This window comes from Corythoichthys intestinalis, unplaced genomic scaffold (genome assembly GCF_030265065.1).
Source record: "Corythoichthys intestinalis isolate RoL2023-P3 unplaced genomic scaffold, ASM3026506v1 HiC_scaffold_60, whole genome shotgun sequence".
Classification (NCBI taxonomy): domain Eukaryota; kingdom Metazoa; phylum Chordata; class Actinopteri; order Syngnathiformes; family Syngnathidae; genus Corythoichthys; species Corythoichthys intestinalis.
In genome coordinates, this window is record NW_026651629.1 from 1 (window position 1) to 71620 (window position 71620).

At 43.3% G+C, this 71620-nt stretch overlaps 1 protein-coding gene and 3 long non-coding RNA genes across 9 annotated transcripts; 3 read left to right on the forward strand and 1 right to left on the reverse strand.

Moving 5' to 3' along the window:
- The first annotated feature begins 1972 nt into the window (after nucleotides 1–1972).
- On the forward strand, nucleotides 1973–4156 carry LOC130911584 (uncharacterized). Its single transcript, XR_009062302.1, has 5 exons — nucleotides 1973–2287; nucleotides 3102–3176; nucleotides 3283–3417; nucleotides 3512–3883; nucleotides 3978–4156. It is a non-coding gene; the product is annotated as an uncharacterized LOC130911584 (long non-coding RNA).
- A 15545-nt stretch (nucleotides 4157–19701) lies between these two features.
- Nucleotides 19702–31720, forward strand: LOC130911583 (uncharacterized). 6 transcript variants are annotated; one of them, XR_009062300.1, is made up of 5 exons: nucleotides 19702–21749; nucleotides 21878–22030; nucleotides 22240–25609; nucleotides 25671–25850; nucleotides 25961–31720. It is a non-coding gene; the product is annotated as an uncharacterized LOC130911583 (long non-coding RNA). The 6 variants fall into 6 exon arrangements; XR_009062298.1 differs by having other exon boundaries at nucleotides 19704–20175; nucleotides 21633–21749; nucleotides 22240–25850; XR_009062297.1 differs by having other exon boundaries at nucleotides 19704–20175; nucleotides 21658–21749; nucleotides 22240–25850.
- Nucleotides 31721–36200: 4480 nt separating this feature from the next.
- On the reverse strand, nucleotides 36201–46740 carry LOC130911582 (collectin-12-like). Its single transcript, XM_057829263.1, has 8 exons — nucleotides 46573–46740; nucleotides 43064–43872; nucleotides 42900–43003; nucleotides 38828–38952; nucleotides 37183–37247; nucleotides 36988–37073; nucleotides 36742–36919; nucleotides 36201–36642 (listed from the first exon to the last, which is right to left on the reverse strand). The coding sequence occupies exons 1-8, from the start codon at nucleotides 46634–46636 to the stop codon at nucleotides 36493–36495; spliced, it is 1581 nt and encodes a 526-aa protein (XP_057685246.1). The 5' UTR covers nucleotides 46637–46740; the 3' UTR covers nucleotides 36201–36492.
- A 13205-nt stretch (nucleotides 46741–59945) lies between these two features.
- Nucleotides 59946–62103, forward strand: LOC130911585 (uncharacterized). Its single transcript, XR_009062303.1, has 5 exons — nucleotides 59946–60234; nucleotides 61049–61123; nucleotides 61230–61364; nucleotides 61459–61830; nucleotides 61925–62103. It is a non-coding gene; the product is annotated as an uncharacterized LOC130911585 (long non-coding RNA).
- The last annotated feature ends 9517 nt before the right edge of the window (nucleotides 62104–71620 follow it).

The following is a 71620-nucleotide window of genomic DNA, read 5'->3' on the forward strand; positions in this document are numbered from 1 at the left end:
GTACATTTGCCGTTGCCGACAGGTGACAGCTTGCTCCGCTTTACTTGATTCGCTCCAGGCTTTTGCCCTGCAGCTAATGGCAATTACCAGTACGACATATTGACAAGCTCAGCTGACAACAGCGTTCAAGTCGGAGTGTCTTGCACAACAACAACAACAACAACAACAACATAAACAACATGCTCAATTACCGCGATACTGTTGTAGGGCTGCAGCTATAGAATATTTTAGTAATCGATTAATTGATGGACCAGTCAGTTGGAATATTCGAGTAATCGGATTAGAAACATGAAAAATTAAAATACCTGAGCTCAGCCTCAAAGAGTATAATTATTTTTTTTTTTTTTTAATGAGGATCTATGTACAACAAAAGAACAATTGGCTAACTTGCATAGAAAAAGTCAGCTAGCTTAAATGCTATAAAATGCTGAAGTTTTTTTCACAATGCTCTTAACAAATGATTCAGACACATATTCCCACAAAAAACGGCTAAATATACCTATAAACTAAATTATGAATACATTAAAAAAACATTAGCTCAAACAAAAACTTAGCTCACGTTGGTCTTAACAGGGAGCAGTTGGATTCAGCCATGTAAAAAGAGGCAGACCAGAGGGCAGTGCATCCACCCTAATCAATAAAAGTAAATGCAAACAATTTCAAAATAAACCATTACAATGCCACTTTCATTAAACAAATACTCAAAGCAACAACATTTAATTCGAATGTTTTTTCTAATCGAATACTCGAGTTCATCGATTAATCGTTGCAGCACTATACTGTTGTTTCTTTTCTTCTACGATTTTCTTCTTTCCTTTCTCTGCTCCAGAGGGATAAATTCTCTTCCACATATCCGTGCATCTATTTTCCAAGCAAGTTTGAGCACCAATCATCGCAAAGCAGGTTTAACGTCACTCCCCAGGTTGCCAGATTGTAATGACAAGAAAATGGATGTTTGCATAGATCAACGGCAATGCGCCCCACATTATTCACGATGCCCTATTAACAACCTATAAAATGAGGTTTCCAGATTGGGGCCCCGCCCCCGAGTGGTCAGGGGCCCTAAGCAGCTGCATAGTCTGCGTATAGGCTGGGCCGGCCTTGATCCTATCCTATTGTTTAGCCACAACTGGATTCATTACCTTGTTACTTTTAATCCTTCACACAGCCGCTGGAAACAAATGTTTTATCCATCTGCAGGCGACCATCGTGATTTTACAGCACTATTTGGGTGTGTGTCTGCCTTAAGGCAAAACACCACCGCTTTTGTCCAACGGCGTCGCTGAAATCGACTAAAACTGAAAAGTGACCAAGTGTTGCCATTGACAGCACTTAAACCTCCACTCCATTTGAACTGGAAGGGCTGGAAGCGAACGAACGTATTCGCTGTCCCCCTCCTTGTTCAAATGGAGTGTATGTTTACTAGTGACAAACAGATTGAAATTCACAGACAAAAAAAAAATAAACTAAATGATTGTACACGTACATGACAAAGCAGTACTAACAAAGCATTTGTAATTGCAATCATTTTCTGGGAGAAATTGAGCATTAACTGACAGAATTGCATGGGTGCCAATACTTTTGGCCAGCAGTGTACGTCGGCTCCTTCATTGATGATGTGAGTATGCGTTGTAAAGTGAATTAATGTCGCTGCACATAGACTGTGAACATTCCTCACAATGCTTGGTGGAGAAACAGTTGTGATGATGTCTTCTTGGGTCCATTTTTTTCCCCGATCGTACACAATCGTGATCTAGTTTTTATCGGCCATGACTGTTTGCTTGGATGACCAAACGTCCTCTTTGCCCGGACATGTCCACTTTTCACGTCCTGTCCGTTGCATCCGGCTTGATTTATAAATTCTGATGATCTGATGGGATGGTAGCATGTCTGATTAAGTGTTTACGAAAGTGAAATGCCATGGAAATATCCAATCTTGCCTAGCTTTCTAAATAAAACCTGTGATTGCAGGTGAACCAGCTTATGAAATGAGGGAGACTGACCCAGACTGGGCACCACCCCTACATCTGGGACACACATCTGTTACACCGACAAACACTGCACGCTCTGCAAGACGAACGTGAGCAGCTACGGAAAGAGACACTGCAAGCACCAGAGATGGGGGTCCAGCAGGATGCAAACATTGAAGAGCTGCAGACCAAGGAGGGACCATCTGAGCCTGGTGAAATAAACAGTCACCAACAGAATGAGGAAGGGACACCTGACGCTGGAGAAGAAAGTGGTCAGCTACAGACTGAAGAGGGGACACATGAAGCTGGAGAAAAAGGTGATCAGCTAATCACGGAGGATGAGACGCACAACACCAATCAGGATGTGACACAGACTGTGATTATTGACCGTTTTGAAATTTTCACAGAAAACTCATCAAATCTGAAAGCACGTGCCCAAATGTTTTCCAGCTACAAGCACCACCACACTATGAAGTATTTAATATGTATTACACCCAAGGGAGCCATTTGTTTCTTATCAAAAGGCTGGGGAGGGCGTACAAGTGACAAACATATAACCCTGAACAGTGATTTTTTTGTTTTTTAAATATTTGTTACCTGGGGACAATGTCTTGGCTGACAGAGGTTTTGACATGCAAGAATGTGTGGGCATGTAGTGTTCAGATGTCAAACTCCCAGCATTTACAAAAGGCCGCTGTCAGCACATTTGAGAATCCATGTTGAAAGGGTCATCGGAAATGTTTGTCAGAAGTATAAGATCTTAAAAGGGAACCATACCCATAAACATGATTCTTCCATGTGAAGGGGAAGAAGCCCCAATGTTGGATAAGGTCACTTTCTACATACTGTACTACATAGACGTCATCATTTTGTAAGTGGGCCAATTTTGCACTTTCCCCAATAAGTTCGTTTTTATTTGGAATTTGGGAATTAGATGAACTCAAGACACCCCTCTCAACATTTTAGCATCTCTGAACATCGTCATTTTTGTTTTTCTAATTGCCAGCTAGGAATGGAGGCATCGTCTTCACAACCAACAAAAATGCAATTTTATTATTACTATCATCTAGAATTTTTCCTCCGTGTCATGTCCTGCTTTTTTGTGTTGACACTTGCCTTTGTGTTTCTCAGTGTACATCAGAAGCGATGACCGGCCACCATGCTTTGCTGCCTAAACTGCGCCTGAGAAGTACATGTACAAACAAGGTATTGTTCTGGATGCCTTTTAAAAAAACAACAACATCTCCTTCATTTAAAAAATGAATTGAACTACATTATTTCTTCTTGTCTGATGTTTTTTTACGCCTGACAGCTAGGAAAAACTGCCATGCCGTCACCGCAGCTCCAACAGACCAGCAGATCCTTGGCCAGCTCACGGTGACCTTTGGGAAATACAAAGGCAAGACCTTCTGTGGCTTATGGAGGAAGATGTCTGCTATGTCAAGTAGTGAGTATAAATAAGAAATTGATGTGTGTCTTTGTTACCCAAAAGAAAATAAAAAAATCAGTTTAAAACAACTACTGCATGCTCTCTTAAAAAGTCTCCTCGATAGCCACGTGAAGGAGAGGCGACGACAGATGGGAAGGTGCGACACCAAAACTGGGGAGTGGTGGCTGAAGGAGCAGCTTCTACGCTACGTGGATATGTTCCCTCCGGTGTCATGCCACTTGGAGCAGAACATCGACCGGGCCATCTGCGGGCATGGCAGCTTCCGGTCCTTCACGTTCGAGGAGATGTGGCAGTTTTATGACCTCTCCAAGTTCTTCCGTAACGATCTCGCCAAAAGCGCAGAAGAATGGAAGATGGTCCAGGAAGCCTTCTGCTTCGTGCGTCAGTGGCTACTGATGACAGAGTAGGACATCAATGTCACGTTAAGCGATTTCGACTGTACATCCTCACAAAGGAGGAGGAGGTCAGTAGGTCGATAAAAAAATAACATAATTTCCTTTGCCAGTGTTTTAATGCATTTCAGGGCTTACCCGTGATATTTATTTTTTGTTCTGTAGCAAGCTAAAGGCAAAGTTGCACCAGCTACGCCCCTCACGTCAGCTTGTGCATCAGCATTAGCAGCATTATCAACATGACCTGCTGTAGCAAATACACCATCTTCAGCAGCAGTAGCAGCAGCACAACAACAAGCACCACCACCACAAGGTGATGATGAAGACTGGCAATGTAAAATACTACGCGCCTGTGCGCTTTTTGCCCAATCTGCACAGGGTCACAAAAAATATTGATAAAAAAAAAAAAAAAAAAGACCTACATGGTCAAGGCGTCCACGTCCAAAGGACTTTCTGGCAGGTCTTTTGAAAACTTTGTAAATTTTAAGGAGGCGGTCAATGACCTTGTAAAATAAAACATATTGAGATGTACTTCATGTCTCAGCTACTTCTTTTTACACACACAAATAACCATATTGCTCGGCATAGCATATAGTCCTGTATATTGTGCACTTTCCCAATGAGTGCTCACAGAAAATTAAAAACCTAGTCCTTATTTCTCAACACGTCAATATCTGCAAAACACTTGCTTATCATTAAACTTATTTAAGACTCAATACAGGCTGCTTAACTTTTACTGTGTACTATATCTCCTTTATTTAAATACAAGAAAAAAAAAACTGGAATTTGAGTGTAATAACAAATACATTTAAGGCATACAGAAATTGGGAAAAGTCCAAATGCCCATAATTGAAAGTGGGGAAAAAATAGGCCAAGACAACACAACAGCTAAAACAGTAATGAAGAAATCTATAATGCTGCGCTTCGGACCACGACGCCACTTGAAGGAAACAACGTCGAACTTTGGTCCCGCCCTCCCGCAGCCTCTGAACAGATGCTCAACCACCCTGCAGAATGGAAAGATGCCAAGGCCACCCAGAGTTAACTTGTTACCTGTTGGGCAGAATGACATCGTGAATGAAAATTTAAAACCTAGTAACTTACTTCTAATGGAATACTAGTTTCTTAACACTTGTATATCTGATTAACACTTGCATATTGCAGTTTGCTATTGGCCTAGTTCAGGAGTCGGCTATCATTTTATTTATTTTAACATCAACACTACCTCCTTCGTACACTTAAATTTATTTTTAGGTAGTACTAGTGTATATTATTTATTTATGTACTATTGACATTAATTTATTGTGTGATGCACTAGTAGGGTGTTGCTATTTTTAATGTCATTGTACTATTTGAATGACAGAGCCTATTCTATTCTAACATTCAAACAGCCGTATTCAACCGCCTGCAACTACCACAGAAAAGACAACACACAAATGGACCTAAAATATGAATGAATGAGCTCATCTGTGTATACGTATTTTATATATTCTGCGGGGGAAAATTCACCTAACAAAGGCATTTAGGATTCTTTTACATTGGCCAAAAACACACCTCCTTAAAATAAATTTAAAAAGCTTTGAAATGTTATAAATATTCTTAATTCCAGAATAAATATGGTTCAAAACATTATTTGAAAGCAGATTTTTCTTGATTTAGGTAAAAAATGACCAACGTTTAGATGTATGTGCTTAATAAGAACAAATGGCAATATTTACTGAAGTAAGTAAGTGGGATAATCTCACATTCATCTGTTAGTCTTTAACGCGCAAAACAAGATGGAGAAAATGATTTGACTAGACTATGTGGGCCTAAAGTGCAGTAAGTAACTGGAATTAGTGCTCATTGTTTAAATACACTTTCAACTCATTCATAAACTGTTTTACAAAAAACTCATAGCTGCCACCCTGGAGGGGATGTTCAATCCGAGTGGGTTCGGTCACAGATTGCAGACCGGAAGAACTGGCCAATCAGAGCAGGGTTGGGGTACCACCCCACACTCTGGACTGATGACCAATCAGAGAGAGCGTCTTTAACAGTAGGGCAGAATGCTACAAATCAGTCAACTTTTTGCAATTTGAAGACAGAGGCCGCATCGCTCCTGACCTTTGACCCTTGACCCTAATGTTTGACCCAGGGCGTCAACGTTGCATGCAGGTGTCGCCAGAGTTCGATTGCACTTCACGTGGGAGGAGGCCCCAAAAGACTGTAAGGTGGTTGTAAAGTGTATTGTGTTAGGGCTCCTTGATTGCAGGCTGGGAGACCAGACGGGCGAAGACGCCGACAGCTGCAAGCCATCGAAATCAGCCGCCTTTATAAGCCAGCTCGTCGTTGCCGCTCGTCGCCAGACCAAACTTTCAGTAATCCCGTCAGTGAAGTCCAGCATTCAGGTATTTACCACATTAATTCTTACCCGGCTAATCAGACCTCTTGTTCCGTCCCAGGATTCCCCGTGCCTGCTCCCTGAATTGTACCGACGCCTGATTGAGCTCCTGTCAACACCTGCCAGCTACACGCCAAGTGCACGTGCGGTGCTGCGACTTGTGCTCAAATAAACTTTTGAAAATCACCACAGCCACCCTTGTCTGCTTTGGGGTCCACTTCCCAGCGCACCCTAACAGCTTGGTCTGGCCATCACGGACCCCGCGGACATGGATCCGAGTTATGCTTCCCCGTCACCCCCCGCCGTTGATCGACACGCTCAAGCCCTCGAATATCTTTACCAAAAGGTAGGAGAAATTTCTGAGGCACTACAGTCTCTCCAGGCGCAGTTCACGCCGCTTCCCCTGCATCCGACGTCACCACCCCGCCGAGACTTCATCTCCCCAACGCCTCGCGAGCCGCACGTGCCACCCCCTGCCCCCTACGATGGCGACTTGGGCTCTTGTCGTGCCTTTTTAGTGCAGTGCGGTCTCGTGTTCGATCAACAGCCACAAACATACGGCAGCGAGCGGGCCAAGATCGCTTACCTGATCGGGTGCCTTCGCGGTCCAGCTTTAGCCTGGGCCACAGCTGAGTGGGACAAGGGCTCGGCGGCGTGCGCCTCATATGACTGCTTCACAGCCGAGATGCGCAAAGTTTTCGACCACCCGGTCCGTGGTAAGGAAGCCGCCAAACGCCTAATGTCCATCCGTCAGGGGGGGCGCAGCGTCGCAGAGTTCTCCGTGGAGTTCCGCACGCTTGCAGCTGAGAGCCAATTCAACGACGCCGCGCTTCAAGAGGTCTTCACCGGCGCACTCAGCGAATCGCTCAAGGACGAGTTGGCTTCCAGGGACGAGCCAGGGAATCTCGATCAGCTCATCGATCGTTCGATTCGAATCGACAATCGACTTCGCGAAAGACGACGTCAACGCAGCGAGCCGCCGCCTTTCAAGTTTCACTGTCCCGCTGCCCAGAGTATGGCCCTACTTCCGGGTATTCCCCACACATCGTCGCCTCTACACTGCCCTCTGCTGAGAGCCCCGAGCCCATGCAGCTAGGGAGAGCCAGGCTCACTGAGGAGGAACGCACACGTAGGCTCGCTGCCCAGCTATGCATCTACTGTGGCCAAGCAGGGCATTTCCTCCGCCATTGTCCGGTGCGTCCGGGAAACGGGCAGGCTCACCAGTAGGTGAGGAAATACTGGTGAGTCATGCGTTTAACAATTCCTCAGCTCGGCTCCAGCTCCCCGCCACACTTACTTGGAAAGACCAGTCCTGCAGAGTGAAGGCTTTTGTTGATTGTGGTGCTGATCAAAGTTTTATTGATCGCAGGTTGGTGAAACAGCTGGGCGTCGGAACGCGCTCGTTACCTGTCCCGTTAAAGACCATCGCACTCAATGGACAGGTGCTGTTTAGTGTGGGGGAGCAAACCGACCCTGTCCACCTTCTTCTATCGGGTAACCACCAAGAGGTACTCAGTCTATTAGTAATCGATTGCCCTCACACGCCGCTGGTTCTTGGCCTACCCTGGCTCAAGACTCACAGCCCAGCGGAGGATTGGACCCATCCCAAGCTCACTGCATGGAGTGCCTTTTGCCATAAAAATTGTTTAAAATCTGCCCTAGCTCCGGCCTATCCTGTCCAGAACCCAGACCAGCTAGACCTCTCATCAGTCCCTGAGTGCTACCATGACCTGAGCCTAGTCTTCAGTAAAGACCGAGCAGTGGCCCTGCCCCCCCACCGCCCTTATGACTGTGCCATAGACCTACTTCCTGGCGCCGCCCTGCCAAAGGAGCGCATTTATAAGATCTCGGAAGCTGAGAGGGAGGTGCTGCAGTCCTATATCAGAGTCCTTGGCCACAGGTATAATTCGTCCGTCCTCATCCCCGGTCGGCGCCGGCCTCTTCTTTGTGGGGAAAAAGGATGGCACATTGAGGCCCATCATTGATTTCCGTGGCCTCAACAAAATCACCATTAAGAACACGTACCCACTCCCCCTGATGGACTCGGCGTTCACACCCCTCCATGGCGCGCGTATATTCACCAAGCTCGACCTACGCAGCGCTTATCATCTGGTCCGTGTCAGAGAGGGAGATGAGTGGAAGACCGCGTTTAACACTCCCCTGGGCCATTTTGAGTATCTCGTCATGCCTTTTGGACTCACTAATGCCCCGGCGGTTTTCCAGAACCTGGTCAATGACGTGCTGAGAGACATGATCAACAGGTTTGTTTTTGTTTATCTTGATGACATCCTGATTTTCTCTCCTAACCTCACAGAGCACGAGCAGCACGTACGCCAGGTGCTCCAAAGACTCCTGGAAAACCGTCTGTTTGTGAAGGCAGAAAAGTGCGAGTTCCACGTCCCAGAGACCAAATTCCTGGGCTACGTCATTGCCAAGGGTGAACTCCGCATGGACCCTGGTAAGCTAACCGCAGTGGTAGAGTGGCCACGGCCCACCGATCGGAAACAACTCCAACGTTTCCTCGGGTTCGCAAACTTTTATCGGGGGTTCATCAGGAATTACAGCAGGGTCGCAGCACCGCTAACGGCCCTCACATCGACCGTTTCACCGTTTCGCTGGTCTGACTCTGCTGACGCTGCCTTCAGGTACCTTAAGCAACGCTTTACTTCAGCCCCCGTGCTGGCACATCCTGACCTTGCCTTACAGTTCATTGTGGAGGTGGATGCCTCTGAAATGGGCGTGGGAGCAGTCTTGTCCCAACGACAGACTGGCGATGGCAAGGTGCACCCCAGTGCATTTTTCTCCCGCAGACTAACCCCCGCCGAGCAAAACTATAGCATTGGGGACCGCGAGTTGCTGGCTGTTAAACTTGCCCTGGAGGAGTGGCGGCACCTGCTGGAGGGAGCTCGCCAGCCTTTCATCGTTTTGACTGATCACAAAAACCTGGAGTACCTCAAGGCTGCCCGGAGGATCTATGTTTTTGGAACGTTTTAATTTCTCTCTCTCCTATATCCCAGGGGCACGTAATATCAAGCCAGATGCCCTATCCCGCCAGTTCCTGCCTAGTGAGACCAGGGTGGACCCGGCCCCCATTCTCCCTTCCACCTGTTTTCTTGCTGCAGTGGAATGGGAGGTGGAGTCCAAGGTTAAGGAAGCCCTTGGGGAGCACCCGGACCCCCGGCAGGGGTCTCAGGCTAATTTGTTTGTTCCCGCATCAGTCCGGCAACAGGTGCTGGAGTGGGCCAAGTCGTCTCGCCTGTTCTGCCACCCGGGTATCCGCAGGACCCTCGCTGTGTTGCGCCAATGGTTCTGGTGGGCCACAATGCCTGAGGACACACGGGCTTTTGTCACTGCTTGCCACGTTTGCGCCCGCAACAAGACCTCGACCAAACCCAGCTCTGGCCTGCTTCGCCCTCTTCCCATCCCTAGCCGCCCGTGGTCCCATATCGCCCTGGACTTTGTCTCCGGTCTCCCCCCTTCCCGAGGTAACACCGTAATACTCACTGTGGTTGACAGATTTTCCAAGGGGGCCCATTTCATCCCGCTTCGCAAACTCCCATCGGCGAAGGAGACCGGAGAACTGCTGGTCCAGCATGTCTTCCGCCTGCATGGCATCCCGTCTGATATTGTGTCTGATAGGGGTCCCCAATTCACCTCGCAGGTGTGGAGGGCTTTCTGCGCAGCTCTGGACGTTGGTGTGAGTCTCTCCTCAGGTTACCATCCTCAAACCAACGGCCAGTGTGAACGCACAAACCAACAGCTGGAAGCAGCACTCTGCTGTGTCGCACAGTCCTGTCCCAATTCCTGGAGCGACCACCTCTCCTGGGTCGAATATGCCCATAATACCCTGCCGAACGCCTCCTCAGGCATGTCCCCCTTCCTGTGCTCACTGGGCTAACAGCCCCCCTTGTTCCCATCCCAAGAGCAGGACATAGCGGTTCCCTCGGTGCAAAGGCACATCAACCGGTGCACCAAGGTTTGGAGGAGAGCACGCGCTGCGCTAATCCGCTCGTCCGAAAGTTCCCAGGCCCAGTCCAACCGTCGCCGTACACCAGCCCCTGTCTACTCTGTGGGGCAGAAGGTATGGCTCTCCTCAAAACACTTGCCACTAAGAGTTAATTCCAGGAAACTGGCCCCACGTTTTGTCGGCCCCTTTGAAGTAGAGAAGGTAGTGAATCCCTGCTCAGTCCGCCTCAAGCTCCCCAGGTCTCTGCGTGTCCATCCCACCTTCCATGTTTCCCAGGTAAAGCCGGTCTCGTCATGCCCGTTGTCCCCTCCGGTGCAGACTCCCCCTCCTCCATTGTTAATTGACGGGCACCCAGCCTTCAAAGTGAGACGTCTCTTGGACGTCCGCCGTCGTGGCCGTGGGGTACAGTACCTCGTCGACTGGGAGGGCTATGGGCCTGAGGAGCGAAGTTGGATCCCAGCCAGGCAGGTGTTGTGCAGGTCCCTGATACGCGACTTCCATCGCGCCCATCCCGATCGCGTGCCTCGGGCGCCTTGTGTCGCCCGTGGGGGGGGGGGGGGGGGGGGGGACTGTTAGGGCTCCTTGATTGCAGGCTGGAGACCAGACGGGCGAAGACGCCGACAGCTGCAAGCCATCGAAATCAGCCGCCTTTATAAGCCAGCTCGTCGTTGCCGCTCGTCGCCAGACCAAACTTTCAGTAATCCCGTCAGTGAAGTCCAGCATTCAGGTATTTACCACATTAATTCTTACCCGGCTAATCAGACCTCTTGTTCCGTCCCAGGATTCCCCGTGCCTGCTCCCTGAATTGTACCGACGCCTGATTGAGCTCCTGTCAACACCTGCCAGCTACACGCCAAGTGCACGTGCGGTGCTGCGACTTGTGCTCAAATAAACTTTTGAAAATCACCACAGCCACCCTTGTCTGCTTTGGGGTCCACTTCCCAGCGCACCCTAACATATTGAGTGTAATAGTGAAAGACACATATCAGCTCTGCACCCTGGTCCACCGGCTGAAGCTACACACCAGACTACAACCAACAAAGACGACAGCGGGGAGCAAAGTGAAAGCTCATCATCCTCAGTCAACTCCATGTGTACGAAGATTTGTGGAAGCGAAAATGGCTCACGTTCATGTTCCAAGATCTGCTTAGTGAAGCTGGTCAACGAGAGAAAGCTGTTAAAGTGTATGCTGTGTTGGACGAACAGAGCAACAAGTCTCTTGCTAAGACTGAATTCTTTGAAATTTTCAGTGTAAACTCTCAGATGATGCCATACACACTGAAAACATGCTCAGGTATACAAGAGACAGCAGGTCGACGAGCATCGAATTTCATACTGGAGGCTATGGATGGGAAATCACAACTTCCTTTGCCCACTTTAATCGAGTGTGAGATGGTACCAGACGACAGGACTGAAATTCCATCTCCAAATATTGCACTCCACCACGCTCACTTACAGCCAATTGCCAACAAACTGTATCCTGTCGATCACGACGCTCCCATTCTTCTGCTTTTAGGAAGAGACATCTTAAGAGTGCACAAAGTAAGAGAACAGATCAACGGACCAAATAATGCTCCTTATGCACAACGGCTGGACCTGGGGTGGGTCATCGTTGGAGATGTGTGCCTAGGAACAGTCCACAAGCCTTCGGATGTAAATGTATACAAGGCAAATATACTATCAAACGGACGCACATCTCTTCTTCATCAGTGTCCAAATACTATCAACGTCAAAGAAGACTACAGCGGTATGCAGAAACATCGTGGTTTAACATCACAAGCAAGCAAGGAGAACGAGCATGCTTAACCGAGCACCGATACTCTTGGATGTTCAGTGTTTGATAGAACTCCAGATGACCATAAACCAGCTCCATCAATAGATGACAACGCATTTGACTCTCATGGAGTCAGAGGTCTACCAAAATAATGAAAATAGACAAGTGACACAACCTGGAGTCGGCGCCAAAGATCGTGTGCAACGTCTACGCGGCAAGCTCTGAGGACCGCTACGTCTGTGTGACAGCGCGAACGCCCCTGGAGATGGGCAAAGACGACAGGCTAAAGACTGTCACCACCCGCCACAACACCGACAACCACCAGTGGCAGGACGTGGACTCGCTGCCTCTGATCTACATCTACGACAAATTCCAGATGGCAGTAGCTGCCACCAACCTGGAACGCATGGCTTCCTACTGCCCCAAGAGCTACGCCGAGCAGGACGAGGCGGCCCGTCAGAAAACCGGGTCCATGGATCTGCATTATATATATATATATATTTCTTTCATCATTATTCATTCTTTTTTTTTTTCTTTTTTGCATATTTATTGTCTGCTTTTTTTTTTTTTTCTTCTTTCTTTCTTTAGGAAGAATGAAGCCTCTCGAGTAACCTCTGAGAATTTGAAATTTTCTTTGGTTGTATAACATATACTGTACAGTAGATATATATACAGTATATTATATATTTAAAATATATTTTAATAAAACTATTTTTTTTTTCTATCCAAACGGAGGAGGCACATTATAAATATGGCGCAAAACACTCAGATGACTTGAAGTTCTGCTCCGAGACCCCCAATTTGGCCAAATTTCAAAATTGACCTATATGCATGTGTGATACATCATTGGAAAGCTTAAAATCTCAATTTTCTGGGGGAAGAAAAAATTTGAACAGGTGGCCATTTTAAAAAAAAAAAAAAATTTTTTTTTTTTTTAAACAGCGGAAGCCTATCTGGAGGTGAGAGAACGCGACAGCAGAATTACAGACGCCATGACTTTAACGAGATCTTATCGTGTACTTTCATTTATCGATCCGAAAACTCCATGTAGCATGTATCACCAAGTGTCAAGACAGAGCTGTGAATGGCCACAGCTGTTTTTTTGGCGGATTTTATGGGTAAAACATGGTAATATAACAAGAATCGCCACGCAGAAATCACGGACATCAAGGAGTAGTCGAGATTTTCTTTTTCATATATTTACCCTTTTAAACGTCCCCCCCCCCCCCCTAATTTTCTTTGTTTGGATCGATTATGAATCATCTAACATAACGGGGAAAATGCGACAGTAACAAACAAATACAGTTAAGCGATAGTTATGAGGTAGATATCTGTGACTTATTTACAGACGCCAATTGTTTTCATTGTGACGTAATGTAATTAAAAGTTTAAAATATGTCATGTTTAAAAATGATTCAAAATTAAAATAAATATATTCAATAATAATATTAAGATAATAAAAAATTAAAAATATTTTTTTTAAGTCGTTTTTCTTAAACGAAATATTAGACACAGTTTAATGATTCTAAACTCAAAATGGCAGACATTTTGGATAATAAATATAATTACTTTCTTTTTATGGCTTGGCAGAAACAAAAACGGTTGCGCGACGTCTGTAAACGGGGGTTTCCAGGGTAAAACGGACCAACTAAAAATAGTTCGGGGGCTTAATGCACCATGAATCTGCTATGGCAGCATATAGACATATTGTTCTATCAAACACATCGGTTCTTTTGGCTCAAAATGCTACAGTTTATTTTAAAGAAGGGTGCAAGAGCAGAAACTGCTTTTTCAGTCTTGTCTGTGTTTTCCGCCATATATTAACGTTATATAGGCATCTTTGAGTGAACATCGAGTAAAATTCAAGTGACTCAAGGCCGGGCCAAGTGTTCTCTTTTTGGGGGAATCAATATATGGTCTCCCTACTGTTAGCATCATATCAAAACAAATGAATGTGTCAACAGTGAATGTAGTGGTTTGAAGGGAGATGGCGTGCAAATGTTCACTGAAGTTGGTTTATAGTTAAAATGATGTTGTTTAATGTTTAATAAACTAACACATTAAGAGGTCAGTGAATGTTGACTATATTTCTGTAGTCTACGTTATTTACCAGATACTAAATGTGTGTACATGTATGCACACCTGCACATGAGCCCCACAAAATAATTTGTTTTCATCTTCCTGTGCTCTCTAACCAGAGCCGCTGTAGTGATCAGCACGTCTGAGCCAAATCGTCACAAGTAGAATGTTCTACACTTTTTTTGTTATTATCATTTCGACAATATTTTATTGTTTGTGATGTTAAATTTATATTATCTTGCACATATCTAATGTGGTATAATAATCATAATAACGTTGATATTAAATAAAGAGTCATTTTCATTGGTGAATGACTTTTTGTCATGTGTGGATACATGGTTAAATAAAAAAGGGTTCGATTGATAAATAACATGTTGTTTCATCATTTAAAAAACAAATCATTAAAAAAACAGATTTGGATTTAACATTTTAATTTCGTAGGGTGCGTAATTTTTGAGCCATAGGACAACGGGAGATGAACAACGTTACGATCGCACCTGAAATAAAACGTTGGTTGCGCTTTTGATATTTGACCACGAGATGGAAACAACGTACTTTATAACAATGTCTGAATTGCGTCGTGCTCGCAGTTTTTGGTTTTGTTCATGTATTTTAACTAGATTGCTGGTTTCTTTTCTAAATACAACCCAAACACGGGACTAAGCGTATTGTTTATTCCCCCTGTGAGTGCCGTTGGGCAGAAAGTAAAGTTAAAATAATAATAATAAAATGTAATGCTTTGTCACCAAAGCTGAAGTTGATAAAAAACTAAGAACATCATGTTTTAGCCTACACTCAAAGTTGTCTATCATAGTGTATCATATGGGATTTTTCATTATGTACAATTCGGTTCAAAAGTCTGGGGTCAAAGCGACCCCAAACTTTTGAACGGTAGTGTATGTATAACAAAACTACATACTGTGGTATTGAAAGTTCCCAAATGGCTTTAAAACAGAAAAAAAAAACTTTATTTATATTACATATACATTCATATATGCTGTTTTTTTTTTTAATTTTTTTTTTAAACTGTTTTGTTGGGGGTAAGCAATTGAGCAGATAATTGGAACAACAGTTATTAGGATGGGCAGGGCTGCAGGCAAGCAGATAGATGGGCAGGCAGGCCAAAAGACAGGCAGGCAGATAGATACATTCCTATTCTGAGTGCCCTGCTGCCACTTTAAAGGGTACCACGAATAGAAAGACATGTAGTTCTTAAACGATAAATTCTAGTACGAGTTATAATCATTTGATCTTAAAACCCCTCTTAATGTTTTCATTTTAATACAAGTTGCAAAATTTTAAATCAAAAAAGTAACTAGTAGCTCGCCATTGTTGTTGATGTCGCAGGGCGGCGATGTCACATGAGTACACTGCTGTACTTCCACAGTGTCACTCTTTAACTATGTTAGGTAGTGATTTAAATACACCACAAGGTGTCAATGGCGAGTATTAAATTATCAAGCCAATGACTACATTTGTCCCTCGACGGACGCCGTAGTTTCCTTTTTCGTGCGGGTCCATTTGTGCCTTACGTTCATTTGTACGTTGTCTTCACAACATACAAGACTCCTGACATAGTTTGTATATTGTGACTAAATATTGCCATCCAGTGTATTTGTTGAGCTAAACGAGTTGCTAAAATGTTTAAATACAGTTTCACCAAAGTCTTATGCGTATTTTGCATAATTCAGTGACGTGCGGTCAGGGGAGGCTCTGCCTCACCTGTCATCATGACAAAAAAGTAATTATAGCATTGATTTTTTATTCATATTTGTCCATTGCTCTTTATGTATGAATCATTTCAAACATTTTTATAGTCAAAATCGCTGAATTTGCCTATTTCCTGTTCAAATAAAGAAATGAAACGAGAGGTGCGGCAGCAACGAGTAAAGCCTCACCTCTGATTGCGCAATCCATAACAAACCGGGTTGATACATGGAATTGGAGCGTGCTGGTTGCCGTACATCTGCATGTCGCCATTATAATGTTTCCACATACGTTTATTTGACCTGATTTTCCACAGTCTGGCTAATGTCTTTATCCCTTAAAGTTTAATGTTTGTTAGCGACATATTTAGTTTTGCTGATGGGAAATAAAACCGCAGTGAAAAGGCACAGGCTGCGGCAGATAGTACTCTGCCGCACTGCAAAGGGGCGTACGTGAAACTAGACTTTCCGTTAAAAGTGGACGCGGTTAACACAACACCGGAGCTAAAAGGTTTGCTTCAAACTACGGGACAGAAGATAACTCGCGCTTTTCAAACGGACTGGTACACCGGAAAAGACTGGCTATGTGGCTGTCCTTCGAAAAATCGCCTTTGCTGCTTTCCCTGCCTTTTCTTCTCAACTTGTGCCAATGTCTGGACTAACACGAGATATTGTGACATTAAAAAACTACCACGAAGCCTCAGCAAACATGAGAGCTCGACCACTCACATTCAAAGCCTGATTGCTTTAAAAACTTTTGGAAGCTCAAGGATCGATTTGGCTTTGAAGAACAGCGGAAGCTCAACGGTAGCATCCTCAAGGCTAAGGTAAAAGAAAACCGAAAGAGTTTGAAAGACCTCATTAATGCAACCTGCATCCTAGCTAAACAGGAGTTAACATTTCGTGGTGAAAGCGTGTAAGCTCTTCTAAACGTGGCATATATGTAGAACGATTACATGGTTTTGCTGAGAAAGATGAAAGGTTAGCTAGACATTTGGACACGTCCACTGTGTTTTCTGGCATGTCAAACAGAACACAGAACGATCTAATTGAAGCAATCCTCTCCATTGAGGCGGAGAGATTTTTTTTTAAAGTAAAGGAAAATAAGGAGGACTTTTACAAAAAGGGCGTAGGTTTGCATAGGGACGGTAGGTACATAACACTACCAACTTTTCAGGATGCTAAAATTGTCCCCACAAACTTTTAATTAGCCTTACCTTTTTTGCATGATATAATGTTCAGTTATATAGAGAATTTAGATCTTTCAATAGTTCCATATGTTGTAAGGATAGAATTGACCCTACCATTATTAAGTGAATCATTTTCATTATGTTTATGTTTGCTAATAAAAACCAGACATTTATTCAGGAAGTTTTCAAAATGTTTCTTTAGTATTTTTTGAAAACAAAGGTTTGAATCGAACAGTGTATCATCTGAACCAATGCACGTAAAAGTTATTATCAGAAGATAAGGATTTATTTTGCATTGATCATTTTGCCTATTAATTAATTAGGTTCATATACATGAGAAATGTGGCCCTTTGCCCCCTTCATCCAATCTGTTTGGTCTAATTGATGTCCCGTCCCCAGCAAAAAGTGTACCTACATGCAAGTTATGCTGTTATATCGTCCCTACGAATGTTGAGACCAAAGTAACGCCGGTTTTTGTGGTGAAGGACAGGCGCAAGACCACAAACAGTTTTCATTTCAATCTTATAAAAAAAAATAATAATAATAATAATAAAAAAAAACAGCTTAGACCAAGAAAAATACAATAGAATATTTAAAAACTCAATTTTGGCCTTAAATAAAATATTCTTTGTATATTCTTTTTGGACAAGCGTTCAGGAGGCATCCAAACCAGATGGCCGAACCCCCTCAGCTGGCTCCTCACAATGCGGAGGAGTAGCGGCTCGATCCTCCATCCCGGATGATCACTTTTTCACAATTATCCAAGAATGAACTCTTTACACTCTGCGTAGTAAAATCGGGGACGCGGCGTCCCCTTGATATGTGTTGGCCATAACGTCTGTTGTACCATAAAGAAAATAAATAATTTTTGGGCAGTACATAGACGAATAGTAGCTCTTTCATTCAATACCAGATGTCCTGACAGATCCAGATACCTGTTGCATTGTACCCAAATGAGTTTTCCGCAGAGCCAGGCGGTTTACCAAAAATTGACCGTTACCAAAATTCTTCACGATGACCGACGTAATTTTGACCATGTCGGTAAATTTGGTCATTTAATAAAACAAGTGAATATAGTCTTTTCATCCCGCTTTGACGCTGTGTTGTTCGGCTACGTTCGTTCCCCTTTAAGAAAGCAGTCAGTGTGTTTACATGTGAAGTCACGTGGTTATCAGGAAATCAAGCAAACAGCAGCCCAGTAGGCTAACGCTAGCGGCTAATGCTACAAGCAAACGTGATGGAGTCGGGCTTAAGGGAGCTTAGCCAAACTTTCACCCGACATTAAGTAGACTCTTGGCGGCCTCCAGGCAGGCTTTCACCCGCTTTCCTCACGATTTCATGAGAGGGTGCTTCTATTGCTTTCTACTGGCTGACGCTAGCGGCTAACGCTACAAATGAACGTGATGGAGTCTGATAGCGGCTCTAACCTTGTCAAAACGGCTGAACTTAATGAGTGGATTGGGCACCGACTGCATCTAGCAATTAGTATGTCGCGTTATTTTGTATCTGTGTGTGTGTGTGTGATTTCTTTGACAGCTTTTATGATGGTAAAGCATTCACCATAAATTATAATCCAACAGTGGGGCTTATAATATCACCATTTAATGGCCACCGCTATTTTTCTGTATGTGCTTGCTTTATTCTCTGTCATTACGGCCATCATAAAATCTTAAACGCTTCATTGGCATAAGAGCAATATAGCTTTAGCGTGTGTGTCTCTGTGGTGGGGGTGCATATGTGCGTGCATGTATTTAAAAAAATGCTCTGAAAAAAAGAAGAAAAAAAAAAACAAAAAACAGAAACATTGAAGTAAAAAGCAAAAAGTAATAATGTCACATCAGCCATGAACAATAAGTTGTCTGTTTGAAGTGTACTGTTCAAGTCGTATGTCATTTGTGTTACAATGACATGTTTGCACAGTCGTCGTATTGATTTGTATAATGTTGTTCAAGTCATACTAGCTGTTATAAATGTTCACACTTGAATTCTTACTGTTTACAAGACATTTTCATATACTTAATGTTTAGACTGCATGTACAATTGTTAAACATGTTAAATTGAAAGCTGGTAAATAAAAAAGAGAAACAGTACAGAAAAGCAGTTTCTTTTCAGGTCAGTCACGTCAGCCTCTCGCCATAGTACACGCACACACACACCCACGCATCCCCCACCCCACACACACACAATTTAGTTTTTGTGTCTCAGTTTTTGTGTTTGTTTTTGTGTCTGTCTGTTTGTCAGTTTTTGTGTTTGTTTGTCTATCTGTCAGTTTGTATATTTGTTCGTGCCATGTGAGAGAATATTGTCAAAAGCTGGAGAGGTCATTAGCAAAAAGAGGAACCGGCTGAAACCAAATGCTGCTGAGATGATTCTGTTTTTAAATAAAAATGTGTGAAACACCCAAATCCCCATCCCAGTGTCACTAGCATTCTATACACCTACCATCAAGAGTTCCCTATTGCACAAGCATTTGCGTATTTCATTTAAAAGTAACACAACAGCTTTTTTTTGTTTGTTTGTTTTCATTATTATTATTATTATTTATTTATTTTTTTTATTAATCTGGGGGAAGAATAAAGAATACATTTCAGGCTAGTGGTCAAACCCACTACTGCTCGCACATCAGACATAGTATATAACCACCATACCACCCACAGGTTTCATTGTTCAGATGACACTTGGTCATTTGGTTAGATGACAATTCAATATATTTTTGTCCAGAAGATGTCACCACACTGAATTGTGTCAAATGCCTCGTAGCACGGAACCATCTCAACACATTTGCTTCAGCGGTACAGAAAGCAGCGGTGAAGCAGTGTCGTCTGTCGTGACTCACCACACTGATTCGTGGCAAATGCTTCATAACACTGAATGAACCATTTCGACACGTTGCTTGATATATATTTACTGCTTCAGAAAGCTAAGGTTTCTCCATCACTAGTACGACCCTAATTTCCAAATGTTCCACGTGACGTTGAGACGTGTTTGATGCACGAATTCTTCTTTGTTTGTATGTTTGTTTTCTTTTGATGCACGAGTTCTTTAGAGCGTCATCCTCCAGCCTTTGTGTCGTTGGACGTGCGTGCGTGCGTGCGTGACGTAGTCAAGCTTGTGTGTCTGTCACAGAGCGAAAGAGGCTTGCGTCGTATTAAATTCTCCTCTGAAGTTTATCTGGCTGATCTTCTATCTGGACCTGAGAGATGAAGAAGGCACAATCGCTCCTTTTCCAAGCGTTGACCGTGCTTGGCATTTGGGCTTCGCTTGGTGAGTTCACGTTTTTATTTGACTTCAAGGTTCACTGCAAACGTTGTTGGGACTGGATTTGTTTCTTCAGATCATTAGGGGATCAATATAAAAGGGCATTTTATTGGCCCCACCTCGGGGAAATGTATACTTGTCAGATTACTAGACATATTAAGCAAACTGTCAGTCTCATTTGAAACAATGGAAACAATACATAATACATCCGCGGTTTTGAGACACTTTCTGATCCGACTGTGAACTTTTGAAAAAAGGGTGTAGTAAAGCCTATTTAAAACTAACGACTGACTTTAAGCATTGATATACCACTCATTTAACTCACTGACCGCCACTGACTGAAAACCTGAAACATTCACTTCGGTTTGCCTTGGAAGGCTGCAAATGGATTGGACGTCTAGCACCGTCATTGGCACAGAAACGTGAGAATCCATAGCCAGTCCTCCCAGTTAAGAATAAGCGCACTTCTGTTGTTGTCAGTAGTAAGCTAAACGAACCAAAATTATACATTAATACAAATGTATATATATAACTATTTTAAAACTATTAAAATTATTATGAATTAAAAAAAAATAACACTAAATATTACTATTAAATTGTATAATAATAATTTTAATTTAATAATAATAAATTTAATAAATTCATAATAATTTATTTTTTAATTTAATTTTATAGTATTATATAATACTATATTATTAGTAGTAGTAGTATTACTAAATATAATAACACTAAATATATAATACTAAGTATTGACTAATGGCAGTTAAATACTCTTGTAGTTTAGTTTTGGTTAGTTTTAGTTTTATACTAAAGGGTCATAGTATTTACCTATGATATAAATAAATATCTACTTTTTTTAATTCCATTATAATCTTAATGATTTTTTAATCAATAAATTATCAATAAACCCAATAGATTTGTATTAATGTATAATTGTATTTTTTCATATATAAATAAAATTAACATTAAAAAATAAAAAATAAATACATATATGTTACAGTTCTACATGGACTGAGGTTTTCAATGCAACGCTTCACATTCCAGGTGTTTTGTTTCACATTGCGAGATGGATAATTTTGTATGTGGTGCTTGTGTGTGTGTTTTGTCATAATGTATCAAACGTAGGAAGAGAATGTCCAAAAGACATGTGCTTCAACACAACAGAAAACTTAGCTCCAAAACCATTGTCTGTGATCTCAATTGATCTGGATCATGAATACATATAGGTTGAGGTGCTGGAGGGGGAGGGATAATTGAACTTTTAATGACCGAAGGGAAAACAAACAACAACAAAAAACCTGCAGTTGAACACAATCTTGATGACTTTTACAATTGTTGTTACAATATGATTAACACCCCCCACCAACACAAACCTATATAAAGACAAACCGAACACTTTAAAATGCAACTTTTTTTCACCTCGACCTATAACCTTACTCACCTTGTCTTCACTGATGCAAAAGCATCTATTGCACTTTCATATGACAGTTGTTTTGGAAGGGCACTTCTTTCCTGGACTTGGTGGGCTTGGACTTGGTGCTGATGTGGATAAGTTCGCTGTAAAATGACACATTTCAAAGGTAAAGCGTTGGTCAACAACATGTCACTTGTATTCTGCTTGCCTTTAGCCAAAGCATCGAAAGCGTTACTCTTTGCACATCCTAAGTGTGTGTGGGTGTGTGCGTGCGTGTGTGTGTGTGTGTTTCAGACAACCCTATGCTGAGAGCTACAAACTCTTTTGTGAACAAGTGATCCGTCAAAGGATTATCGTTGACAAAGAAGTGCTCAGAATGGACAAGCCAAGAAGGTTGTTCGTGAACATCGTGAAGAACCATGAGGATCTTGATGCTTCAGACTACAGGTAATTTATAAATATTCATACTAAAAAGTTTTTTTTTTTATTTTTTATTTAGTCTCTGAAAAAAAGCCTTGAGAGAACGTTTCATTTTGTTCTCTTTGGTGTATTTGTGTGAATGAGAAATATAAGCGCAAGAGTGAATGTATTATGTGGGTGTGTGTGATGTGAATATGTGTGTCTTGTGCTCATCTTTCCCTTTAACTTTGTTTCAGGCGGGATATGCTGAAAAGAAGATTGAAGTGTGATTTCCCCCAATTAGTTTTTTATGGGGAGAGATTTGTCTCAAAAATATTCTCACAAATGCTTTCGCGATTCACACATATCTTTTGTAGATGCACAAATATATCAGAGATTTTCACATGTATTTTCGAGATCCACAAATATATCCATGAGTTTCACATGTGTTTTTGTAATTCACAAGTATATCCTCGAAATTCACATGTGTTTTTTTTATGTAGTGCGTGCACTCATCATGAATTATTGTTTGTAAGCATTCGAATTGTATATGGGAATCAGCGGCCGAGTGCATTTATTTTTGAGACAAACATAACAAGAAACGGTCAAATTTTCTCACACAAGCGCATTCGCGATTCACACTTGTGTTTTTCGAATTCACAAATACATCCGCGATTCTCACAAATACATTAGTGATTTTCACACGTGTTTTTCAGATCCACAAATACGTCCGCGTTTTCCTCGTGTGTTTTTTAAATCCACAAATACTTCCGCAAATGTCGCATGTTTTTTTTAATGATGTGCGCGCAATTATCATGACTTGACATTTTTTAAGCATTCAGTTTTGCTTGTGAATTGCTGGAGCTGTGTTTTTTTTGTTTTTTTGTTTTTTTTTAAACAGCGAACACGCGCATTTCTTTTTGAGACAAACGTCACTCGATGTTTCACCAAGATTTTCTCACACACAGTAAACCAAGAATTTTCACGTGTCTCAAATAACCTCCGCCTCAGTCCGATAGGCGGCAGTATTGAGCGCATAGAAAGGTCAAAAGTGCCCATCAACACAGATGGCAAATGGTGTTCTACTTATGTAGCGCTTTTCCACCTTTCAAGGCGCTCAAAGCGCTTTACACTACATCGCCATCTACATACAGGTGACGCAGCACCAGGAGCAATGTGGGGTTCAGTATCTTGCTCAAGGATACTTAGGCGAGTTCATCAGGGCAGAGAATTGCACAACCTCTGGGTTGGGGGACAACTACTCTACCGCAGAGCCACGCCATCCCCATCCCCAGATCACATACGGACACCTAGCGGGTGACATTACACCGGGCAACAGATAAACAGGTGTCTTGGGTCCGTTGGAAAACCTACCCTATTCCATTTTTTGTTTTTATGTGTGTTAATAAAAAAAAAAAAAAAAAAAAAAGAGAAATGAATCATCTCCCGTTTCCCAATTAAAAACTGCTAATTCAATAACGGAAACGAGACTTAATCCATTTTACCAATTAATGGTTTTGAGCTGAAGTCGAAAAACAAAATATGTCCAATATTTGTTTTTATTAACAACAACAAAAAAAAACAACAGCACAAATATGCCAGGGGGTTATAAACATTTCAAACATTGCACATCAGGAAAATAACAAAACAAAACAAAAACAAAAAAACAATGAATAATGCTGTGAGCAATTATTCACAAAGAGATTCAAGTTTTTCCACAAATATTGTTATTTTCCGCTTTTAGATTATTTGATTTTTTAAACAGATTTATGTAGCACACAGTCTCGTTATGAAAGTGAGAAAAAGAAGGTAACAGCTTGCTAAATTTACATTTGTGTAGGTAGAATTTCGACAAAATGACAAGATTAATAATAGAAACAATCTCTTTCTTGAGATTCTTATAGAAACAAAAACAAAAAAGACATTTTCCCATTTGAGTTTGAAGTCCACATGTGTAGGCTCCTGATTCTGAACTTGCAAAGTTCTTTCCAAAATTTATTGGAAAAAGAGCAGGTCCAAAAAAGGTGCTGAACTGTCTCTGTATCAATGTCCCACTTTAATTTTTTTCATGTAGTGGTTTGCAGGATAGTACTTATCTATAGATAATTTTGAAAGCGACTTCTTTGACCTTACTTGTCAACCGAAACATATTGGGGATAGTCCATACTTAGGCGTGGACCAAATGATATCTCCAAAAAGACTTAACATATGCTTTGGATCTAATCTCGTTCTGAAATAGAGATCGAGTATATCTATTCAAATTTTTGTTATGTAGTAAACATAATTTCCCCACACTTGAATTTAGTATATTTGGAGGAGATAAAGTTTGAAATGGCATGTTTACATTTCTGCACAGCATAATGAATCCTGAAGGAATCGCATCATCAACACTAGCATATTGCTTAGGTCTAACTGGTAACTGAAAATAATCCCAAAACTCCGCGTAAAACATAGGTGCCATTAAAAAGTTGTGACACAAAAAGTGTCTTCTGCCTCTAATTGTCCAAAAATAAAGATTTGTTTTTGCAAAGAATTCAATGAGCCATGACCCGGAAGACGAGGCCTTATTGAAGAAAAACATCGTTTTCCGGTTCAAGGCTCATTGTAAAAGCGAACTCGGAGGAAAACAAATATTGGTCGTATTTTGTTTTTCGACTTCAGTTCAATAAATTGACATTGTAAAAACGGATTAAGGTTCGTTTTTCGTTTTTTATTTTCCAAAATTAGAAGGAAAAACAAACGGCCTCAAGGTACACGGACAGTCTTGATAGTTCTTGAAGTTTGGGAATCATACTTTTATAGTCTATGCGCTCAAAACTGCCACCTATCAGATGAAGGCGGAGGTTATTTGAGACACGTGAAAATTCTCGGCTTACTGTGTGTGAGAAAATCTTGGTGAAACATCGAGTGACGTTTGTCTCAAAAAGAAATGCGCGTGTTTGCTGTTAAAGAACACAGCTCCAGCAATTCACAAGCAAAATTGAATACTTAAAAAATGTCAAGTCATGATAATTGCACGCACATCATTAAAAAACATGCGAAACTTGCGGAAGTATTTGTGGATTTGAAAAACACTTGTGGAAAACGCGGACGTATTTGTGGATCTGAAAAACGCGTGTGAAAATCACTCATGTATTTGTGAGAATCGCGGATGTATTTGTGAATTTGAAAAACACGTGTGAATCGCCAATGCACTTGTTCTTGTTATGTTTGTCTCAAAAATAAATGCACGCGGCCGCTGATTCACAAATACAATTCGAATGTTTGCAAACAATAATTCATGATGAGTGCACGCACAACATTAAAAAACACATGTGAATTTCGAGGATATATTAGTGGATTACAAAAACACATGTGAAACTCATGGATATATTTGTGGATCTCGAAAATACATGTGAAAATCTTGGATATATTTGTGCATCGACAAAAGATATGTGTAAATCGCGAAAGTATTTGTGAGAATATTTTTGAGACAAATCTCTCCCCATAGTTTTTCACACCCCTTTCCAGCGCAACATGTCTGAAATGTTTTTTTTGTTTTTTTTGTTGGAGACTTTATCATCAACAGACAAACTTTTAGACAGGATACCTCAGTCATCAGGTACATCAGCTACCGACTCTACTGAGGTAAGACAAGAAAGTGACACTGAACAAATGGCTAGCACACCATCTGGTTGGAAATCCACAGAACAAAGAAGGACACTTTACAGTGCAGGGCTGCTATTGAGGACCATTCTAAGCGAATCACCCTCACTGAAATGCCCATGGCCTCCCACAGCAGAAGATTTAAATGTATGTGAAGCGAAAGCTGTTGTGCCTGTTGAACAGTACAATCGATTGGTGCAACAGAAGAACCAACACTAGCCGGGTATGTTGATATTCCTGATGATGTGAATCTAAAAGTTCTCTCTCTATGTCAAGACATTGTGTATCTGGAATGTCCATTCCTCCAACAAGTGATGCTCTCTTCCAACACAGCAAAAGGGCAAACTACGAGGCAGCAGTAATGCGACATTGTCTGACTGGTATGATGTGTGCCCCTTCACCAATTGGCAATGGATGGGACATTGAGGATGGTGAATTAACAGTAAAATGGATGACTAGAAATCCTGCCCCAGATAGTGTGCTACAGGTAATCCACTGTGGTTGCAAGATAAGCAAGTGTGAGACTGAAAGATGTTCATGCTTGTCTGCAAAAATGTCCTGTACAGATTTATGCCACTGCCAGGACTGTGAAAATATTTCAAAGGAAATGGGATGATGACACTGATGATACTGATATTGATGAGTAATCACCCACCATCTCTCCTATGTTTAGTTTCATTATCAAAATGTTACTCTCCATTTTAACACCTTTAAAACAACAACAAAAAAAGGCTCTTTTCCCTTTTCCAAAAAAATAGACCTTTGTTCAATTTGACTGCCAAAAAAGATGGATGTTCCAATGAAGTGCTATTGTTTTATTGAGAGTGCACATTTCATATATGTGTGTGTATATATATATATGTGTGTGTGTATATATATATATGTGTGTGTATATATATATATATATGTGTGTGTATATATATATATATATATGTGTGTGTATATATATATATATATGTGTGTGTATATATATATATATGTGTGTGTGTGTATATATATATATGTGTGTATATATATATATATGTGTGTATATATATATATATATATGTGTGTATATATATATATATGTGTATATATATATATGTATATATATATATACACACTGATACACGGCCCATGGGAAAACCCATGGACAGTGTATCAAATACTTGTTCTCCCCACTCTATACATATATATTCCTAGATTTTGACAAAATTGGTGCAGGGAAACGTTGGGTGAACTTTTAACCCAAAGTTCAGAAGGGTATTATCTTATCAAAAAATGCATTGAACAAGTAGTGCCCAGACAGTGGAACGAAACCCATTTTCTAGGCACTTTTTCAGGGTCCACCCCAAGGCCTAATTCTATTTAACACAAGACTTATTTTTCATCCCATACAATTTATTTAGCAATTGGGGGAAATTACTTAGATACATACTGTAAAAATATTGGAGTAGAGAGATAAAAACAATGATGACATTTTGCTGCTGTCTGTTGTATTTTCCGCGTTCTGAATCTTCCCCATTGGGCTGATTTCTAAATCAGCTGAAATCGTTACTCTGCCGACGTCATCACCTAGATGGAGGCACTAGAGCGCTACAATGATAGGCGGGGCTAAACGGCAGATTAAAAGAAACATTTCTCTTCATCTGCGCTTTGCCAAATTGTTGTATATAGTCGAATGATCTCAAAATATGATTTTAATTCACATAATAATGCTATTTAATTTCATCGTGTCACAGGCGCTTTAAAAGTCAGTGATTGCAGGACTGGTTTACTTTCAAAAAGTGCTTGAGCCGAGTTTTGAGGGTTTGTATTGCGGGACACTCCCTGATGGCCCTACTATGACCCTAGTCATGGGGGCGGGGGCAAATCAAATACTTAAATAGTATTTTTTTAAATTAAGAAACAAAGCACATGAAAAAAAAATACATAGTAATGAAGTAATAAAATAGAAATAATTCTACATGAAATGAAATTCATTCTAAAAAAAAAATCAAAACTTCAAAATATAAATGAAAAATTATTGAAATAAATCAAGATTAAAAAAAATAATAATAATAATAACATTAATTCAAATAAGTGTCCCATGTGTGAATTTTGCTGTGGGAAAGTTATTCATTTAATTTTGTTTTGTTTGATGAATCTTGTGACCTCTCATATCTTAACTCTATGGCTGCCTCTTACGGTATTCAATCCATTTCAACTGATTGTTCGATCGCTTCCAGCCCCTCCCAGTTAAAATGGATTGGACGTCTATCAATATCTTTTACTTATTACCACAACAAAAATTGTGACCTGGGCTGGCGGTGGTGAGGTAAACTAATGATAACTTTTGGATAGATGTCCACTGATGTGACCACTGTAACCGAAAGGGTTAAACATCATCCTCAAAAATAAAAAGTGCAAATTACCACACAAATGTTCCTTTTTGTGCTATACACAAGTGTGGATGCAACCCCGTTGGTTACATAACTCTGTCGGAATGGCTGACGGTTACCCATTTGATTATTTCACCTTATAACGCATACTGTAGCTTGATCTGAGGCTGAAATGCATCCCAACTCTTCTTTCTTGATTTCTGTCCCAATTTACATCCATTGTCCAGTTCACTGGCGCCTGTGGCACAGCTGTGATGGTGTGTGATGTAATCCTACTTGGTTTAGTTATTGTTGGGTAAAGAGACATACTATACATTGTATCCAAAAAATTGTCCATTGCTGCCAGTTTGCTTGGATTTAATAAATCAATATTAAAATCTCCACAGATGAAGAATGTTTTCTGCTTAATAGTGGAAAACAATTGGCTCATCCATTCAGTGAAGGAATCAATACATGAACCCGGTGATCGATAGATTCAACTGACAATTATATTTTTCTTTTTTTCATTGGAGATCTCTATTGTCAAACATTCCAAGTGTTCTTGACATATCTATTCAATTCAATTTTATTTGTATAGCCCTAAATCACAACAAGGTTGTCTCAAAGGGCTTTGCAGAGGCAATATGATACAAAATCAGAAACAGCAAATGAAGCAATGAAGATGAATACATACATTTCAAGTCCTGGGCATCCCCCATCCTTAGACCCTCCATGTCGGCAAGGAAAAACTCCAAAAACTCCAGAGTCTTTGGGAGAAAATGAGAAACCTTGGGAAGTACCACACTGAGGAGAGATCCACTCCCGGGACAGATAGGCAGGGAGCACCAGTACTGCTAATGGGAATTAGCAGGCGAAGTTACAGTCCGTAAAGATACATTGGAGTAAAGGAACAAGAAGAGGTCCATCTAGCCAGATGAGACGGGGGTAGCAACGAGGACATCCATCCAGCCAGGGGTCCGGACAGTCAGGAGGCTGCAGCTGAAAAAGGGGTGGGGGGAAAGGGGAGACCGGGTGACGAGTGATGAAGAGACTAGACAGATATTACCATATTACTAGATATTACCATTGGAAAATAGAAATTAAGTAAGACAAGTGGTACTGTAGGTAGAGTGAGAAAAAGGAGATAGAACTCAGTGGCTGTACTTCCCCCAGCATTATAGCTTCTAGTGCAGCTGTATCTGTTAATACCATACATTTAATTGATTTATGAATATATAGGGCAACTCCACCACCAGTTTTCTTTTCTCTATGTATTTTAATTCGTAATCATCCATAAGAAAATCAATACCTTTATCAATATTAAACCACGTTTCTGTGATCGCAATTATGCTGAAGGGGTGTGTAAATTGGTGCAGATAGTCTTTGGTAGAGCTGACATTTTTGTACATGCTTCTGCTGTTGAAATGTATAATTGACAGTTTTGCCCATTGAGTTGATATGATTTTCATACAGATCTTGTGTAAAAATAATCGCAATTGGTAACAGTAGAAGAAAAGAAATGATTGTCAGGATCACTTTCTATATTAGGGACTCTTTTGTTGGACTCGTTGGATTTAAAGGCCTCAAGTTCTATTTGTTTGTTCTGAAGGGTTCGCAGAAGTGGATCAATGTCGCTCTTATTCCTGAGTACAGTTCGTGTGTTTGATGTATCGTTCATAGTCATTGTATGCAGAGATGGTACCTGGTCTTGATAGGTATCAGTACTTTTCAAGCTCTTCAATATCTCGCACCATCAGCACTTTTGCTTCCTCAGGCGTTCCGTTCCATTTAATGTATATTTTACAATTGACTACCCACGTGTGTTGAATCTTGCGTTGCTTTTTAAGATATCTTGCCTTTTTGGCGATATCAGCATTCTTCCGTGTTAAGTGATCGTTCATATATACGTCGGTACCCTTCAACTTGCGACCTTGTTTCAGCAGCATTGTCTTGTTTTTTCGACTGATAAATCTCACGATGATGGCTGGCGGTCTGTCATTCCTCATCGGCATTGAGTGGCACGCCTCGATGTGCTCCAAGTCCAACGTTATTCCCTTGCTCCGAAGGTAAGATGCCACTTGTTGCTCCACCGAGTTTTCCTCCTGCTGGCTGGGTTCCCCGTCGTCCGTGGCCACCGCACGCGCATAAGTGCGCGGTCGGATCTTATAAATGACTTTCCAATATATGGATTTAAAATTAAGACGTTGCCGGTAAAATGTTGTCTGTAAAAGTTGTAAAGCAATAAAACAAACAACAAAAATGAATGAAATGAACAAAAAACATTTTTTGTAATGGGTAAAAAAAATATTTTTCAAAAAGATCATGTGACTAGTGTTGGGTTTTGTGTTGTTTTTTTCCTTAGTGTGACTTGTCTCTGTGATTACCCATTGATTTCACCTGTCGTGCCTGCACATAGTGAGTCCTCCTGTATTACCCAGCTGTTCCTCGTTGTCTCGTTACCCCTTGTCTGCATGTGTGTGTGTATAAAAGCACCCAGTTTCTTTTCAGTCCTTGTTGCGTCATTGTCAATGTAAGTGTCTATGTCAACGTCAAAGTCCATGTCAGGTTCTCATCAGCAGTATTCACGCCTATCCAAGCCCTTGTGTTCCAAGTGAGTTTTTGAAAAGCAGTCTTTTGTTAGTGACAGTTTTTGTTTGCCTCAGTGCCTTCTTTGGATTATCACAGCCTTTGTTTGTACTTTGTTTTTCGTTGGCTTTAATTAAATCATTTTTGCACCATTCATCTGCCTTGCCTACATTTCCCTGCATTTGGGTCCACCTTGCCCGCCCGCGCTCCCTGACAACTAGCACCTTAGAGACGGTCATTTGCTTTGCTAAGCCACCCCCAAAAAACACTGGAGGTCAGAAGAGGCAAGATGGATATACATCATTTTTTTCAAACCTAAGCTTTCAAAAGCGACAACAACTACTGAGCGAGAACCAAGAACTGAAGATGTGGACCATGAAACACCGGAGAGCATCGCCAAAATGGTGAGCGGAATTTCAGTTGGCTCCACTTCAGACGTTAACCCCCAAAAATGGAAACAAGGTAAAAAAAAAAAAAAAAGTTCATTTTCAACGTATTATTATAAATGATGTTCCTGGCTGAAATATTCAGCCAAAACAGATGCGGCGTCTACTTCTCCACGAGGTAAGACAGAAAAACGCACACACGCAGACGCACACACAGCTGGGATGCCTGTATGTACGAGCATGGGCTAAGCTACTATCGGAGCATATATCGTGTAAGTTGATTTTATTGCTGACACTGCGTTTCGGGGTCATCAACATTTTTGGCCCCTCTTGCCAGAAAAGTCAAACTCCACCTTATGGTTTTACCACGCGATACTTTTTACTTTGACTTGAGTAGATTTGTGATGAAACACAACTCTTACTCCACTACTTTGGGCTACACTAGTCATTACATTTTTCGTCTTTATTGTACATATTGACTTTATTCTCGCAAGAGGTGCCGACAGTGGCCGTCTCAGTTGTACCAATGAGACGTCGCAACAATAACCACATGACTCCATTATACGTTATAAGTAGCGGTAACAATGTTTGTTCTCCGCTAGAGGGCACTCATGCTCTGGGTGGTGATTCATCGTGTTGTTCTGGTCTGAATTTGAGGGTTTGTGTGTCATCTTTTTGGCCGGATAGGTTATAGTACAGTATGATAATGACAGTCCATCTACTAGTAGATGAAGTTGTGCTTTGAAAAAAATATATAACATTATTATTTTTTTTTTTTTCATCAGACATTGTAAGCAGTTACTGACAAAGTTACTCCTTACTAGAGTATTCTTTTCAACGAATATTTTTTACTTGTACTTGAGGAATGTTTTGGATAACTACTTTTGCTTTTAACCACCTCAGGTCAGACCTCGAAAAACTCTTGAGTCTGGTCACTCGTACATCGAAGCGCCACTATTTTTGCTATTTGACTATCACTTCACCATTAGCAAATGGACTGGACATTTGTCGCCGTCAATGACACAAAAACACGATCATTCAGAGGCAGCTCTGTGTGTTAATCTTGTCTGAACACAAAATTGGAATTGCCAGTGGGTCCAATGCGTGTCCATTGGCTCTTGATTCAACTCATCGTTGACCATAGCAAATTGAGCCAAGTCTTATCACCAAATTCACAACAACATTTGGAATGTCTTGCAGTCCTCTCCAGCATTTACCACCTACAATATATGCAAGCAGAAAGCTGTTGTGGTGAGAGTTAATACTGGCTCGGAATAAGACTGGTTTGGTTTAACAGAGGTCAGAGGGGGGGTTTGAATGACATGAGAAGGTAATCCCATGAAAACGGGAAGTGCGACTACAACAGTTGGCCGATATCCAACCTTATTCTGACCTACTAACGAGCACATGAAATCAACTAATTTTACAGATCAAAAATGTCATTTATTTACACACTGTGGTTATGATCTCCAATAACACTCCAAAGTCTATCTTTTTGTTCTTAGTATTTTACTCATTGCCTGCTATTGACAGCTGTAGACATCCAACTCATTTAAACTGGAAAGAATGGTTGTGAATGCTCATCTTTCAGTGTCATTGGCGACACTAGATATCCAATTCATTTTGACTGGAAGGGTTGGCAGTGGTCAGTCGCTGCTAGCCTCTCCTAGCCAAAATGGATATGGAGGTCTGGTGCCGTCAATGGCAACCATACGTTGTGTAAAAATGAGTGCCCTATATAGGATTAAAATTGCAAATCTTTTATTCAGGGTCAAGAAAATGAATGTTTAATAGTTAACACATTTTCTCTTTTTAAGAAATGAACTTCTGATGGAAGGGGGAAAAAAAAAGAGCAAAAGTCACTGACCATCCATGTCAAAGTGTTTCCAGATGTCGATGAACTGGGCGGTTGTGAGCTCGGCCAGGTGCAGGTGAGGTTGCCGAGTCTGGGCTGCCATCTCGTCTCTCCCCCGTGGATTGGATGCACTTGCACGCAGGGCCGGCCCAGGCCACTTAGGGGCCCTAAGCAAAATAATGCCAAGGGGCCCATATTTTTGGCCCACCATTTCGTCACAGAGTACTGTGAAACCCATACATGCAATCCAACCCATACGTCCACATTTTTTATATTAATCAGATTTTGTTGCACTGCATACTCAAACTTCTCACCCCAAACGATTGCCAGTACTTACAGTAGATGGCGCCAAACCTTTTTCTGATTGGCATACTACTTGATAATAATGAAATGACTATATCTACGCTCTCCAGTCCAAATGCATATTATGCCAATATTTCGTTTTACTACAATCAGCGGAAGCCGTACATTTGCCGTTGCCGACAGGTGACAGCTTGCTCCGCTTTACTTGATTCGCTCCAGGCTTTTGCCCTGCAGCTAATGGCAATTACCAGTACGACATATTGACCAGCTCTGCTGACAACAGCGTTCAAGTTGGAGTGTCTTGCACAACAACAACAACAACATCAACAACATGCTCAATTACCGCGAAACTGTTGTAGGGCTGAAGCTACAGAATATTTTAGTAGTCGATTAATTGATGGACTAGTCAGTTGGAATAATCGAGTAATCAGATAAGGAACATGAAAAATTAAAATACCTGAGCTCAGCCTCAAAGAGTATATATAAATATATATATATATATATATATATATATATGTAATATACATATATATATATATATATATATATGTAATATATATATATATATGTAATATATAGATACATATATAAATATTTTTTTAAATGAGGATCTATGTACAACAAAAGAACAATTGGCTAACTTGCATAGAGAAAGTCAGCTAGCATATAAATGCTATAAAATGCTAAAGTTTTTTTCACAATGCTCTTAACAAATGGTTCAGACACATATTCCCACAAAAAACGGCTAAATATACCTATAAACTAAATTATGAATGCATTAAAAAACATTAGCTCAAACAAAAACTTAGCTTACGTTGGTGTTAACAGGGAGCAGTTGGATTCAGCCATGTAAAAAGAGGCAGACCAGAGGGCAGTGTATCCACCCTAATCAATAAAAGTAAATGCAAACACTTTCAAAATAAACCATGACAACACCACTTTCATTAAACGAATACTCGAAGCAACAACATTTAATTCGAATGTTTTTTCTAATCGAATACTCGAGTTCATCGATTAATCGTTGCAGCACTATACTGTTGTTTCTTTTCTTCTCCGATTTTCTTCTTTCCTTTCTCTGCTCCAGAGGGATAAATTCTCTTCCACATATCCGTGCATCTATTTTCCAAGCAAGTTTGAGCACCAATCATCGCAAAGCAGGTTTAACGTCACTCCCCAGGTTGCCAGATTGTAATGACAAGAAAATGGATGTTTGCATAGATCAACGGCAATGCGCGCCACATTATTCACGATGCTCTATTAACAACGTATAAAATGAGGTTTCCAGATTGGGGCCCCGCCCCCGAGTGGTCAGGGGCCCTAAGCAGCTGCATAGTCTGCGTATATGCTGGGCCGGCCTTGATCCTATCCTATTGTTTAGCCACAACTGGATTCATTACCTTGTTACTTTTAATCCTTCACACAGCCGCTGGAAACAAATGTTTTATCCATCTGCAGGCGACCATCGTGATTTTACAGCACTATTTGGGTGTGTGTCTGCCTTAAGGCAAAACACTACCGCTTTTGTCCAACGGCGTCGCTGAAATTGACTAAAACTGAACAGTTTCCAAGTGTTGCCATTGACAGCACTTAAACCTCCACTCCATTTGAACTGGAAGGGCTGGAAGCGAACGAACGTATTCGCTGTCCCCCTCCTTGTTCAAATGGAGTGGATGTTTACTAGTGACAAACAGATTGAAATTCACAGACAAAAAAAATAAACTAAATGATTGTACACGTACATGACAAAGCAGTACTAACAATGCATTTGTAATTGCAATCATTTTCTGGGAGAAATTGAGCATTAACTGACAGAATTGCATGGGTGCCAATACTTTTGGCCAGCAGTGTACGTCGGCTCCTTCATTGATGATGTGAGTATGCGTTGTAAAGTGAATTAAAGTCGCTGCACATAGACTGTGAACATTCCTCACAATGCTTGGTGGAGAAACAGTTGTGTTGATGTCTTTTTGGGTCCGTTTTTTTTTTCCGATCGTACACAATCGTGATCTAGTTTTTATCGGCCATGACTGTTTGCTTGGATGACCAAACGTCCTCTTTGCCCGGACATGTCCACTTTTCACGTCCTGTCCGTTGCATCCGGCCTGATTTATAAATTTGTGAAAATGTCGGATTTTCATGATTTTTCACGGGAACAATTTGAGGAGAATCGCCTGCCTGCGTTGACGTGGCTCCTACTAGTAGTGTGAGAAGTAGTAGTTCTGAGAGACGTTTATGCTGTTGTATTGTGTGTCGATGTGCTGACTTTATGCAATAATATGGGCCATCAGTTGACCCTTTGCGGTGCGTTGCTGCCACCTGCTGGTCAGAATAATTCGCGGCATCTGTTTTTTTTTGTCACGGTTTTGCCCATAAGCTCATTCACTTTCACAGTGCGGTTGTCTAGCGGTAGCATTGACACTCGTGAATGCTTTCGGTTACGTTTCTGCCTCGGAAACAAATGTCTAAGTATTTTATGTGTATAATAACATATGGATGGGCAGTGTATGTATACCTAAGTGGTGAAGGGTCACATGTACAAAACTTCTTAAGTTGTGGTGTCTTGTAGAGGCCAGCCAATCGGAAGGCCACAGTGCATTGTGGGTTGAATCGTTTGTGAGAATCGTCTTTGCTTTCATCATTGTCTTTGATAAATGGGACACTCGTGTTGTTTGAAAGGCGATAATTCAGTACATTTATTTATTCCATGGACAGCACAGAGCTCTCCTTTGCTGCAGCAGTTATAAAGTACGAGGAGTCGGGTCAATGTGCGCATGGACTCATTTTTCCGTTCAAAATTAAGGCGATAAAAAAAGGGCAATTCAACAGAAAATTGCTCAGCTCTTTCAGAGAGAGGAAAGAATTGAAGAGGCTTATTTCATTAAATTTTGTTACATTTGTTAGATGGGGAGGTTCAGAACATCTTCCATGTCAATGTGCGATCTTCAAAATACATTCCATTTCACTGTAAGTCATTTGTATTTTTTGTGACATGATTATTTGACAAAAAATTTTCACAATTGTAATTCTATGTTCTTTCGGAGTTCAATTTTTGCATTTAGACGTGAGGAAATGAGGGAAAATAAAGAGATAGAGGTTGGGAGAGGTTGGGGTTTCTGCTATTTTATTAACTGTTACATTGAAAAATACAATTTTGAATGAAAATCAACTTCTCATGTTTACCTTGTGATAGGATGTGTAATGCAGTAGCCTAATGCATGTGTAATACCGTTTTATTTTTATGTGTGTAAAAAAAAAATTCTGGCTCCGTTCATGTCGGGGAGTTCCAGCAATGAATTCTAGCCACTTTCCCCTCTGGCGGTCACCCTAGTTAAGAGCCGTCATGGCGTCAACATCCTGAGAAGAAGCAGCACCTCCCATTTTACTGCGCTGGCAGCCTCAAATCAGCCTGACGTTGGTGACTGTCACATCATCCTCCACCAACAGCCTGTGGATATCTTGCAGATCATAACCATCATTCTCGTATTCCACCTCAAAGTCGTTGCCGACGGCCAAGCGGAAAATGTCGTCGCCGCACTCGATGGTCATCTGTAAAAGAATGCATGATTAGTCCAGCCGACGTGAGAAGAAGCTCCAACCACCTCAATTTTTTGTAATTTGATGGTGTGCCTAAAATGACATAATGACCTCAAAGTCGCTTCCGGCTGCGAAGGGGAAGGAGTCCTTTTTGACGATCTTGTTGACATACTTTCCATCAACATGACTCCCGATGCGGGTCAATAGCTCAAGGTCCCCATCTTTGAAATCAACTTCGATGCGCATCGGGGTGTCTTCACCGTGGCCCAAAGATAGGTGGACGATAAACCTGCAATACAGACAGGTAGTTCTTGTAACAGCGAACCTAACACAACGTGGGGGAATGGTGACAATTACTTGGTTGGGTTCGGCTTCACTTTTCCTTGGATGACGATGATGCAGCCAGCGTATAGACGCTCTTTGAACAGCACTTCGGAAACTTCCTGCACGCACACATAAAGGCAGCGTGAAATTGATATATCAGTCAAGCGCTAATCGCTATGGGCAACCTCCAGAACATGCCAACTACAACTCATACAATCGTCAACTCACCTGGTACACATCCACTTGGAGGTTGCAAGTGCCTTTAATGCCGTTGTACATAATCTCATCGCTATCTGGTATTGAAACAAACATCAACCAAGGTAGGACACATGAGATTTGACATTAAGATTTTAAGTGTGAGTGAGCACATTGCATATTAGGAAGCCATGAATCTTCCCAGCTAAATAATCAGCACACCATGTGATCCTGTGCTCCATCGGTAGACCACATTCAAGCTGCGTCCGCAACACGGTCACGTTTCACAGATGTATATGAGCGCAGAACACTTGCAGCCTCGGAGTCAGAAGTATGATAGTGCACAATTTGCCAACTAAGCAAATGTATTTGATTGATAGGCAGCTAATAATGATGCCTGAATCTCTCAGAATGGAAAAAGTATTAGTGGTACAAGTAGGCCTCTATTATCAATCGTATGCAAGCTCATTCTTAAAGTAGACGAAAGACTAACTGAACTATATGAGGGGCCGTACAAGACATTTTTCATTCTGGCCCTCACACACACATACATTCTCCATTCACATACATATTCACCCTCACACACATATATTCTCTCACATTCATATATTATTCACTCTCCAAACTACGGCCCGCCTCCACATTCGGTCCGGCCCCCTGAACAATCAATTTCTTTTTTTTCCAATAGTGTTATTTATTTCCTGGCTTTTTTCTGTGAAGAACCCAGAGGGCTATTTGGTTATTATCTATTTAATTAATAGTGATAATATTATATTATGTTGAGGTAATTATCGAGGTTTGATTGATTAAATATTTGCTTGGTTGATTGATTGAATATTTGCTTGTGCTCATACATACCATAAATACATAATGCCATATTTTTCTTACTTATATAACCAGTAAATGATTATTGCTTGCTATACCAGGTTGTAGTATAATGCTTAAGTGTTACAAAGGGTAAAAGGGGGTCGGGATGACAACTATTTTGCTTCATGGCCGCATCATTGCGTAACTAGACCTTCCGAGGCATCTTCAGCACCTGGCGTCTGGACTTCCGTCTAGACCTTCGAGGACAATTTTCCATCCATGGCCGCAGCGTTGCATAACTGAAGTGTCTGGATTACATAAGATCTTGCTTCCACATGTGTATTCACTTAGTTCCACCTACATGCACACACATATCCAATCGAAAACCACATGGGTGTCTCCAGCTTGCTCTCCCCTCCCTTAGGGCGACATCCATCTTTGTTTAGGACAAACCCCTAAATAAAATACCAAGGAGGATATTTTTCCTCGAGATCAATTTTGGTGACTCACGAGTCACATGTTGCTCTCCTTGGCCAAGAAAACTGAGTGTCTTCTCTCCTTATGTCTACCTAAAGATCTATTTTTGAACTTGACATATTATCTTTATTTTATATTATTAATTTTATTTACTTTTGTTCCGTGAAGAATCCAGAAAGGGTTATTTGATTGTGGCTTTCTGAAAAACAATTCATTTTTGCATTTAGGCACTCCTGCAATCGTCACACTTTTTCTGTTACAAACTGACCCGGCCCCTCATCAGAGAAGGGAAAAGTTATGTGGCTCTCACAGGAAAAAGTTTGAGAATCCCCTGCTCTAATCGAAAGCACAGTGTAGTATAGTTGGTGCACACCAACAGAAGGCGCCAACTCACCTTGGCATCGCTTGCAGATGTAACGTCTAAGGGAGGTGCAGGAGAGGTCGTTCAAGCGACCTCGACGTCCCCCCATCTCAACACAGTCTTCATTTTGGAGGTTAGGCTCACCTGCATCCCAGAGCCTGCACAGAAGTACCTTTCATACCGAGATCCTGCTATAAAACAACCTTTCGGCAGCTGCTCTGAAGCTCATCCCTAGTTGAGCATCAGTCGCATTTACAAATCAAGTGCAAAAAAAAAAAAATAAAAATAAATCAATACATGAAATTATCCTTAAAAATATATAGTTAAAAAATATATATATATGATTTTGCTCAGTAAGAAGATTTTTTTTGTAATGATCACGTTTATTTCTTATAAGTGTGTTTCTTAGATGGACTTTTAGATGGAATTTTGTAAACCAGTGAAAAAATAATGGATATATGGGAATCAGTTTCTCATTTATGCCTCGTTTCACTGTAATGCAGTAATGCATGTGTGAAACCTTTCATTCATTCCATTTCTGAGCCGCTTATCCTCAAGAGGGTCACGGCTGGAGCCAATCCCAGATAACTGTGGGCGGTAGACGGGGTACGCGCTGAATCGGTTACCAGCCAATTGCAAGGCATAAGGAGACGAACAACCATTAGGCGGGGTACGCGCTGAATCGGTTACCAGCCAATTGCAGGGCACAAGGAGACGAACAACCATTCGCGCGCACACACTCGTACCTAGGGACAATTTAGTGTGGTCGATTAGCCTACCATGCATGTTTTTGGGATGTGGGGAAACTGGAGTACCCGAAGAAAACCCAAGCAGGCATGGGCAGAACATGCAAACTCCACACAGGAAGGCCAGAGCGTTTTTCAAAAAACCCTTGATCCCAGGACTGTGAGGCCGACGTGCTAACCACTGTGTGTGTGTGAAACCTGTTGTGTTTTATTGTGTGCTCTATTTAAAACTGTGCGAAAAGCACAACCACCCCCCCCACCCCCCCCCCCCCCAAAAAAAGGGCTCCGTGCCTACCCTTATGTCAGGGAGTTCCGGCAAGATATTCTACGCCGTTAACACACACGCGCGTAACGTAAACGTTGAAGGACTGTGATTGGTCCGCTCTTTTTCCGGTTCAGCACAACACCGCCGCCATTTTCAAACATTCGCACAAGTCTTCTGTGTTGCCCACGCGTCAACATTTGTTGTTCAGTATTGATTAGCTGCAGCTGCAAATACACTCTTTTCGGTTGCGCAAAATTGTTCAAGCCCACACCTCCTCTAGTGGCATGGTGGTGAGTTACAGAGCAAAGTGTTCCCGTGACGCAGAAGTTCAAGTGCGCAATGACGGCGTAGGGCAGGCTTCACTAAATCCGGACCTCGGTGCCACTTTTCCTGTCGTGTTTTCCATGTCTCCCTCCTCCAACACACCTGAATCAATATAATCAGGATCATTATCAGGCTTCTGGAGAGGTTGCTGATGACATAATCATTTGATTCAGGTGTGTTAGGGGAGAGAGACGTGGAAAACACGACAGGAAAAGTGGCACCGGGGTCCGGTAGTGTTGTATCGGTCGCGAATGATTCGTTCTTTTTGAACGAATTGTTTGGGTGAACGAGACCGAACTAATCACCATCTGCACTGATTCGTTCTATGAAGTTGGTGCTTGTTCACTGCGTGGGAGGGCGTTGAGCAAGCGGCAGCGTCTTCTGACATCGCACACGACCAATCAGACGCCAGCCTCATCGCGGACAGGGGAGGGACCGGAAACAGAATCAGGGCGTATGTCACTCACTTCCACGTGTGGCCAATAAGCAGCCAGCGTGCAGGCAAGGGGGCAAGACTGAGTTTTGTCACTTCCCGTTCAGTGACTCGGTCCTCCGGTTCCTGACCTAGCTTGCTGCTAACGTGACTTTCCAGTAATGACTATGCGGTGAACGAATCAAAAAATGAAAGGAAAGGACTTTGTCACATATTTGTTAACGTGGAGCCTATCAAATGCAGCTCAAAAAGACAAAAACACCACACAAATCTAGCGAGCATGGTTTAGTGTACTACTTTTCTCAACAGACTCGGGACTACCTATTACGACATACTATCAAATTTACAGTAATTTAAAACACGGGTAGCTACGAGGCAAGCAAAAGCTGAGCTGCGGTCGCGTGACGGCAATGAAGGGGGCAAAGAACTGTCACTATATGGAGGCTTCATGGCAGCGATATTTACCTCATATGTGCACAGAAAAAAAGAATAGTATGATCACCATAATACTGATTTGCAATGAAACGGTATACACATGTCCATTTTTTCCAAGTGTTTTATTTTTTTTTTCCCATGTCAGGTGTTGGTTGGTTTGACAAATTATGTCAATCCGTCCATCATGTGCTACTCAAGCGCCCCACAACAACGCACATGGACACGGGAGATGTCGCAATATGTCTACATTTTTCTTAACAGACTAATGAGAGTAGAAAGGCGATATCGTAAAGAGCAAACAATTATTTCTCGTCAGCATTTGACAATCTGAGATGCGGGGACGACAGGGGAGCTGACCGGATTATTTTATTTATTAATACCAGTGCAAAACGTCAATACGATCACCATAATACTGATTTGCAATGAAACTGTATATACATGTCATTTTTTTCCGAGTGTTTTATTTTTTTCCCCCGTGTCAGGTGTTGGTTGGTTTGACAAATTATGTCAATCCGTCCATCATGCACTACTCAAGCGCCCCAAAACAACGCACGCGGACACGGGAGATGTCGCAATATGTCTACATTTTTCTTAACAGACTAATAAGGGTAGAAAGGCGACATCGTAAAGGGCAAACAACCATTTCTCGTCAGCATTTGACGATCTGAGATGCGGGGACGACAGGGGAGCTGACCGGATTATTTTATTTATTAATACCAGTGCAAAAATTCAGTACGATCATCTTAATACTGATTTGCAATTAAACTGTCAAATATCAAAATGCAGTATTGTCTTTATTTCAGAGCAGCACATTCGAAAACTAGCTATTTACACTTATAGTTTTAACAATAGTGACTAAAAATAATAGTGATGAGCATGAAAACAAAAATACAACAGAGTGAGAGGTAAATATGTGTTGGTCGTTCCATTTAGAAATTAAACTTTCGATTTATTTTTATTTTCGTGACAGCAAGCATGCTGCGTTGGCTGGTAGCAGGCTAGCAGCAGCATTGTATATGTGATCGAGAACATGCTAAAGAAAGTCCGTGCGCCCCCGACCCCAAACCCCCACTCCTCCCACAAAAGGAAAATGTTTAACCGTGTCCTAAATCGAAATGCAAGCACGAGCCATGATTTTGAGCCCATAGAACTAGGACAGACGACGCGGAAGTTCTCCCTCGCTTTTGCAGCAGCGGGTGGGAGGGAGACGAGGCTGTCTGTGAAAGCAGAATGATATTGCCTGTCACTCATTACTGAAACTACGACGAGTGGTCAATGTGCAAGAGAGGGAGGGACCAAGAATGTCACTTCCCGTTCAGTTATACTGCGAAGCGGTCTTTGGTGATTCGTTCGGCAACGTCACTTCCCGTTCAGTAACCGAACGATTCATTTGGACGGGGAGGGAGATGAGGGGGGCGAACGATTCGTTGAACGATTCGTTTGAACGAATCTTTTTACTGAACGATCCGGAATGGATTCGTTTACTCAAGTGAACGACAGATCCCGTCACTAGGGTCCGGATTTAGTGAACCCTGGCGTAGGGCCTACGGCGTCGCTCCGCTGTCACCGGAACGCAGAAGCATAAATCAGCCTTGACTAGAACCATTCTTCTTAACAAAACGGCCTGTCAAAAAACATTTCAGAAATTCTTTTTAACTAAACGGCCTGTTAAAAAGCAGATACGCTGAGGGATGTTATTTTGATCGATTCTGATTCGGTTGTGCTTTACCAATCATCTTATTGATAATAGCAGTCGCCACATAAGGCTGTTCAGTTCCCTATAAAGCAAAGAAGAAGCACTTTTCCTTGGGTGCAGCTGTCATTTTGGGTGTTATAGTGATGAGTGAGTAGGAAGTACCCAAATTTTACGTGTCTACATTACGCTTTCCTTATACTGCTTACGCTAGTTCTGATTTCAAAGGAGTTCCGTCAATCCACTTCCACGGGTATGGGCTCTTCAGGCCGATCCAGTAGTCAAAGCCATCGAGTTGTTCTTTCAACCAGTCCTGAAACAAATTGCATCAGTACTAAAGGGCACGAGAGACACTTAGTGAAAGGCCGCTCACCCTCTCCGCGCTGCTCCGGATTATCAGCAGGTGCCCCCCATTGGATGAACAGTAGCGTTTGGCATCATCCCAAGATTTAGAGTCATTGGCAAAGCAGTAACTATGTTGGTTGTTGAGCCGCCAGGGTGCCTGACAGCCCTCAGCAGACTTGGGCCGTCGAGTAGGCGATACAACCTTCTTATCAGGGCCCGTAAGAGGAGGGCCCGTAGCACGAGGGCCCGTAGTAGGAGCGACCGTAACAGGAGCTACCGTAACAGGAGGGCCCGTAGGAGGACGGCCCGTAGCAGGAGCGACCGTAGCAGGAGCGACCGTAACAGGAGGGCCCGTAACAGGAACGCCCGTAGCAGGATGGCCCGTAGCAGGAGCGACCGTAAGAGGAGGGCCCGTAGCAGGAGCGACCGTAACAGGAGGGCCCGTAACAGGAGGGCCCGTAGGAGGAGCGACCGTAGCAGGAGCGACCGTAGCAGGAGCGACCGTAACAGGAGGGCCCGTAGCAGGAGCGACCGTAGCAGGAGCGACCGTAGCAGGAGCGACCGTAACAGGAGGGCCCGTAACAGGAACGCCCGTAGCAGGATGGCCCGTAGCAGGAGCGACCGTAAGAGGAGGGCCCGTAGCAGGAGCGACCGTAACAGGAGCGACCGTAACAGGAGGGCCCGTAACAGGAGGGCCCGTAACAGGAGGGCCCGTAGGAGGAGCGACCGTAGCAGGAGCGACCGTAACAGGAGGGCGCGTAACAGGAGGGCGCGTAACAGGAGGGCGCGTAGCAGGAGGGCGCGTAGCAGGAGGGCTCGTAGGCCCGCAGCAGCGTCCTAAGGGCGTCAAGAAAAATATTCAAATAATATTTGATGATAGCAGTATTCAAAAAATTCAAAGAAAAGAAGAGCAAAACCGTTCATAATAAGTCTTTAAATAATAATGAAATCATTTTTCTAGTGGACCCTCTGCCCGTTTCACTTTTTCCTGTGATGTGATAATTTCACCACAGACCCCAGTCTCACCACCCAGCAGACGAGTGAGCTACCTGAAGGTGCTATTTTTAGCCTCCGCAATTGAGCGACGTTACGGTGACGTCAACTTCATGAAAAGACAAAAGCCCTCCGGGTCAGAAGAAAAAGAAAGAAGAGACCATAAACGTGAAGAAAAACAGAGGTTTGTTGTGATGATTTTTTTTCAACAGCATAAGCACGTAGACTTAGCGCAACTGCAAGCTAGCGGTTATTCACATAGAGTTTATATGACTTAGTGCTAAAGAAAGATTATACTGTATCATTAGCCAGGCTGTTGTTTTAGAAATATTTTCAGTATTCAGCCAGCTGTTGATTAGTTTCAGTTAAATTTACTCCCCCTCCAATTTTTGAGAAATTTGGACAAAGTCTATGGGGGACCCAAATTGTCTTGCTTACTTTCATGTGATGTGAACCACTTTTACCTTGTGTGAAATTTTGCCTTTCAAATAAATTTGCCTTGCCTAAAAAAGTGGCAAGGTTAATTATACAAATACACCATAAAATATGCATTAATAATTTCAAAGTTCTGTGGTATGGGGGACTAAAAGTGCCATGGATTTAAATGCAAACATTTGTTTTTAAATGTGTCATTAATTCATTAAAATGGCGATCACGTTCATGTAAAAAAAAAAAAAAAATTCAATAGGTATTTATTTGCTGTCTTATTTTATTTAATTCATTATTATTGAATAGTCCTGTGTAGTTGCAGTGCTTCAAGAATGTATTTTCTTTCAACTACGCCCATCAAAGATAGTGACCGGGTCCAATAGACAGGTACAGTAGGCTGCAAGACTTTAGGCGCTATCATGCTGGTTTGACAATGAGCAGCTATTTGACAAATATAATGTAAGATTCCACTTTCTTCTCTAGATGCTCTTCTGAAATATTTTCCTTCTGCCTCTGTACATTCTGGGCCATCTTTTACAGCGAACTTATCCACATCAGCACCAAGTCCAAGCCCACCAAGTCCAGGAAAGAAGTGCCCTTCCAAAACAACTGTCATATGAAAGTGCAATAGATGCTTTTGCATCAGTGAAGACAAGGTGAGTAAGGTTATAGGTCGAGGTGAAAAAAAGTTGCATTTTAAAGTGTTCGGTTTGTCTTTATATAGGTTTGTGTTGGTGGGGGGTGTTAATCATATTGTAACAACAATTGTAAAAGTCATCAAGATTGTGTTCAACTGCAGGTTTTTTGTTGTTGTTTGTTTTCCCTTCGGTCATTAAAAGTTCAATTATCCCTCCCCTTCCAGCACCTCAACCTATATGTATTCATGATCCAGATCAATTGAGATCACAGACAATGGTTTTGGAGCTAAGTTTCTGTTGTGTTGAAGCACATGTCTTTTGGACATTCTCTTCCTACGTTTGATACATTATGACAAAACACACACACAGGCACCACATACAAAATTATCCATCTCGCAATGTGAAACAAAACACCTGGAATGTGAAAAGTTGCATTGAAAACCTCAGTCCATGTAGAACTGTAACATATATGTATTTATTTTTTATTTTTTAATGTTAATTTTATTTATATATGAAAAAATACAATTATACATTAATACAAATCTATTGGGTTTATTGATAATTTATTGATTAAAAAAATCATTAAGATTATAATGGAATTTAAAAAAGTAGATATTTATTTATATCATAGGTAAATACTATGACCCTTTAGTATAAAACTAAAACTAACCAAAACTAAACTACAAGAGTATTTAACTGCCATTAGTCAATATTTAGTATTATATATTTAGTGTTATTATATTTAGTAATAATAATACTACTAATAATATAGTATTATATAATACTATAAAATTAAATTAAAAAATAAATAATTATGAATTTATTAAATTTATTATTATTAAGTTATTAAAATTATTATAATAAAATTTAATAGTAATATTTAGTGTTATTTTTTTAATTCATAATAATTTTAATAGTTTTAAAATAGTTATATATATACATTTGTATTAATGTATAATTTTGGTTCGTTTAGCTTACTACTGACAACAACAGAAGTGCGCTTATTCTTAACTGGGAGGACTGGCTATGGATTCTCACGTTTCTGTGCCAATGACGGTGCTAGACGTCCAATCCATTTGCAGCCTTCCAAGGCAAACCGAAGTGAATTTCCAAGGCAAACCGAAGTGAATGTTTCAGGTTTTCAGTCAGTGGCGGTCAGTGAGTTAAATGAGTGGTATATCAATGCTTAAAGTCAGTCGTTAGTTTTAAATAGGCTTTACTACACCCTTTTTTCAAAAGTTCACAGTCGGATCAGAAAGTGTCTCAAAACCGCGGATGTATAATGTATTGTTTCCATTGTTTCAAATGAGACTGACAGTTTGCTTAATATGTCTAGTAATCTGACAAGTATACATTTCCCCGAGGTGGGGCCAATAAAATGCCCTTTTATATTGATCCCCTAATGATCTGAAGAAACAAATCCAGTCCCAACAACGTTTGCAGTGAACCTTGAAGTCAAATAAAAACGTGAACTCACCAAGCGAAGCCCAAATGCCAAGCACGGTCAACGCTTGGAAAAGGAGCGATTGTGCCTTCTTCATCTCTCAGGTCCAGATAGAAGATCAGCCAGATAAACTTCAGAGGAGAATTTAATACGACGCAAGCCTCTTTCGCTCTGTGACAGACACACAAGCTTGACTACGTCACGCACGCACGCACGCACGCACGCACGTCCAACGACACAAAGGCTGGAGGATGACGCTCTAAAGAACTCGTGCATCAAAAGAAAACAAACATACAAACAAAGAAGAATTCGTGCATCAAACACGTCTCAACGTCACGTGGAACATTTGGAAATTAGGGTCGTACTAGTGATGGAGAAACCTTAGCTTTCTGAAGCAGTAAATATATATCAAGCAACGTGTCGAAATGGTTCATTCAGTGTTATGAAGCATTTGCCACGAATCAGTGTGGTGAGTCACGACAGACGACACTGCTTCACCGCTGCTTTCTGTACCGCTGAAGCAAATGTGTTGAGATGGTTCCGTGCTACGAGGCATTTGACACAATTCAGTGTGGTGACATCTTCTGGACAAAAATATATTGAATTTTCATCTAACCAAATGACCAAGTGTCATCTGAACAATGAAACCTGTGGGTGGTATGGTGGTTATATACTATGTCTGATGTGCGAGCAGTAGTGGGTTTGACCACTAGCCTGAAATGTATTCTTTATTCTTCCCCCAGATTAATAAAAAAAATAAATAATAATAATAATAATAATGAAAACAAACAAACAAAAAAAAGCTGTTGTGTTACTTTTAAATGAAATACGCAAATGCTTGTGCAATAGGGAACTCTTGATGGTGGGTGTATAGAATGCTAGTGACACTGGGATGGGGATTTGGGTGATTCACACATTTTTATTTAAAAACAGAATCATCTCAGCAGCATTTGGTTTCAGCCGGTTCCTCTTTTTGCTAATGACCTCTCCAGCTTTTGAGAATATTCTCTCACATGGCACGAACAAATATACAAACTGACAGATAGACAAACAAACACAAAAACTGACAAACAGACAGACACAAAAACAAACACAAAAACTAAATTGTGTGTGTGTGTGGGGGGGGATGCGTGGGTGTGTGTGTGCGTGTACTATGGCGAGAGGCTGACGTGACTGACCTGAAAAGAAACTGCTTTTCTGTACTGTTTCTCTTTTTTATTTACCAGCTTTCAATTTAACATGTTTAACAATTGTACATGCAGTCTAAACATTAAGTATATGAAAATGTCTTGTAAACAATAAGAATTCAAGTTTGAACATTTATAACAGCTAGTATGACTTGAACAACATTATACAAATCAATACGACGACTGTGCAAACATGTCATTGTAACACAAATGACATACGACTTGAACAGTACACTTCAAACAGACAACTTATTGTTCATGGCTGATGTGACATTATTACTTTTTGCTTTTTACTTCAATGTTTCTGTGTTTTTTTCTTCTTCTTTTTTTCAGAGCATTTTTTTAAATACATGCACGCACACATGCACCCCCACCACAGAGACACACACGCTAAAGCTATATTGCTCTTATGCCAATGAAGCGTTTAAGATTTTATGATGGCAGTAATGACACAGAATAAAGCAAGCACATACAGAAAAATAGCGGTGGCCATTAAATGGTGATATTATAAGCCCCACTGTTGGATTATAATTTATGGTGAATGCTTTACCATCATAAAAGCTGTCAAAGAAATCACACACACACACACAGATACAAAATAACGCGACATACTAATTGCTAGATGCAGTCGGTGCCCAATCCACTCATTAAGTTCAGCCGTTTTGACAAGGTTAGAGCCGCTATCAGACTCCCATCACGTTCATTTGTAGCGTTAGCCGCTAGCGGCAGCCAGTAGAAAGCAATAGAAGCACTCTCTCATGAAATCGTGAAGAAAGCGGGTGAAAGCCCGCCTGGAGGCCGCCAAGAGTCTACTTAATGTCGGGTGAAAGTTTGGCTAAGCTCCCTTAAGCCCGACTCCATCACGTTTGCTTGTAGCATTAGCCGCTAGCGTTAGTCTACTGGGCTGCTGTTTGCTTGATTTCCTGATAACCACGTGACTTCACATGTAAACACACTGACTGCTTTCTTAAAGGGGAACGAACGTAGCCGAACAACACGGCGTCAAAGCGGGATGAAAAGACTATATTTACTTGTTTTATTAAATGACCAAATTTACCGACATGGTCAAAATTACGTCGGTCATCGTGAAGAATTTTGTTAACGGTCAATTTTTGGTAAACCGCCTGGCTCTGCGGAAAACTCATTTGGGTACAATGCAACAGGTATTTGGATCTGTCAGGACATCTGGTATTGAATGAAAGAGCTACTGTTCGTCTATGTACTGCCCAAAAATTACGTCTTTATGGTACAACAGACGTTATGGCCAACACATATCAAGGGGACGCCGCGTCCCCAATTTTACTACGCAGAGTGTAAAGAGTTCATTCTTGGATAATTGTGAAAAAGTGATCATCCGGGATGGAGGATCGAGCCGCTACTCCTCCGCATTGTGAGGAGCCAGCTGAGGGGGTTCGGCCATCTGGTTTGGATGCGTCCAGGAGGCTTCGCTGAATGTAAGCCAATGTGGAGCTTTGCTCTCATACAAGAAATATATTTAAGGAACTTTTCCAGCGTTATTTCGTTGTGTAAATGCATTTATAATAATCACAAAAATATGTAGACTATTTAAACATTTAGAAAGATGCGGATTTTTTTTTCTGCCAGCTCGAAGAGATTAAAATAAATGTCAAATCCACCGATAGAACAGACACACAAATATAAAAGATATAAATGTTTATTGAATATGCATCTAACGGTATTGTTTAACTGAAAATTCATTGCAAAAGAGAGGCTTTAATTTTTTTTATTATTCATTGTCACAAATGTGATCACACAGAACGCAACCATGCATCTCATCCCCGCATTTCCTTCTTCTCCTGAGTCCTCCCAAGTATAACATAAAATTGACGGCGGGGGGGTCAGGCTCTGGGCCTGCAAATCAAGTGAATTGATCAGGCTCGGGCCGGGTTGGGCTGGATTTTTTTAGGCCCAATCTAACCTCTACTCTGACGATGTTCAAAGGACATACATATTCATACAGTCAATGGGACTAAACATATATCACCCTGCTTTATGTGGTAATGCACGATAAATTATTTCTTACACTTAACGTACCAAATCTTATTTTATTGTCCTGACAGCAGACTTTATTTCTTTTCATGTACATAAGTAAACTGGCATATTGACGCATTCACAAATCACACGATCTGTAATTCGCTGCCAACAGACCAGTCGCGCTCTACTCGCTGGAGCGGTGTTGGATTTCGCGGTGAGGGTGGCTTTTAATTCTTCATAACTCCGCATTACTATCGCGCATTCCTCCTCCGTGAAGTAAGGTGCCCGTGCCATCGTCACAAGTAGTTTTTGACTCTGGTCTCCGCCCCCTTTTATGTGAACGCGCAGTAACTCTGATTGGGTTGACATAGGTTCGACTAATCAACCTCATAACTAGCGTCGTAGCACTGATTGACCACAAACTAGATAACCAGGTTTCGTCAACTCCGGTTAGCCGCTGGTAAGCAGGATTACTTCAGTACAGTACAGTACAGGCCACTGGCATTCACAAAGTCACGATCAAAATCAGTGACGTGCGGTGAGGTTCATGGCTGACTCCTTTAGTGTCCGATTTCCAAATATATAAACCAAAAACGGTAGCTTATTCAATTGGCTACTGGTTATTTCATATCTCATCAGCATTCTTCACAAAACACGCACACACGGTACATATTATCGATACGTAAAAGTAAGAAAATAGCATGCATTTGCTCTACACCCTCAATGTGTTGGTCGTCGCAATTCTATAATTCATGCAACATAAATGAGAGTAAAGAGTGGTGTACAAAACCACAGAATTCAATTCTGACCTTTAGTGAAATATTCAGTTGTTTTTAAAACTTTTAATTCTGATACTTTAATCAATTTATTACAGATTGCTAAACAAAAAGTGTGAAAAAAAAACAAAGAATATTTTATTTAAGGCCAAAATTTAGTTTTTAAATATTCTATTGTATTTTTCTTGGTCTAAGCTCTTTTTTTTTTTTTTTTTATTTTTTTTTTTTTTTTTATAAGATTGAAATGAAAACTGTTTGTGGTCTTGCGCCTGTCCTTCACCACAAAAACCGGCGTTACTTTGGAAGGGCATAGGTTTGGTCTCAACATTCGTAGGGACGATATAACAGCATAACCTGCATGTAGGTACACTTTTTGCTGGGGACGGGACATTAATTAGACCAAACAGATTGGATGAAGGGGGCAAAGGGCCACATTTCTCATGTATATGAACCTAATTAATTAATAGGCAAAATGATCAATGCAAAATAAATCCTTATCTTCTGATAATAACTTTTACGTGCATTGGTTCAGATGATACACTGTTCGATTCAAAGGTTTAGTTATTGTTGGGTAAAGAGACATACTATACATTATACATTATACATAATGAATCAATATTAAAATCTCCACAGATGAAGAATTTTTTTTTGCTTAATAGTGGAAAACAATTGGCTCATCCATTCAGTGAAGGACTCAATACATGAACCTGGTGATTGATAGATTCAACTGACAATTATATTTTTCTTTTTTTCATTGTAGATCTCTATTGTCAAACATTCCAAGTGTTCTTGACATATCTATTCAATTCAATTTTATTCGTATAGCCCTAAATCACAACAAGGTTGTCTCAAAGGGCTTTGCAGAGGCAATGTGATACACAATCAGAAACAGCAAATGAAGCAATAAAGATGAATACATACATTTCGAATCCTGGGCATCCCCCATCCGTAGACCCTCCATGTCGGCAAGGAAAAACTCCAAAAACTCCAGAGTCTTTGGGGAAAAAATGAGAAACCTTGGGAAGTACCACAGTGAGGAGAGATCCACTCCCAGGACAGATAGGCAGGAAGCACCAGGACTGGAATTAGCAGGCGAAGTTACAGTCCGTAAAGATACATTGGAGTAAAGGAACAAGAAGAGGTCCATCTAGCCAGATGAGACGGGGGTGTGACTTGTCTCTGTGATTTCACCTGTCGTGCCTGCACATAGTGAGTCCTCCTGTATTACCTAGCTGTTCCTCGTTGTCTCGTTACCCCTTGTCTGCATGTGTGTGTGTATAAAAGCACCCAGTTTCTTTTCAGTCCTTGTTGCGTCATTGTCAATGTAAGTGTCTATGTCAACGTCAAAGTCCATGTCAGGTTCTCATCAGCAGTATTCACGCCTATCCAAGCCCTTGTGTTCCAAGTGAGTTTTTGAAAAGCAGTCTTTTGTTAGTGACAGTTTTTGTTTGCCTCAGTGCCTTCTTTGGATTATCACAGCCTTTGTTTGTACTTTGTTTTTCGTTGGCTTTAATTAAATCATTTTTGCACCATTCATCTGCCTCGCCTACATTTCCCTGCATTTGGGTCCACCTTGCCCGCCCGCGCTCCCTGACAACTAGCACCTTAGAGACGGTCATTTGCTTTGCTAAGCCCCCCCAAAAAAACACTTGAGGTCAGAAGAGGCAAGATGGATATACATCATTTTTTCAAACCTAAGCTTTCAAAAGCGACAACAACTACTGAGCGAGAACCAAGAACTGAAGATGTGGACCATGAAACACCGGAGAGCATCGCCAAAATGGTGAGCGGAATTTCAGTTGGCTCCACTTCAGACGTTAACCCCCAAAAATGGAAACAAGGTAAAAAAAAAAAAAGTTCATTTTCAACGTATTATTATAAATTATGTTCCTGGCTGGAAATAGCCAAAACAGATGTGGCGTCTACTTCTCCACGAGGTAAGACAGAAAAACGCACACGCTCACACACGCAGACACACACACAGCTGGGGTGCCTGTATGTACGAGCATGGGCTAAGCTACTATCGGAGCATATATCGTGTAAGTTGATTTTATTGCTGACACTGCGTTTCGGGGTCATCAACATTTTTGGCCCCTCTTGCCAGAAAAGTCAAACTCCACCTTATGGTTTTACCACGCGATACTTTTTACTTTGACTTGAGTAGATTTGTGATGAAACACAACTCTTACGCCACTACTTTGGGCTACACTAGAGTCATTACATTTTTCGTCTTTATTGTACATATTGACTTTATTCTCGCCAGAGGTGCCGACAGTGGCCGTCTCAGTTGTACCAATGAGACGTCGCAACAATAACCACCTGACTCCATTATACGTTATAAGTAGCGGTAACAATGTTTGTTCTCCGCTAGAGGGCACTCATGCTCTGGGTGATGTTTCATCGTGTTGTTCTGGTCTGAATTTGAGGGTTTGTGTGTCATCTTTTTGGCCGGATAGGTTATAGTACAGTAATGTAATGACAGTTCATCTACTAGTAGATGAAGTTGTGCTGAGAAAAAAATATATAACATTATTATTATTTTTTTTTTTCATAAGACATTGTAAGCAGTTACTGACAAAGTTACTCCTTACTAGAGTATTCTTTTCAACGAATATTTTTTACTTGTACTTGAGGAATGTTTTGGATAACTACTTTTGCTTTTAACCACCTCAGGTCAGACCTCGAAAAACACTTGAGTCTGGTCACTCGTACATCGAAGCGCCACTATTTTTGCTATTTGACTATCACTTCACCATTAGCAAATGGACTGGACATTTGTCGCCGTCAATGACACAAAAACACGATCATTCAGAGGCAGCTCTGTGTGTTAATCTTGTCTTAACACAAAATTGGAATTGCCAGTGGGTCCAATGCGTGTCCATTGGCTCTTGATTCAACTCATCGTTGACCATAGCAAATTGAGCCAAGTCTTATCACCAAATTCACAACAACATTAGGAACGTCTTGCAGTCCTCTCCAGCATTTACCACCTACAATATATGCAAGCAGAAAGCTGTTGTTGTGAGAGTTAATACTGGCTCGGAATAAGACTGGTTTGGTTTAACAGAGGTCAGAGGGGGGTTTGAATGACATGAGAAGGTAATCCCATGAAAACGGGAGGTGCGACTACAACAGTTGGCCGATATCCAACCTTATTCTGACCTACTAACGAGCACATGAAATCAACTAATTTTATAGATCAAAAATGTCATTTATTTACACACTGTGGTTATGATCTCCCCCCCCCCGTGAGTCATCACCTTATCGTGGTGGAGGGGTTTGCGTGTCTCAATGATCCTAGTAGCTATGTTGTCTGGGGCTTTAAGCCCCTGGTTGGGTCACCAATGGCAAACAGGTCCTAGGTGAGAGGCCAGACAAAGTATGGCTCAAAAAGACCCCTTATGATGAGCAACATTAATGAACCCCAGTTTCCCTCGCCCGGACGCGGGTTACCGGGCCCCCCCTCTGGAGCCAGGCCTGGAGGTGGGGCTCGAAGGCAAGCGTCTGGTGGCCGGGGCTGTCCCCATGGGGCCCGGCCGTGCTCAGCCCGAAAAGGCAACGTGGGTTCCCCTTCCCATGGGCTCACCACCTGTGGGAGGGGCCAAAGGGGTCGGGTGCGTAGGGAGTTGGGCGGCAGCCAAAGGCGGGGGCCTTGGCGGTCCGACCCCCAGCTGCTGAAGCTAACTCTTGGGACATGGAATGTCACCTCTCCGACTAGTTCCGACTAGATATAGTCGGACTCTCCTCCACACACAGCTTGGGTTCTGGTACCAATCCTCTCGAGAGGGGTTGGACTCTCTTCCACTCTGGAGTTGCCCATGGTGAGAGGCGCAGGGCAGGTGTGGGCATACTTATTGCCCCCCGGCTTGGCGCCTGTACGTTGGAGTTTACCCCGGTAGACGAGAGGGTAGCCTCCCTCCGCCTTCGTGTGGGGGGACGGGTTCTTACTGTTGTTTGCGCTTATGCACCGAACAGCAGTTCAGAATACCCACCCTTTTTGGAGTCCTTGGAGGGTGTGCTAGAGAGCGCCCCCTCTGGGGACTCCCTCATTCTACTGGGGGACTTCAACGCTCACGTGGGCAATGACAGTGAGACCTGCAGGGGCGTGATTGGGAGGAACGGCCCCCCCGATCAGAACCCAAGTGGTGTTCTGATATTGGACTTCTGTGCTCGTCACGGTTTGTCTATAACGAACACCATGTTCAAACATAGGGGTGTCCATATGTGCACTTGGCACCAGGACACCCTAGGCCGCAGTTCGATGATCGACTTCGTAATCGTGTCATCGGACTTGCGGCCGCATGTTTTGGACACTCGGGTGAAGAGAGGGGCGGAGCTGTCAACTGATCACCACCTGGTGGTGTGTTGGCTCCGATGGCGGGGGAAGATGCTGGCCAGACCTGGCAGGCCCAAACGTATTGTGAGGGTCTGCTGGGAACGTCTGGCAGAATCCCCTGTCAGAAAGAGTTTCAACACCCACCTCCAGCAGAACTTCTCCCTTGTCCCGGGGGAGGTGGGGAACATTGAGTCCGAGTGGGCCATGTTCCGCACCTCCATTGTTGAGGCGGCTGATCAGAGCTGTGGCCGTAAGGTGGTTGGTGCCTGTCGTGGCGGCAATCCCCGAACCCGCTGGTGGACACCAGCGGTAAGGGATGCCGTCAAGCTGAAGAAGGAGGCCTATCGGGCCTTTTTGGCCTGTGGGACTCCGGAGGCAGCTGACAGGTACCGGCTGGCCAAGCGGACTGCGGCTTCGGCGGTCGCCGAGGCAAAAACCCGGACATGGGAGGAGTTCGGCGAGGCCATGGAAAACGACTTCCGGACGGCTTCGAGGAAATTCTGGTCCACCATCCGGCGCCTGAGGAGGGGAAAGCAGTGCACCATTAACACTGTGTATAGTGAAGATGGTGTACTGCTGACCTCCACTCGGGACGTCGTGAGCCGGTGGGGAGAATACTTCGAGGCCCTCCTCAATTCCACCGACACGCCTTCCTTTGAGGAAGCAGAGTCTGGGGACTCCGTAGTGGGCTCTTCGATCTCTGGGGTTGAAGTCACTGAGGCGGTTGGAAAGCTCCTCGGTGGCAAGGCTCCGGGGGTAGATGAGATCCGCCCGGAGTTCCTGAAGGCTCTGGATGTTGTAGGGGTGTCGTGGCTGACACGTCTCTACAACATCGCGTGGACATCGGGGACAGTGCCTTTGGATTGGCAGACCGGGGTGGTGGTCCCCCTTTTTAAGAAGGGGGACCGGAGGGTGTGTTCCAATCATAGAGGGATCACACTCCTCAGCCTCCCTGGTAAAGTCTATTCAGGGGTGCTGGAGAGGAGAGTCCGCCGAGAAGCCGAATCTCGGATTCAGGAGGAGCAGTGTGGTTTTCGTCCCGGCCGTGGAACAGTGGACCAGCTCTACACCCTCGGCAGGGTCCTCGAGGGTGCATGGGAGTTCGCCCGATCAGTCTACATGTGTTTTGTGGATCTGGAGAAGGCGTTCGACCGTGTGCCTCGGGGAGTCCTGTGGGGGGTGCTCCGGGAGTACGGGGTACCGAGCCCCTTGGTAAGGGCTGTTCGGTCCCTGTACGACCGGTGTCAGAGTTTGGTCCGCATTGTCGGCAGTAAGTCGAATTCGTTCCCAGTGAGGGTTGGACTCCGCCAAGGCTGCCCTTTGTCACCGATTTTGTTCATAATTTTTATGGACAGAATTTCTAGGCGCAGCCGAAGCGTTGAGGGGGTCCGGTTTGGTGACCTCAGCATTGAATCTCTGCTTTTTGCAGATGATTTAGTGCTGTTGGCTTCATCAAGCCGTGACCTCCAACTCTCACTGGAGCGGTTCGCAGCTGAGTGTGAAGCAGTTGGGATGAAGATCAGCACCTCCAAATCCGAGACCAAGGTCCTCAGTCGGAAAAGGGTGGAGTGCCCTCTCCGGGTCGGGGATGAGATACTGCCCCAAGTGGAGGAGTTCAAGTATCTTGGGGTCTTGTTCACGAGTGACGGTAGGAGGGAGCGGGAGATCGACAGGCGAATCGGTGCGGCGTCTGCAGTAATGCGGACTCTGCACCGGTCCGTAGTGGTGAAGAAGGAGCTGAGCCGAAAGGCAAAGCTCTCGATTTACCAGTCGATCTACGTTCCTACCCTCACCTATGGTCACGAGCTTTGGGTCGTGACCGAAAGAACAAGATCCCGGATACAAGCGGCCGAAATGAGTTTCCTCCGCAGGGTGTCCGGGCTCTCCCTTAGAGGTAGGGTGAGAAGCTCGGTCATCCGGGAGGGACTCGGCGTCGAGCTGCTACTCCTCCGCGTAGAGAGGAGCCAGCTGAGGTGGCTCGGGCATCTGGTCCGGATGCCTCCCGGACGCCTCCCTGGAGAGGTGTTCCGGGTATGTCCCACCGGCGGGAGGCCCCGGGGACGACCCAGGACATGCTGGAGAGACTATGTCTCTCGGCTGGCCTGGGAACGCCTTGGGATCCCGCCGGAGGAGCTGGTTGAAGTGGCTGGGGAGAGGGAAGTCTGGGCTTCCCTGTTAAAGCTGCTGCCCCCGCGACCCGACCCTGGAACAAGCGGAAGATAATGGATGGATGGATGGATGTGTTATGATCTCCAATAAGACTCCAAAGTCGATCTTTTTGTTCTTCTTAGTATTTTACTCATTGCCTGCTATTGACAGCTGTAGACATCCAACTCGTTTAAACTGGAAAGAATGGTTGTGAATGCTCATCTTTCAGTGTCAGTGGCGACACTAGACATCCAATTCATTTTGACTGGAAGGGTTGGCAGTAGTCATTCGCTGCTAGCCTCTCCTAGCCAAAATGGATATGGACGTCTGGTGCCGTCAATGGCAACCAAACGTTGTGTAAAAATGAGTGCCCTATATAGGATTAAAATTGCAAAATCTTTCACTCCAAGTCAAGAAAATGAATGTTTAATAGTTAACACATTTTCTCTTTTTAAGAAATGAACTTCTGATGGAAGGGAAAAAAAAAAGAGCAAAAGTCACTGACCATCCACGTCAAAGTGTTTCCAGATGTCGATGAACTGGGCGGCTGTGAGCTCGGCCAGGTGCAGGTGAGGTTGCTGAGTCTGGGCTGCCATCTCGTCTGTCCCCCGTGGATTGGATGCACTTGCACGCAGGGCCGGCCCAGGCCACTTGGGGGCCCTAAGCAAAATGCCAAGGGGCCCATATTTTTGGCCCACCATTTCGTCACAGAGTACTGTGAAACCCATACATGCAATCCAACCCATACGTCCACATTTTGTATATTAATCAGATTTTGTTGCACCGCATACTTCAAACTTCTCACCCCAAATGATTGTCAGTACTTACAGTAGATGGCGCCAAACCTTTTTCTGATTGGTATACTACTTGATAATAATGTCCGATATAAATGAAATGACTATATCTACGCTCTCCAGTCCAAATGCATATTATGCCAATATTTCGTTTTACTACAATCAGCGGAAGCCGTACATTTGCCGTTGCCGACAGGTGACAGCTTGCTCCGCTTTACTTGATTCGCTCCAGGCTTTTGCCCTGCAGCTAATGGCAATTACCAGTACGACATATTGACAAGCTCAGCTGACAACAGCGTTCAAGTCGGAGTGTCTTGCACAACAACAACAACAACAACAACAACATAAACAACATGCTCAATTACCGCGATACTGTTGTAGGGCTGCAGCTATAGAATATTTTAGTAATCGATTAATTGATGGACCAGTCAGTTGGAATATTCGAGTAATCGGATTAGAAACATGAAAAATTAAAATACCTGAGCTCAGCCTCAAAGAGTATAATTATTATTATTTTTTTTTAATGAGGATCTATGTACAACAAAAGAACAATTGGCTAACTTGCATAGAAAAAGTCAGCTAGCTTAAATGCTATAAAATGCTGGTTTTTTTCACAATGCTCTTAACAAATGATTCAGACACATATTCCCACAAAAAACGGCTAAATATACCTATAAACTAAATTATGAATACATTAAAAAAACATTAGCTCAAACAAAAACTTAGCTCACGTTGGTCTTAACAGGGAGCAGTTGGATTCAGCCATGTAAAAAGAGGCAGACCAGAGGGCAGTGCATCCACCCTAATCAATAAAAGTAAATGCAAACAATTTCAAAATAAACCATTACAATGCCACTTTCATTAAACAAATACTCAAAGCAACAACATTTAATTCGAATGTTTTTTCTAATCGAATACTCGAGTTCATCGATTAATCGTTGCAGCACTATACTGTTGTTTCTTTTCTTCTACGATTTTCTTCTTTCCTTTCTCTGCTCCAGAGGGATAAATTCTCTTCCACATATCCGTGCATCTATTTTCCAAGCAAGTTTGAGCACCAATCATCGCAAAGCAGGTTTAACGTCACTCCCCAGGTTGCCAGATTGTAATGACAAGAAAATGGATGTTTGCATAGATCAACGGCAATGCGCCCCACATTATTCACGATGCCCTATTAACAACCTATAAAATGAGGTTTCCAGATTGGGGCCCCGCCCCCGAGTGGTCAGGGGCCCTAAGCAGCTGCATAGTCTGCGTATAGGCTGGGCCGGCCTTGATCCTATCCTATTGTTTAGCCACAACTGGATTCATTACCTTGTTACTTTTAATCCTTCACACAGCCGCTGGAAACAAATGTTTTATCCATCTGCAGGCGACCATCGTGATTTTACAGCACTATTTGGGTGTGTGTCTGCCTTAAGGCAAAACACCACCGCTTTTGTCCAACGGCGTCGCTGAAATCGACTAAAACTGAAAAGTGACCAAGTGTTGCCATTGACAGCACTTAAACCTCCACTCCATTTGAACTGGAAGGGCTGGAAGCGAACGAACGTATTCGCTGTCCCCCTCCTTGTTCAAATGGAGTGTATGTTTACTAGTGACAAACAGATTGAAATTCACAGACAAAAAAAAAATAAACTAAATGATTGTACACGTACATGACAAAGCAGTACTAACAAAGCATTTGTAATTGCAATCATTTTCTGGGAGAAATTGAGCATTAACTGACAGAATTGCATGGGTGCCAATACTTTTGGCCAGCAGTGTACGTCGGCTCCTTCATTGATGATGTGAGTATGCGTTGTAAAGTGAATTAATGTCGCTGCACATAGACTGTGAACATTCCTCACAATGCTTGGTGGAGAAACAGTTGTGATGATGTCTTCTTGGGTCCGTTTTTTTCCCCGATCGTACACAATCGTGATCTAGTTTTTATCGGCCATGACTGTTTGCTTGGATGACCAAACGTCCTCTTTGCCCGGACATGTCCACTTTTCACGTCCTGTCCGTTGCATCCGGCTTGATTTATAAATTCTGATGATCTGATGGGATGGTAGCATGTCTGATTAAGTGTTTACGAAAGTGAAATGCCATGGAAATATCCAATCTTGCCTAGCTTTCTAAATAAAACCTGTGATTGCAGGTGAACCAGCTTATGAAATGATGGAGACTGACCCAGACTGGGCACCACCCCTACATCTGGGACACACATCTGTTACACCGACAAACACTGCACGCTCTGCAAGACGAACGTGAGCAGCTACGGAAAGAGACACTGCAAGCACCAGAGATGGGGGTCCAGCAGGATGCAAACATTGAAGAGCTGCAGACCAAGGAGGGACCATCTGAGCCTGGTGAAATAAACAGTCACCAACAGAATGAGGAAGGGACACCTGACGCTGGAGAAGAAAGTGGTCAGCTACAGACTGAAGAGGGGACACATGAAGCTGGAGAAAAAGGTGATCAGCTAATCACGGAGGATGAGACGCACAACACCAATCAGGATGTGACACAGACTGTGATTATTGACCGTTTTGAAATTTTCACAGAAAACTCATCAAATCTGAAAGCACGTGCCCAAATGTTTTCCAGCTACAAGCACCACCACACTATGAAGTATTTAATATGTATTACACCCAAGGGAGCCATTTGTTTCTTATCAAAAGGCTGGGGAGGGCGTACAAGTGACAAACATATAACCCTGAACAGTGATTTTTTTGTTTTTTAAATATTTGTTACCTGGGGACAATGTCTTGGCTGACAGAGGTTTTGACATGCAAGAATGTGTGGGCATGTAGTGTTCAGATGTCAAACTCCCAGCATTTACAAAAGGCCGCTGTCAGCACATTTGAGAATCCATGTTGAAAGGGTCATCGGAAATGTTTGTCAGAAGTATAAGATCTTAAAAGGGAACCATACCCATAAACATGATTCTTCCATGTGAAGGGGAAGAAGCCCCAATGTTGGATAAGGTCACTTTCTACATACTGTACTACATAGACGTCATCATTTTGTAAGTGGGCCAATTTTGCACTTTCCCCAATAAGTTCGTTTTTATTTGGAATTTGGGAATTAGATGAACTCAAGACACCCCTCTCAACATTTTAGCATCTCTGAACATCGTCATTTTTGTTTTTCTAATTGCCAGCTAGGAATGGAGGCATCGTCTTCACAACCAACAAAAATGCAATTTTATTATTACTATCATCTAGAATTTTTCCTCCGTGTCATGTCCTGCTTTTTTGTGTTGACACTTGCCTTTGTGTTTCTCAGTGTACATCAGAAGCGATGACCGGCCACCATGCTTTGCTGCCTAAACTGCGCCTGAGAAGTACATGTACAAACAAGGTATTGTTCTGGATGCCTTTTAAAAAAACAACAACATCTCCTTCATTTAAAAAATGAATTGAACTACATTATTTCTTCTTGTCTGATGTTTTTTTACGCCTGACAGCTAGGAAAAACTGCCATGCCGTCACCGCAGCTCCAACAGACCAGCAGATCCTTGGCCAGCTCACGGTGACCTTTGGGAAATACAAAGGCAAGACCTTCTGTGGCTTATGGAGGAAGATGTCTGCTATGTCAAGTAGTGAGTATAAATAAGAAATTGATGTGTGTCTTTGTTACCCAAAAGAAAATAAAAAAATCAGTTTAAAACAACTACTGCATGCTCTCTTAAAAAGTCTCCTCGATAGCCACGTGAAGGAGAGGCGACGACAGATGGGAAGGTGCGACACCAAAACTGGGGAGTGGTGGCTGAAGGAGCAGCTTCTACGCTACGTGGATATGTTCCCTCCGGTGTCATGCCACTTGGAGCAGAACATCGACCGGGCCATCTGCGGGCATGGCAGCTTCCGGTCCTTCACGTTCGAGGAGATGTGGCAGTTTTATGACCTCTCCAAGTTCTTCCGTAACGATCTCGCCAAAAGCGCAGAAGAATGGAAGATGGTCCAGGAAGCCTTCTGCTTCGTGCGTCAGTGGCTACTGATGACAGAGTAGGACATCAATGTCACGTTAAGCGATTTCGACTGTACATCCTCACAAAGGAGGAGGAGGTCAGTAGGTCGATAAAAAAATAACATAATTTCCTTTGCCAGTGTTTTAATGCATTTCAGGGCTTACCCGTGATATTTATTTTTTGTTCTGTAGCAAGCTAAAGGCAAAGTTGCACCAGCTACGCCCCTCACGTCAGCTTGTGCATCAGCATTAGCAGCATTATCAACATGACCTGCTGTAGCAAATACACCATCTTCAGCAGCAGTAGCAGCAGCACAACAACAAGCACCACCACCACAAGGTGATGATGAAGACTGGCAATGTAAAATACTACGCGCCTGTGCGCTTTTTGCCCAATCTGCACAGGGTCACAAAAAATATTGATAAAAAAAAAAAAAAAAAAGACCTACATGGTCAAGGCGTCCACGTCCAAAGGACTTTCTGGCAGGTCTTTTGAAAACTTTGTAAATTTTAAGGAGGCGGTCAATGACCTTGTAAAATAAAACATATTGAGATGTACTTCATGTCTCAGCTACTTCTTTTTACACACACAAATAACCATATTGCTCGGCATAGCATATAGTCCTGTATATTGTGCACTTTCCCAATGAGTGCTCACAGAAAATTAAAAACCTAGTCCTTATTTCTCAACACGTCAATATCTGCAAAACACTTGCTTATCATTAAACTTATTTAAGACTCAATACAGGCTGCTTAACTTTTACTGTGTACTATATCTCCTTTATTTAAATACAAGAAAAAAAAAAACTGGAATTTGAGTGTAATAACAAATACATTTAAGGCATACAGAAATTGGGAAAAGTCCAAATGCCCATAATTGAAAGTGGGGAAAAAATAGGCCAAGACAACACAACAGCTAAAACAGTAATGAAGAAATCTATAATGCTGCGCTTCGGACCACGACGCCACTTGAAGGAAACAACGTCGAACTTTGGTCCCGCCCTCCCGCAGCCTCTGAACAGATGCTCAACCACCCTGCAGAATGGAAAGATGCCAAGGCCACCCAGAGTTAACTTGTTACCTGTTGGGCAGAATGACATCGTGAATGAAAATTTAAAACCTAGTAACTTACTTCTAATGGAATACTAGTTTCTTAACACTTGTATATCTGATTAACACTTGCATATTGCAGTTTGCTATTGGCCTAGTTCAGGAGTCGGCTATCATTTTATTTATTTTAACATCAACACTACCTCCTTCGTACACTTAAATTTATTTTTAGGTAGTACTAGTGTATATTATTTATTTATGTACTATTGACATTAATTTATTGTGTGATGCACTAGTAGGGTGTTGCTATTTTTAATGTCATTGTACTATTTGAATGACAGAGCCTATTCTATTCTAACATTCAAACAGCCGTATTCAACCGCCTGCAACTACCACAGAAAAGACAACACACAAATGGACCTAAAATATGAATGAATGAGCTCATCTGTGTATACGTATTTTATATATTCTGCGGGGGAAAATTCACCTAACAAAGGCATTTAGGATTCTTTTACATTGGCCAAAAACACACCTCCTTAAAATAAATTTAAAAAGCTTTGAAATGTTATAAATATTCTTAATTCCAGAATAAATATGGTTCAAAACATTATTTGAAAGCAGATTTTTCTTGATTTAGGTAAAAAATGACCAACGTTTAGATGTATGTGCTTAATAAGAACAAATGGCAATATTTACTGAAGTAAGTAAGTGGGATAATCTCACATTCATCTGTTAGTCTTTAACGCGCAAAACAAGATGGAGAAAATGATTTGACTAGACTATGTGGGCCTAAAGTGCAGTAAGTAACTGGAATTAGTGCTCATTGTTTAAATACACTTTCAACTCATTCATAAACTGTTTTACAAAAAACTCATAGCTGCCACCCTGGAGGGGATGTTCAATCCGAGTGGGTTCGGTCACAGATTGCAGACCGGAAGAACTGGCCAATCAGAGCAGGGTTGGGGTACCACCCCACACTCTGGACTGATGACCAATCAGAGAGAGCGTCTTTAACAGTAGGGCAGAATGCTACAAATCAGTCAACTTTTTGCAATTTGAAGACAGAGGCCGCATCGCTCCTGACCTTTGACCCTTGACCCTAATGTTTGACCCAGGGCGTCAACGTTGCATGCAGGTGTCGCCAGAGTTCGATTGCACTTCACGTGGGAGGAGGCCCCAAAAGACTGTAAGGTGGTTGTAAAGTGTATTGTGTTAGGGCTCCTTGATTGCAGGCTGGGAGACCAGACGGGCGAAGACGCCGACAGCTGCAAGCCATCGAAATCAGCCGCCTTTATAAGCCAGCTCGTCGTTGCCGCTCGTCGCCAGACCAAACTTTCAGTAATCCCGTCAGTGAAGTCCAGCATTCAGGTATTTACCACATTAATTCTTACCCGGCTAATCAGACCTCTTGTTCCGTCCCAGGATTCCCCGTGCCTGCTCCCTGAATTGTACCGACGCCTGATTGAGCTCCTGTCAACACCTGCCAGCTACACGCCAAGTGCACGTGCGGTGCTGCGACTTGTGCTCAAATAAACTTTTGAAAATCACCACAGCCACCCTTGTCTGCTTTGGGGTCCACTTCCCAGCGCACCCTAACAGCTTGGTCTGGCCATCACGGACCCCGCGGACATGGATCCGAGTTATGCTTCCCCGTCACCCCCCGCCGTTGATCGACACGCTCAAGCCCTCGAATATCTTTACCAAAAGGTAGGAGAAATTTCTGAGGCACTACAGTCTCTCCAGGCGCAGTTCACGCCGCTTCCCCTGCATCCGACGTCACCACCCCGCCGAGACTTCATCTCCCCAACGCCTCGCGAGCCGCACGTGCCACCCCCTGCCCCCTACGATGGCGACTTGGGCTCTTGTCGTGCCTTTTTAGTGCAGTGCGGTCTCGTGTTCGATCAACAGCCACAAACATACGGCAGCGAGCGGGCCAAGATCGCTTACCTGATCGGGTGCCTTCGCGGTCCAGCTTTAGCCTGGGCCACAGCTGAGTGGGACAAGGGCTCGGCGGCGTGCGCCTCATATGACTGCTTCACAGCCGAGATGCGCAAAGTTTTCGACCACCCGGTCCGTGGTAAGGAAGCCGCCAAACGCCTAATGTCCATCCGTCAGGGGGGGCGCAGCGTCGCAGAGTTCTCCGTGGAGTTCCGCACGCTTGCAGCTGAGAGCCAATTCAACGACGCCGCGCTTCAAGAGGTCTTCACCGGCGCACTCAGCGAATCGCTCAAGGACGAGTTGGCTTCCAGGGACGAGCCAGGGAATCTCGATCAGCTCATCGATCGTTCGATTCGAATCGACAATCGACTTCGCGAAAGACGACGTCAACGCAGCGAGCCGCCGCCTTTCAAGTTTCACTGTCCCGCTGCCCAGAGTATGGCCCTACTTCCGGGTATTCCCCACACATCGTCGCCTCTACACTGCCCTCTGCTGAGAGCCCCGAGCCCATGCAGCTAGGGAGAGCCAGGCTCACTGAGGAGGAACGCACACGTAGGCTCGCTGCCCAGCTATGCATCTACTGTGGCCAAGCAGGGCATTTCCTCCGCCATTGTCCGGTGCGTCCGGGAAACGGGCAGGCTCACCAGTAGGTGAGGAAATACTGGTGAGTCATGCGTTTAACAATTCCTCAGCTCGGCTCCAGCTCCCCGCCACACTTACTTGGAAAGACCAGTCCTGCAGAGTGAAGGCTTTTGTTGATTGTGGTGCTGATCAAAGTTTTATTGATCGCAGGTTGGTGAAACAGCTGGGCGTCGGAACGCGCTCGTTACCTGTCCCGTTAAAGACCATCGCACTCAATGGACAGGTGCTGTTTAGTGTGGGGGAGCAAACCGACCCTGTCCACCTTCTTCTATCGGGTAACCACCAAGAGGTACTCAGTCTATTAGTAATCGATTGCCCTCACACGCCGCTGGTTCTTGGCCTACCCTGGCTCAAGACTCACAGCCCAGCGGAGGATTGGACCCATCCCAAGCTCACTGCATGGAGTGCCTTTTGCCATAAAAATTGTTTAAAATCTGCCCTAGCTCCGGCCTATCCTGTCCAGAACCCAGACCAGCTAGACCTCTCATCAGTCCCTGAGTGCTACCATGACCTGAGCCTAGTCTTCAGTAAAGACCGAGCAGTGGCCCTGCCCCCCCACCGCCCTTATGACTGTGCCATAGACCTACTTCCTGGCGCCGCCCTGCCAAAGGAGCGCATTTATAAGATCTCGGAAGCTGAGAGGGAGGTGCTGCAGTCCTATATCAGAGTCCTTGGCCACAGGTATAATTCGTCCGTCCTCATCCCCGGTCGGCGCCGGCCTCTTCTTTGTGGGGAAAAAGGATGGCACATTGAGGCCCATCATTGATTTCCGTGGCCTCAACAAAATCACCATTAAGAACACGTACCCACTCCCCCTGATGGACTCGGCGTTCACACCCCTCCATGGCGCGCGTATATTCACCAAGCTCGACCTACGCAGCGCTTATCATCTGGTCCGTGTCAGAGAGGGAGATGAGTGGAAGACCGCGTTTAACACTCCCCTGGGCCATTTTGAGTATCTCGTCATGCCTTTTGGACTCACTAATGCCCCGGCGGTTTTCCAGAACCTGGTCAATGACGTGCTGAGAGACATGATCAACAGGTTTGTTTTTGTTTATCTTGATGACATCCTGATTTTCTCTCCTAACCTCACAGAGCACGAGCAGCACGTACGCCAGGTGCTCCAAAGACTCCTGGAAAACCGTCTGTTTGTGAAGGCAGAAAAGTGCGAGTTCCACGTCCCAGAGACCAAATTCCTGGGCTACGTCATTGCCAAGGGTGAACTCCGCATGGACCCTGGTAAGCTAACCGCAGTGGTAGAGTGGCCACGGCCCACCGATCGGAAACAACTCCAACGTTTCCTCGGGTTCGCAAACTTTTATCGGGGGTTCATCAGGAATTACAGCAGGGTCGCAGCACCGCTAACGGCCCTCACATCGACCGTTTCACCGTTTCGCTGGTCTGACTCTGCTGACGCTGCCTTCAGGTACCTTAAGCAACGCTTTACTTCAGCCCCCGTGCTGGCACATCCTGACCTTGCCTTACAGTTCATTGTGGAGGTGGATGCCTCTGAAATGGGCGTGGGAGCAGTCTTGTCCCAACGACAGACTGGCGATGGCAAGGTGCACCCCAGTGCATTTTTCTCCCGCAGACTAACCCCCGCCGAGCAAAACTATAGCATTGGGGACCGCGAGTTGCTGGCTGTTAAACTTGCCCTGGAGGAGTGGCGGCACCTGCTGGAGGGAGCTCGCCAGCCTTTCATCGTTTTGACTGATCACAAAAACCTGGAGTACCTCAAGGCTGCCCGGAGGATCTATGTTTTTGGAACGTTTTAATTTCTCTCTCTCCTATATCCCAGGGGCACGTAATATCAAGCCAGATGCCCTATCCCGCCAGTTCCTGCCTAGTGAGACCAGGGTGGACCCGGCCCCCATTCTCCCTTCCACCTGTTTTCTTGCTGCAGTGGAATGGGAGGTGGAGTCCAAGGTTAAGGAAGCCCTTGGGGAGCACCCGGACCCCCGGCAGGGGTCTCAGGCTAATTTGTTTGTTCCCGCATCAGTCCGGCAACAGGTGCTGGAGTGGGCCAAGTCGTCTCGCCTGTTCTGCCACCCGGGTATCCGCAGGACCCTCGCTGTGTTGCGCCAATGGTTCTGGTGGGCCACAATGCCTGAGGACACACGGGCTTTTGTCACTGCTTGCCACGTTTGCGCCCGCAACAAGACCTCGACCAAACCCAGCTCTGGCCTGCTTCGCCCTCTTCCCATCCCTAGCCGCCCGTGGTCCCATATCGCCCTGGACTTTGTCTCCGGTCTCCCCCCTTCCCGAGGTAACACCGTAATACTCACTGTGGTTGACAGATTTTCCAAGGGGGCCCATTTCATCCCGCTTCGCAAACTCCCATCGGCGAAGGAGACCGGAGAACTGCTGGTCCAGCATGTCTTCCGCCTGCATGGCATCCCGTCTGATATTGTGTCTGATAGGGGTCCCCAATTCACCTCGCAGGTGTGGAGGGCTTTCTGCGCAGCTCTGGACGTTGGTGTGAGTCTCTCCTCAGGTTACCATCCTCAAACCAACGGCCAGTGTGAACGCACAAACCAACAGCTGGAAGCAGCACTCTGCTGTGTCGCACAGTCCTGTCCCAATTCCTGGAGCGACCACCTCTCCTGGGTCGAATATGCCCATAATACCCTGCCGAACGCCTCCTCAGGCATGTCCCCCTTCCTGTGCTCACTGGGCTAACAGCCCCCCTTGTTCCCATCCCAAGAGCAGGACATAGCGGTTCCCTCGGTGCAAAGGCACATCAACCGGTGCACCAAGGTTTGGAGGAGAGCACGCGCTGCGCTAATCCGCTCGTCCGAAAGTTCCCAGGCCCAGTCCAACCGTCGCCGTACACCAGCCCCTGTCTACTCTGTGGGGCAGAAGGTATGGCTCTCCTCAAAACACTTGCCACTAAGAGTTAATTCCAGGAAACTGGCCCCACGTTTTGTCGGCCCCTTTGAAGTAGAGAAGGTAGTGAATCCCTGCTCAGTCCGCCTCAAGCTCCCCAGGTCTCTGCGTGTCCATCCCACCTTCCATGTTTCCCAGGTAAAGCCGGTCTCGTCATGCCCGTTGTCCCCTCCGGTGCAGACTCCCCCTCCTCCATTGTTAATTGACGGGCACCCAGCCTTCAAAGTGAGACGTCTCTTGGACGTCCGCCGTCGTGGCCGTGGGGTACAGTACCTCGTCGACTGGGAGGGCTATGGGCCTGAGGAGCGAAGTTGGATCCCAGCCAGGCAGGTGTTGTGCAGGTCCCTGATACGCGACTTCCATCGCGCCCATCCCGATCGCGTGCCTCGGGCGCCTTGTGTCGCCCGTGGGGGGGGGGGGGGGGGGGACTGTTAGGGCTCCTTGATTGCAGGCTGGAGACCAGACGGGCGAAGACGCCGACAGCTGCAAGCCATCGAAATCAGCCGCCTTTATAAGCCAGCTCGTCGTTGCCGCTCGTCGCCAGACCAAACTTTCAGTAATCCCGTCAGTGAAGTCCAGCATTCAGGTATTTACCACATTAATTCTTACCCGGCTAATCAGACCTCTTGTTCCGTCCCAGGATTCCCCGTGCCTGCTCCCTGAATTGTACCGACGCCTGATTGAGCTCCTGTCAACACCTGCCAGCTACACGCCAAGTGCACGTGCGGTGCTGCGACTTGTGCTCAAATAAACTTTTGAAAATCACCACAGCCACCCTTGTCTGCTTTGGGGTCCACTTCCCAGCGCACCCTAACATATTGAGTGTAATAGTGAAAGACACATATCAGCTCTGCACCCTGGTCCACCGGCTGAAGCTACACACCAGACTACAACCAACAAAGACGACAGCGGGGAGCAAAGTGAAAGCTCATCATCCTCAGTCAACTCCATGTGTACGAAGATTTGTGGAAGCGAAAATGGCTCACGTTCATGTTCCAAGATCTGCTTAGTGAAGCTGGTCAACGAGAGAAAGCTGTTAAAGTGTATGCTGTGTTGGACGAACAGAGCAACAAGTCTCTTGCTAAGACTGAATTCTTTGAAATTTTCAGTGTAAACTCTCAGATGATGCCATACACACTGAAAACATGCTCAGGTATACAAGAGACAGCAGGTCGACGAGCATCGAATTTCATACTGGAGGCTATGGATGGGAAATCACAACTTCCTTTGCCCACTTTAATCGAGTGTGAGATGGTACCAGACGACAGGACTGAAATTCCATCTCCAAATATTGCACTCCACCACGCTCACTTACAGCCAATTGCCAACAAACTGTATCCTGTCGATCACGACGCTCCCATTCTTCTGCTTTTAGGAAGAGACATCTTAAGAGTGCACAAAGTAAGAGAACAGATCAACGGACCAAATAATGCTCCTTATGCACAACGGCTGGACCTGGGGTGGGTCATCGTTGGAGATGTGTGCCTAGGAACAGTCCACAAGCCTTCGGATGTAAATGTATACAAGGCAAATATACTATCAAACGGACGCACATCTCTTCTTCATCAGTGTCCAAATACTATCAACGTCAAAGAAGACTACAGCGGTATGCAGAAACATCGTGGTTTAACATCACAAGCAAGCAAGGAGAACGAGCATGCTTAACCGAGCACCGATACTCTTGGATGTTCAGTGTTTGATAGAACTCCAGATGACCATAAACCAGCTCCATCAATAGATGACAACGCATTTGACTCTCATGGAGTCAGAGGTCTACCAAAATAATGAAAATAGACAAGTGACACAACCTGGAGTCGGCGCCAAAGATCGTGTGCAACGTCTACGCGGCAAGCTCTGAGGACCGCTACGTCTGTGTGACAGCGCGAACGCCCCTGGAGATGGGCAAAGACGACAGGCTAAAGACTGTCACCACCCGCCACAACACCGACAACCACCAGTGGCAGGACGTGGACTCGCTGCCTCTGATCTACATCTACGACAAATTCCAGATGGCAGTAGCTGCCACCAACCTGGAACGCATGGCTTCCTACTGCCCCAAGAGCTACGCCGAGCAGGACGAGGCGGCCCGTCAGAAAACCGGGTCCATGGATCTGCATTATATATATATATATTTTTCTTTCATCATTATTCATTCTTTTTTTTTTTTCTTTTTTGCATATTTATTGTCTGCTTTTTTTTTTTTTTCTTCTTTCTTTCTTTAGGAAGAATGAAGCCTCTCGAGTAACCTCTGAGAATTTGAAATTTTCTTTGGTTGTATAACATATACTGTACAGTAGATATATATACAGTATATTATATATTTAAAATATATTTTAATAAAACTATTTTTTTTTTCTATCCAAACGGAGGAGGCACATTATAAATATGGCGCAAAACACTCAGATGACTTGAAGTTCTGCTCCGAGACCCCCAATTTGGCCAAATTTCAAAATTGACCTATATGCATGTGTGATACATCATTGGAAAGCTTAAAATCTCAATTTTCTGGGGGAAGAAAAAATTTGAACAGGTGGCCATTTTAAAAAAAAAAAAAATTTTTTTTTTTTTTTAAACAGCGGAAGCCTATCTGGAGGTGAGAGAACGCGACAGCAGAATTACAGACGCCATGACTTTAACGAGATCTTATCGTGTACTTTCATTTATCGATCCGAAAACTCCATGTAGCATGTATCACCAAGTGTCAAGACAGAGCTGTGAATGGCCACAGCTGTTTTTTTGGCGGATTTTATGGGTAAAACATGGTAATATAACAAGAATCGCCACGCAGAAATCACGGACATCAAGGAGTAGTCGAGATTTTCTTTTTCATATATTTACCCTTTTAAACGTCCCCCCCCCCCCCTAATTTTCTTTGTTTGGATCGATTATGAATCATCTAACATAACGGGGAAAATGCGACAGTAACAAACAAATACAGTTAAGCGATAGTTATGAGGTAGATATCTGTGACTTATTTACAGACGCCAATTGTTTTCATTGTGACGTAATGTAATTAAAAGTTTAAAATATGTCATGTTTAAAAATGATTCAAAATTAAAATAAATATATTCAATAATAATATTAAGATAATAAAAAATTAAAAATATTTTTTTTAAGTCGTTTTTCTTAAACGAAATATTAGACACAGTTTAATGATTCTAAACTCAAAATGGCAGACATTTTGGATAATAAATATAATTACTTTCTTTTTATGGCTTGGCAGAAACAAAAACGGTTGCGCGACGTCTGTAAACGGGGGTTTCCAGGGTAAAACGGACCAACTAAAAATAGTTCGGGGGCTTAATGCACCATGAATCTGCTATGGCAGCATATAGACATATTGTTCTATCAAACACATCGGTTCTTTTGGCT

What these genes read in the sequence shown, in the direction of transcription:
- LOC130911582 (XM_057829263.1), bottom strand. Translation starts at nt 46,636, where the DNA reads ATGAAGAAGGCACAATCGCTCCTTTTCCAAGCGTTGACCGTGCTTGGC. An exon ending in TCCGGAGCAGCGCGGAGAGG is followed by an intron (nt 43,004 to 43,063) that starts GTGAGCGGCCTT and finishes AATTTGTTTCAG; the next exon opens with GACTGGTTGAAAGAACAACT. An exon ending in CATCTGCAAGCGATGCCAAG is followed by an intron (nt 37,248 to 38,827) that starts GTGAGTTGGCGC and finishes TTTCAATACCAG; the next exon opens with ATAGCGATGAGATTATGTAC.